Source organism: Ranitomeya imitator, chromosome 2 (genome assembly GCF_032444005.1).
Source record: "Ranitomeya imitator isolate aRanImi1 chromosome 2, aRanImi1.pri, whole genome shotgun sequence".
Taxonomy (NCBI): domain Eukaryota; kingdom Metazoa; phylum Chordata; class Amphibia; order Anura; family Dendrobatidae; genus Ranitomeya; species Ranitomeya imitator.
The window spans coordinates 240727617-240799705 of NC_091283.1; the positions used below are offsets into that span (position 1 = coordinate 240727617).

The 72089-nt window shown below is 45.0% G+C and overlaps 1 protein-coding gene across 1 annotated transcript; it reads right to left on the reverse strand.

Annotated features, from left to right (window-relative positions):
• Positions 1-21550: 21550 nt before the first annotated feature.
• LOC138662851 (gastrula zinc finger protein XlCGF57.1-like) lies at positions 21551-49421 on the reverse strand. The gene is made up of 6 exons (XM_069748830.1): positions 49252-49421; positions 48943-49122; positions 48745-48868; positions 48564-48661; positions 48275-48365; positions 21551-24669 (listed from the first exon to the last, which is right to left on the reverse strand). The coding sequence occupies exons 1-6, from the start codon at positions 49327-49329 to the stop codon at positions 23561-23563; spliced, it is 1680 nt and encodes a 559-aa protein (XP_069604931.1). The 5' UTR covers positions 49330-49421; the 3' UTR covers positions 21551-23560.
• Between the last annotated feature and the right edge of the window lie 22668 nt (positions 49422-72089).

Consider the following 72089-nt stretch of genomic DNA (forward strand, 5'->3'; position numbering starts at 1 on the left):
CGGGGCGGCCCGCCCCCCCCGCCCTACACCACTGGACAGAGACAACATTTTTCTAATTTTGGTTATAGACATTACCACAATGAATTTTAAACAAAACAATTCAGATGCAGTTGAAGTTCAGACTTTCAGCTTTCATTTGAGGGTATCCACATTAAAATTGGATGAAGGGTATAGGAGTTTCAGCTCCTTAACATGTGCCACCCTGTTTTTAAAGGGACCAAAAGTAATTGGACAGATTCAATGATTTTAAATAAAACGGTCATTTTTAGTACTTGGTTGTTAGGGACTGGCGGAACGCACCAAGAATCAGATGTTATGGTATTAGGTGCGTTCGCAGTCCGAGGTCCACCGTGCAGGTGAAAACCCTGCTGCTAGTAGAGACAGACGATATGGCGGTACAATAAGTATACACACATGGGTTAAATTCACCCTGTGTGAAGGAAGCGAACCCTGTTGCGTCACAGGGCCGCGGTACCGCACATAGAGCGCAAGCAAGAAGTCTCAGAACACAATCCCATGACACAGGATTTGGGTTCAAAGACCTCATGCACTCGACACCACAACTGGGGTGTCAGAGAGACAGAAACAATAATATAAAAAGGCACGAGTGTGCGTGCGGTGCCGCACAAACGGATGCCGCTAACCACCCAGGCTTGGGTAAGGAAAGTGCACGGCGCCGTACAGGCGGTCACAGCAACTAGACGCTGTTATGTGTGTTTTGTGCTGATGGCTAGTCGGGCGCTAGATAGCTACCATCATCCACAAACAGACAACAACACTAGGGAGGGATACTTAGGAGCTTTCATCCTTCGACATACATCCATCTACACACACACATATATTTTCAAGACAATACTAGCGCATGGCCGTGCGGTTATGCGCAGCTTATATAGTTGCAGCACAGGAAGCTGCTACCGCAGTTTTGCCCTTCCAGGACCTTCCTGGAGGACCAATGGGACATGCTGCAGTACCTGAGCATGTGACCCTCGATCTCCAACGGGAGATCTTGCCCTGGGCATGCTCAGTGTGTGCAAATAAGGACTTAGTCCCAGAGAAGCCCGCTCGCCGCAGATCAGTGCAGGGTACCACAGGAGAGCCAGAAAAGGCAGCAGTAACCCTTTGCACAGAATCAGTCCCAGCGAGACGCTGGGAGCGACGCCTCCGCTGAGCAGACACCACTGCGGCCGATGCCGAATGGGAGACCGCAGCAGACACGGATCGAGATTCCCCCTGTGCAGCAGAGGAAACTCGACTCCTAACATTACCCCCCCCCTCCTAGGGCCCCCCCTCCTTGGGCCTCGCTACGCTCGAAGGCAGCAATGAGCTGCGGAGCCCGAATGTGCTCAGCAGGCTCCCAGGGCCTGTCCTCAGGACCATAACCCTTCCAGTCCACCAAATAAAATTTTTTGCCACGTACCACCATGCACCCCAAAATAGCGTTCACCTCGAAATCGTCCGTAGACGAACCCCATGTCTCGGCAGATGACTCAGAAAACCGAGACATGTATACGGGCTTAAGGAGGGACACATGAAAGGTGTCGGTGATACCAAGGCGAGGAGGAAGGGCCAGACGGTAGACCACAGGATTAACCTGTTCGAGGACCTTGAAGGGACCCAAGTAGCGAGGTGCAAACTTAGTGGACTCTACACGCAGCCTGATGTTACGGGCGGAGAGCCACACTAAATCGCCAGGAGCAAAGGTCGGGGCAGGGCGCCGATGTGCATCGGCGGAGGACCTCATTCTCTCCTTCGAGGCCCGAATGGCATCTTGAGTGCGGTCCCAAATGTCCCGTGCCTCCACTGCCCAGTCTGCCACCCTGGAGTCAATTAAAAACACACTAGTGCACACAGGGTAAAAAATAAACCAAAATATATATATACTGTATATATATATATATATATATATATATCTTATATCAATATACCTTGATAGATAAATAAAACTACCCCAAGGACACCCAGTGTGTAAGTATCGTAGTGAGGCACTACATATAATGAAGGGGAAATTTCAAGCTCCACATAGAAAAAAATCCCATAAAAACAATCAAAGCAAGGATGTGGTCATAAAAGATGCTTTATTAGTTACATAAAACTCAGACTATACCATACAATAGAGCAAAAAAATGCATATATATAAAAAAAATATGTATAAAAATTATATATAAATATATGTATAAGTGTCTGTAGTTAACTGGTGTCCATATATGTAAATCCTGTGTCCGTTATGTCATGCCAATATGGCCCATAAAAATACAAAAAAATGGAATAAAAACCAACTATGAATAAAAAGTGTCAGATAAAAGCAGAAATCTGCAAGAGTGGGGGTGTAAACGTTACTCAATCTAATGTGCAAATAGTGCATACATGTGAAGCAACCAAACACCGCATTAGCGGCAACAAACAATAAAGTGCATGAGCCAATGGGCAATATAAGGGGACACTTACTATATATATATAACTCCGATTCCAGGGACCACCAGTCACTATCCAGGGCACCCCGACGTGCGTTTCGGACGCACGATCCTTCGTCAGGGGGTGTGTAATTCTAACTGCAAAAGGGGCTTTATATATGATACCATCTTAGTGGGTTACCGATGGCAGCTGCCATTACGGCATCTACGGCGCATGCGCCACCGGAATAACCCGGAAGCCAACGCCGGAGACGCCACGTGACCGGACGCACAGGGTCAATTCCCGGCGTTGCCAAGGCCATAGTGACGCTCCCGACGCGGCCGCCGGACTCCAGCCACGCATGCGCACCGCCGAGGATGCGCCATGGGATCCTAATCCTAATGTGACGTAAATAAAAACAAACGTGTGTTACACGCATGCGCACTCCAAAGATGCGCGCTGGGCTCCAGATGTAATATGCCTCCTAACAGTGTACTGTAACGTATAACATAATTATTTATATACTCAAAGAAGTGTATTAAGGGGGTGTAAAAATTAAATATATATAAAAAAAAAATAATAATAAAAATAAGTTATTCTAATAATAAGTGGGGGATAAAAAAATACTGTAGAAACATGTGTGATTATATATAATTCAATCCGAAGAATGAAATATGTGTGAATGAAAAAAGGAAAATTAAAAAACAAATATAACAATATATACCATAATCATAATTCTACTTATTATATTATAGACAAAGGTATTCCAGCGATGCTTGACATTCCCAACATATTCCGCATGAGTCCACATCCATATAAAAATCAGTCACCAGTATACATCGTGTAAAGAGCAAGTGCAACCAACGGACAAGATCCATCCGCAAGACATCCGGGGAAAAGGACCAAATCCGGGGAAAAGGACCAAATCACTCAAGAAGGTAAGTATCAAACAATATAACAGGAGCCTATAGTACAAAACATATGGAGTTAATATCAAGTAATATATACAAAAACCACTGAAGTGTTAAAATTATTAATAAAACATAATAAAAACGAATAAAAATAATAATATGTGTACATATGCATTATTAGCTCATAAGAGATAAAAGCAAGAATTAAAAACAACAAAAGAACACGAAGACAGCTCATGGATTATTCTAAAAATGGGGCGAAGCTCAAGTTCTCATTAAGGCCATTCGGGGCCACAGTATCTAACAACCATATCCATTTGGTTTCGAGTTTAGCCAGAGGTTTGCTAATTTTACCACCCCTTTCATTAACTATGATTTTATCGATACCAAATACCTGTAAGAGGGATGCATCACAATTATGGTGTACTTTAAAATGTTTGGGAATTGTTTTTAATGAATTGATATCTTCATTATCTTTAGCAGCCAGGATACCCAAAATATGCTCACGTGTACGAACTTTCAATTGACGTGTCGTCATCCTTATATATATAAGAGCACAGGGACATTGGGCAAAATAGATCACTGCTTTTGTTGTACACGTAATGGAGTGTTTTATTTTGTATGTGGCCGTGCCTTTAGCATTCATAAATGTTTGGGCCCTCTTAATGTTCGGGCAGGCCACACAATTCCCACAGGGTCTGCATCCCATTATTGGTTTGGTTTTATTTAAAAAGGATACCGATGGTTTAGGGTCTCCTACGTAGTGGCTCCTAACCAATGTGTCCCTCAAGTTGCGTGATCTTCTGAATGTTATATTGGGATGATCCCCAATATATTGTGCTAATATTGGGTCACTTTGGAGGATAGGCCAAGATTTTGTGAGAAGCTGATGCATTAATTCTGATTGGCCATGGAATTGAGTGATAAATCTAGTTGGTTGGATTGATGGCTTGGTTTTCATAGAGTACAATGTCTGATGTCGAGTCGTATATTTGGCTCTATTAAAGGCCTTTTTAATTGATCGGTGGCTATAACCCTGTTCTAAAAATCTGGCTTTCAAATCAGTTGATTGTTTCAAAAAATCATCTTCATTAGTGCATATTCTTCTAAGGCGTAGAAATTGTCCAATCGGTATGGATCTTATCATGGCTTTCGGGTGTGATGATGTGGCATGAAGGAATGAATTGACGGATGTAGGTTTCCGGTATAAATCAGTAACCAAAAAATTAACCAAAAAACTGGAGTCAGCAGAAGACACGGGCATAGGCACAGGAACCCGCGGATGCTGGCCGTAATTAAGGAGGAAAGGAGTCTGACCGGTGGAGTCGGCTACAGCGTTATTAAGGGCAAACTCTGCCCATGGTAATAAAGATGCCCAGTCATCCTGCCTGGCAGAAACAAAATGTTGTAGATATGTGACCAGAGTCTGATTGGCCCTCTCTACCAACCCATTCGTCTCGGGATGATATGCGGAAGAGAGATTTAACTCAATGCTGAGAAGACGACAAAGCTCTCTCCAGAACCGAGACGCAAACTGGGGACCCCGGTCACTGACAATTTTGTCTGGCATGCCGTGTAGGCGGAAGATGTGTCTTATGAACAACGCTGCCAAGGCCCGTGCAGAAGGTAACCGTGGGAGCGGCACCAAATGCACCATTTTCGAGAAATGATCGGTAATAACCCAAATGACGGTACAGCCGCGAGACTTGGGCAAACCCACTACAAAGTCCATCCCGACCATCTCCCAGGGCCTGTCTGCCACCGGCAAGGGATAGAGTAACCCAGACGGCCGTTGTCGAGGAGACTTATTTTTGGCGCATGAGACACACGCCAGAACGTAATCTCTGACATCTCGGAGCATATGCGGCCACCAGTACGTCCTCGCCAGCAGCTCAGATGTCCTTTTTGTCCCAAAGTGTCCACCCACCCTGGAGGAATGAGCCCAAGAGAGAACCTCCGGTCACAAATTTATGGGCACAAAAGTCTTGCCCGGAGGCACAGACTCAAGCGACACCGGAGCCACGGTTCTCAAGCTCTCAGAAGGAACAATAAGCCGAGGCTCTCGTTCCTCCTCCTCAGATGACACAACAGAGCGAGAAAGGGCATCAGCTCGAATATTATTCTCCCCAGCGAGATAATGGAGGGTGAAGTGGAATCGGGAGAAGAATAAGGACCATCTGGCCTGGCGAGAATTTAGCCGCTGGGCTGTTTGCAAATATAGCAAATTTTTGTGGTCTGTAAAAACTTGAAAGGGAAAACGGGCCCCCTCCAAGAGATGTCTCCACTCTGAGAAAGCCAATTTCATCGCTAGCAACTCCCTGTCCCCGATGGAATAATTCCTCTCCGCTGGTGTGAAGGTCTTGGAGAAGAAGCACGGATGCTTCCGACCTTGAGCATCCTTTTGGAAGAGGACTGCTCCAGCACCAACGGAAGAGGCATCCACCTCCATTATAAACGGCTTATCGACATCGGGACGATGTAGGATGGGAGCGCTAGCAAAATGAGACTTAGTAGAAGAAAAGGCCCTGGAGACCTCTTCAGACCACACTTTGGGATTTGCTCCCTTCTTGGTGAGGGCTACCAAGGGAGCTACCAAAGTTGAGAAATGGGGAATGAACTGGCGGTAATAATTAATGAACCCCATAAAGCGCTGCACCACTTTAAGTGAATGGGGTTCTTGCCAGTCCATCACAGCCTGTAGTTTGGCAGGATCCATAGCCAATCCCTGGGTAATGATGATAAAGCCCAGGAAAGGTAAAGACTTCTGCTCAAACACACACTTCTCCAACTTTGCGTAAAGAGAGTTTGCTCGTAAGAGGTCGAAGACTCTGCCAACATCTCTCCGGTGGGAGTCAATATCTGGAGAGAAGATGAGAATATCATCCAGATAGACTACGACCGAGGTAGAAAGCATATACCGGAAGATGTCGTTGACAAAGTCTTGGAAAACGGCTGGGGCATTACAGAGCCCGAAGGGCATCACCAGATACTCATAGTGCCCATCTCTGGTGTTAAACGCCGTCTTCCATTCGTCCCCCTCACGGATGCGAATCAGGTTATAAGCTCCCCGCAGGTCTAATTTGGTAAATACCTTAGCTCCCCGTAGCCTATCAAAAAGCTCAGAAATCAGGGGCAGCGGGTACTTATTCTTAACGGTGATGGCGTTAAGACCCCTGTAGTCTATGCAAGGACGCAATTCTCCATTCTTCTTCTGTACGAAGAAGAACCCTGCCCCTGCTGGTGACACTGACTTCCTAATAAACCCTCTTGCCAAATTCTCCTGGATGTAGCCTCCGTTTCCGGGAGAGAGAGGGGATAGACATGTCCTCGAGGAGGTTCTGCTCCAGGCAAGAGATCTATAGGACAGTCATAGGGACGGTGAGGCGGAAGGGTCTCCGCGGCCTTTTTGGAGAAGACGTCTGCATAAGACCAATAGTATTTGGGGAGAGTAGAGAGATCTGCGGGTATCTCAGTGGTGGAAACCTGAACGCACTCTTTCACACATCTGCCCTTACAGGATTCACTCCAACCCAATATCCTCCCAGAGGTCCACTCAATATGTGGGGAGTGGAAACGGAGCCAGGGCATTCCCAGCAGAATCTCATCCATTCCCTCGGGAAGGACAAGAAGGGAAATAATCTCCTGGTGGGATGGGGACATGGCTAACGTGAAAGTGACAGTCTGATGTGTGATCTGTAACGGAAGTGTAGACCCATTCACCACTCTAACGGTTACTGGTTTGGCAAGCATAACCAGAGGTACTGCGTGGAGCAGAGCAAAAGCAGAAGACATAAAATTTCCTTCTGCTCCTGAATCCACACAAAGCTCTACTGTAAGAGTGGATGTGCCTAACAGGATTGTCCCTTTAAAGGACAATTTGGAGGAAAATGCCGCTGTGTCCGGTGAACCTCCTCCAATGGTCACTAGACGCGATCGTTCTCCCGACCGCCGTGGACATTTATTAGCGTAATGTCCCGGTTGCTGGCAATTTTTACACACCACAGGTACTCGAGCGGTCTGAGACCTAGGTCCCGCTCGAGAAACCTCCATGGCCTCATGGGAGTCGGACGCCAAAACAGGAGATTCTAGAGGTTTGGCAAAGGTGGGAGCCAGCCGAAACCTCTGCCTACACTGGGTCCGCTCCAACCTCCGCTCGTTAAAACGGAGATCGATGCGGGTAGCTATAGTAATAAGCTCCTCCAGTGTGGCGGGAATCTCCCTGGTGGCCAAGGCGTCCTTTACATGATCTGCTAGTCCTTTCCAGAACATCGGAATAAGGACTTTATCCGGCCATTCCAGCTCAGAAGCTAGAGTCCGGAATAGGATGGCGAACTGGATGACCATGGATGAAGCCTGAGTAATTGCCAACAATTGGAGCGCGGTATCGTGGGTGACATGGGGTCCCAAAAAGACCTGCCTCAGAGCGTCCAGGAAGATAGGAGCACTCTGTACCACACGATCATCACGTTCCCAAAGCGGCGTTGCCCACTCCAACGCCCTGCCCGACAAAAGAGACAAAATGAATCCCACCCTCGCCCGTTCCGTAGGAAAACGTGCAGCCAGCAGCTCGAGATGTATGGAGCACTGGCTCACGAATCCCCGACATAGCTTACTGTCACCAGCAAACTTGTCTGGAAGCGGGAGACGGGATAAGGTCGGAGCAGGGGTGGCAGCGGACAAACTGGCTGCAACTGCGCTTGCAGCCTGAACAGCGACAGCAGTAACGTCCACAGCTGAGGTTGCACACTCTAGAGCCGCCAACCTACCCTCCAGCTGCTGGATGTACCGCTGTGAACGCTGATCGTCCGTCATTACTAGCCAGACCTTGGCGCTAGTATTCTGTTAGGGACTGGCGGAACGCACCAAGAATCAGATGTTATGGTATTAGGTGCGTTCGCAGTCCGAGGTCCACCGTGCAGGTGAAAACCCTGCTGCTAGTAGAGACAGACGATATGGCGGTACAATAAGTATACACACATGGGTTAACTTCACCCTGGGTGAAGGAAGCGAACCCTGTTGTGTCACAGGGCCGCGGTACCGCACATAGAGCGCAAGCAAGAAGTCTCAGAACACAATCCCAAGACACAGGATTTGGGTTCAAAGACCTCATGCACTCGACACCACAACTGGGGTGTCAGAGAGACAGAAACAATAATATAAAAAGGCACAAGTGTGCGTGCGGTGCCGCACAAACGGACGCCGCTAACCACCCAGGCTTGGGTAAGGAAAGTGCACGGTGCCGTACAGGTGGTCACAGCAACTAGACGCTGTTATGTGTGTTTTGTGCTGATGGTTAGTCGGGCGCTAGATAGCTACCATCATCCGCAAACAGACAACAACACTAGGGAGGAATACTTAGGAGCTTTCATCCTTCGACATACATCCATCTACACACACACATATATTTTCAAGACAATACTAGCGCATGGCCGTGCGGTCATGCGCAGCTTATATAGTTGCAGCACAGGAAGCTGCTACCGCAGTTTTGCCCTTTCAGGACCTTCCTGGAGGACCAATGGGACATGCTGCAGTACCTGAGCATGTGACCCTCGATCTCCAACGGGAGATCTTGCCCTGGGCATGCTCAGTGTGTGCAAATAAGGACTTAGTCCCAGAGAAGCCCGCTCGCCGCAGATCAGTGCAGGGTACAACAGGAGAGCCAGAAAAGGCAGCAGTAACCCTTTGCACAGAATCAGTCCCATCGAGACGCTGGGAGCGACGCCTCCGCTGAGCAGACCCCACTGCGGCCGATGCCGAATGGGAGACCGCAGCAGACACGGATCGAGATTCCCCCTGTGCAGCAGAGGAAACTCGACTCCTAACATTGGTTGAAAACCCTTTGTTGGCAATGACTGCCTGAAGTCTTGAACTCATGAACATCACCAGACGTGGTGTTTCCTCCTTTTTGATGCTTTGCCAGGCCTTCACTGCGGTGGTTTTCAGTTGCTGTTTGTTTGCGGACCTTTCTGTGTGAAGTTTAGTCTTTAACAAGTGAAATGCTGCTCAATTGGGTTGAGATCAGGTGACTGACTTGGCCATTCAAGAATACTCCACTTCTTTGCTTTAATAAACTCCTGGGTTGCTTTGGCTTTATGTTTTGGGTCATTGTCCATCTGTAGTATAAAACGACGACCAATCAGTTTGGCTGCATTTGGCAGGATCTGACAGTATGACGGCTCCGAATTCCTCAGAATTCATTTGGCTGCTTCTGTCCTGTATCACATCATCAATAAACACTAGTGACCCAGTGCCACTGGCAGCCATGAATGCCCAAGCCATCACACTGCCTCCGCTGGGTTTTACAGATGATGTGGTATGCTTTGGATCATGAGCTGTACCACGCCTTCGCCATACTTTTCTCTTTCCATCATTCTGGTAGAGGTTGATCTTGGTTTCATCTGTCCAAAGAATGTTCTTCCAGAACTGTGCTGGCTTTTTTAGATTTTTTTTAAGCAAAGTCCAGTGTAGCCTTTTTATTCTTGATGCTTATGAGTGGCTTGCACCTTGCAGTGAACCCTCTGTATTTACTGTCATGCAGTCTTCTCTTTATGGTAGATTTGGATATTGATACGCCAACCTCCTGGAGAGTGTTGGTCACTTGGTTGGCTGTTGTGAAGGGGTTTCTCTTCACCATGGAGATTATTCTGCGATCATCCACCACTGTTGTCTTCCGTGGGCGCCCAGGTCTTTTTGCATTGATGAGTTCACCAGTGCTTTCTTTCTTTCTTTCTCAGGATGAACCAAACTTTAGATTTTGCCACTCCTAATATTGTAGCAATTTCTCAGATGGGTTTTTTCTATTTTCGCAGCTTAAGGATGGCTTGTTTCACCTGCATGGAGAGCTCCTTTGACCGTATGTTTACTTCACAGCAAAATCTTCCAAATGAAAGCACCACACCTCAAATCAACTCCAGGCCTTTTATCTGCGTAATTGAGAATGACATAACGATGGGATTGCCCACACCTGTCCATGGAATAGCCTTGGAGTCAATTGTACAATTACATTACTTTTGGTCCCTTTAAAAACAGGGTGGCACATGTTAAGGAGCTGAAACTCCTAAACCCTTCATCCAATTTTAATGTAACATAGTAACATAGTAACATAGTTAGTAAGGCCGAAAAAAGACATTTGTCCATCCAGTTCAGCCTATATTCCATCATAATAAATACCCAGATCTACGTCCTTCCACAGAACCTAATAATTGTATGATACAATATTGTTCTGCTCCAGGAAGACATCCAGGCCTCTCTTGAACCCCTCGACTGAGTTCGCCATCACCACCTCCTCAGGCAAGCAATTCCAGATTCTCACTGCCCTAACAGTAAAGAATCCTCTTCTATGTTGGTGGAAAAACCTTCTCTCCTCCAGACGCAAAGAATGCCCCCTTGTGCCCGTCACCTTCCTTGGTATAAACAGATCCTCAGCGAGATATTTGTATTGTCCCCTTATATACTTATACATGGTTATTAGATCGCCCCTCAGTCGTCTTTTTTCTAGACTAAATAATCCTAATTTCGCTAATCTATCTGGGTATTGTAGTTCTCCCATCCCCTTTATTAATTTTGTTGCCCTCCTTTGTACTCTCTCTAGTTCCATTATATCCTTCCTGAGCACCGGTGCCCAAAACTGGACACAGTACTCCATGTGCGGTCTAACTAGGGATTTGTACAGAGGCAGTATAATGCTCTCATCATGTGTATCCAGACCTCTTTTAATGCACCCCATGATCCTGTTTGCCTTGGCAGCTGCTGCCTGGCACTGGCTGCTCCAGGTAAGTTTATCATTAACTAGGATCCCCAAGTCCTTCTCCCTGTCAGATTTACCCAGTGGTTTCCCGTTCAGTGTGTAATGGTGATATTGATTCCCTCTTCCCATGTGTATAACCTTACATTTATCATTGTTAAACCTCATCTGCCACCTTTCAGCCCAAGTTTCCAACTTATCCAGATCCATCTGTAGCAGAATACTATCTTCTCTTGTATTAACTGCTTTACATAGTTTTGTATCATCTGCAAATATCGATATTTTACTGTGTAAACCTTCTACCAGATCATTAATGAATATGTTGAAGAGAACAGGTCCCAATACTGACCCCTGCGGTACCCCACTGGTCACAGCAACCCAGTTAGAGACTATACCATTTATAACCACCCTCTGCTTTCTATCACTAAGCCAGTTACTAACCCATTTACACACATTTTCCCCCAGGCCAAGCATTCTCATTTTGTGTAATAACCTCTTGTGCGGCACGGTATCAAACGCTTTGGAAAAATCGAGATATACCACGTCCAATGACTCACCGTGGTCCAGCCTATAGCTTACCTCTTCATAAAAACTGATTAGATTGGTTTGACAGGAGCGATTTCTCATAAACCCATGCTGATATGGAGTTAAACAGTTATTCTCATTGAGATAATCCAGAATAACATCCCTCAGAAACCCTTCAAATATTTTACCAACAATAGAGGTTAGACTTACTGGCCTATAATTTCCAGGTTCACTTTTAGAGCCCTTTTTGAATATTGGCACCACATTTGCTATGCGCCAGTCCTGCGGAACAGACCCCGTCGCTATAGAGTCACTAAAAATAAGAAATAATGGTTTATCTATTACATTACTTAGTTCTCTTAGTACTCGTGGGTGTATGCCATCCGGACCCGGAGATTTATCTATTTTAATCTTATTTAGCCGGTTTCGCACCTCTTCTTGGGTTAGATTGGTGACCCTTAATATAGGGTTTTCATTGTTTCTTGGGATTTCACCTAGCATTTCATTTTCCACCGTGAATACCGTGGAGAAGAAGGTGTTTAATATGTTAGCTTTTTCCTCGTCATCTACAACCATTCTTTCCTCACTATTTTTTAAGGGGCCTACATTTTCAGTTTTTATTCTTTTACTATTGATATAGTTGAAGAACAGTTTGGGATTAGTTTTACTCTCCTTAGCAATGTGCTTCTCTGTTTCCTTTTTGGCAGCTTTAATTAGTTTTTTAGATAAAGTATTTTTCTCCCTATAGTTTTTTAGAGCTTCAATGGTGCCATCCTGCTTTAGTAGTACAAATGCTTTCTTTTTACTGTTAATTGCCTGTCTTACTTCTTTGTTTAGCCACATTGGGTTTTTCCTATTTCTAGTCCTTTTATTCCCACAAGGTATAAACCGCTTACACTGCCTATTTAGGATGTTCTTAAACATTTCCCATTTATTATCTGTATTCTTATTTCTGAGGATATTGTCCCAGTCTACCAGATTAAGGGCATCTCTAAGCTGTTCAAACTTTGCCTTCCTAAAGTTCAATGTTTTTGTGACTCCCTGACAAGTCCCCCTAGTGAAAGACAGGTGAAACTGCACAATATTGTGGTCGCTATTTCCTAAATGCCCAACCACCTGCAGATTTGTTATTCTGTCAGGTCTATTAGATAGTATTAGGTCTAAAAGTGCTGCCCCTCTGGTTGGATTCTGCACCAATTGTGAAAGATAATTTTTCTTGGTTATTAGCAGAAACCTGTTGCCTTTATGGGTTTCACAGGTTTCTGTTTCCCAGTTAATATCCGGGTAGTTAAAGTCCCCCATAACCAGGACCTCATTATGGGTTGCAGCTTCATCTATCTGCTTTAGAAGTAGACTTTCCATGCTTTCTGTTATATTTGGGGGTTTGTAACAGACCCCAATGAGAATTTTGTTACCATTTTTCCCTCCATGAATTTCAACCCATATGGACTCGACATCCTCATTCCCTTCGCTAATATCCTCCTTTAAAGTGGACTTTAGACAAGACTTTACATAGAGACAAACCCCTCCTCCTCTCCGATTTTTACGATCCTTTCTAAACAGACTGTAACCCTGTAAGTTAACTGCCCAGTCATAGCTTTCATCTAACCATGTCTCGGTTATTCCCACTATGTCAAAGTTACCTGTAGATATTTCTGCTTCTAGTTCTTCCATCTTGTTTGTCAGGCTTCTGGCGTTTGCGAGCATGCAGTTTAGAGGATTTTGTTTTGTTCCAATCTCCTCACTGTGGATTGTTTTAGAAATGTTCTTACCTCCCTTCTGAGTATGTTTTCCTGGGTCGTCTTTGTTCGAGTCTAATGTTTTTCTTCCCGTCCCCTCTTCTTCTAGTTTAACGCCCTCCTGATGAGTGTAGCGAGTCTTCTGGCTTCCCTCAAATGAAAGCTGAAAGTCTGAACTTCAACTGCATCTGAATTGTTTTGTTTAAAATTCATTGTGGTAATGTCTATAACCAAAATTAGAAAAATGTTGTCTGTCCAAATATATATGGACTGAACTGTAATTCTTTCATGTTTGAGGAGGCCGATTTATGTTCCTGTGACCAAGGGCCCTGCGCTATTTGATTTTCTAGGTGTGCACCCCACCCCCAAGGGCTTGCGTCCGTGGTTAGAGTTTTGGATGTTGGCCATACCCAGGGAACCCCCCTGGTTAAATTGACTGACTCCGCCCACCATGCCAGGGAGTGTACTGTTTTTGATGAGATGCTTAACCGCGCCTCTAAATTCCCATCTAGGGAAGCGCCTGCGTCTAATATTTCCCCATTGTAGATCCATAGTATGGCTTTGTGCCAACTGGACTGCCAAGATACAGGCTGTCATTGATCCCAGCAGGGACATTGCCTTTCTCAGGGTAGTGGCCGGGGAGTCTCTCATGCATGATATCATCTGTATCATATTTTGAATCTTCCCTGGTGGAAGATAACATTTTTGTTCGTTCGAGTCTAGGATTATCCCCAAGTTCTCCTGTACCCTACTTGGTATGATTCTGAACTTGGGTAAGTTCAGCATCCATCCCAGACTCGTTAGAGACCTCATGACTATGTCCAGCTGTTGTTTGCAGTGATGTGAGGAGACGCCTTTTACTAAGAGATCATCCAGATACGGGACTGTTAGCATGTTTCGTTCTCTTATGTGGGCCATGACTTTCGCCATTATTTTGGTAAATACTCTTGGAGCAATGGCCAGGCCAAAGGGGAGTGCTCTGAACTGGTAATGTTTTACCTCCCCCTGAAGGGAGTGCTCTGAACTGGTAATGTTTTACCTCCCCATGAATCGTTACTGCTACTCTGAGAAATTTTTTGGTGGTCCCTGTGAATGGGTACATGATAGTATGCATCTCTTAAGTCTAACTCATGAAGCACGATGGAAAAAGCATTTTTACACAGGATTTTATTTTTTCCATTTTCAAATGTTGGGTTTCTAGGAATTTGTTTAAGTTTTTTAAATTTATGATTGTCCTGTACGTCCCGTCTGGTTTCTTCCAGAGAAAAAGAGGGGAGTAGAAACCTTTGCCTCTTTCCTGGTAGGAGACTTCTTGTAACACTTCCTTTTCTATCAGATTCAAGATTTCTCCTTGAAGTGCTAACTGCTCTTCTGCTGCTTTTTGAGGGGTTATTATAAAGGAATTGGCTGGAAGGGCATGGAATTTCAATTTTAGGCCTTCTCTTATTATGTTCAGGATCCATGAACTTCCGGATCTTTTTTCCCAGGCCGGGAAAAAGTAGGTCAATCTTCCTCCTACCCGGGGAACACCTTCATTGTGGCTTTTCGTTATCAGGGGGTTTATTGGACATGAATCCTTTGCTTTTATTTCTTTTATCCTCCCCTTCATCCTTTTTTCCTTTTGGGGGCTTTCGCCGCATGAATCTTTTGCTCCGAAAAGGCCGTTTCTTGTCTCCTGCTTTGTCCAGGATGTCATCCAGAGTTGAACCAAACAGGAACTCGCCTTCGCACGGGATGGAGCATAATTTACACTTACTTTGCATTTCTCCAGGCCAGCATTTGAGCCTTAGGGCGCACCTTGCAGCATTTGGGAAGGAGGCCGACCTGGCTGCCAACCTGGCCGAGTCAACCGATGCGTCCGCTAAAAATGCTGCTGCTCCTTTCATTACAGAGACTGATTTTTGGATGGCTTGTCTGGGGCTTTCCCCTTCAATTGAGAATCTAAATGATCTAGCCATACCATTAAGGCTCGGGCAGTACACGTGGCTGCTATGGCTGGTTTCAATCCTCCCCCTGCCGCTTCCCAGGAACCCTTTAAAAAGTTTCTGCTTTTTTATCCATGGGGTCTTTTAGTGTCCCCATGTCTTTGAAGGGCAGGGCAAATTTTTCGGAGGCTTTTGCTATGTCTAGCTTTGGCACTTTCCCCCATAGGGAGAGCATGCTGGGTCATCAAAGGGCTACTTCCTTTTAGGGGTCAGGAGAACCTTTTTATCTTGTCTAATCCACTCTCTGTTGATTATGAAGTGGATTTTTTCATTTATTGGGAAAGCCCTCTGCTTTTTTTGCTCCAACCCACTAAACATCAGGTCTTGGGCCGTTTTATTAGGCCGTTCATCTACAAGCCTCATAGTTGTTTTTTACAGCTTTTACGAGGGCGTCAGTCTCTTCAATCGGGAAGCAGCTGCAACCCCCTTCTGAGGATGATGAAGAAGACTGGGAAGATGATGAATTACTTGAATCGGACAGTTCACTCTCTGATTCGTTAACACTAGATTCAGGAGATCTAGGTCTAGCCCTATGTTTTTACTTTGAGCTTTTAATGCCTTTTAACGCATATTCTACCTGACTTTTTATCAGTGTTTTAAGGTCTAATGCAAAATTCGGGGATTCCTCTTGGATTGTTTGCTCTATACATGCAGCGCAGAGCTTTTTCCCCCACGTAGTGGGCAGCTCTTCTGTGCATATAGCACACGAGAAAAACCCAATAACAATAGTACGGAATCTCAGAGACATATAACCACCAAAACAAGAAACAGAGATCCCTAAAAAATAACTTTTAATAATAGCATTAAAAAACTATATTTATCCAATATATTAAAACAGTATTAAATGTACCTAATGGACCCTAGAATGAACTACAATGAGTCCTACCTGGCAGTGGAGGTTGGCACCCTACATTTCTGCGGTTGGCGCCCCCACTCCTCGACGGCTAACCCTTTAAGGCCCTATTAAGGACCTATAATAGAAGAAAGGCTAAATACGCCCTACTCTCAACACCTATACTAATCACCTGCCTGCCAGTGGAGGTTGGCACCCTACTTTACTGCGGTAGGCGCCCCCACTCAACGGCGGCTAGCCCTAGGGTCCCTAATAATCCCTGAGGACCTAAGTGATCTTGATATCTTTATGGAGCTTAGTGAGGAAGGCAGCAGAGTCGCGGGTTAGGGCCCCTTCTCGGATCTCAAACCAACCAGCAGTAGAATGCCACCATCCTGTGATTTCGGTAGCATTGATGTGTTCCAAAAATTGGTAACGGATGAGATCAATAGTATCATTCCGAGCTTGGATCCAACTCATCCCAATTTGACCTCTTCAGAGAGGAGATCTCTGAATGACCTTAAGAACAATACATCTTTAGTCATTAAACCTTCCGACAAAGGTGGTAATACGGTCATTATGGATTACGAGAATTATACTAAAATGTGCATGTCTATTTTATCTGATGTATCATCTTATGAGATATTAAAGGGCGACCCGACGGCTGACTATACTGCCGAACTATCTAGGCTGCTGACACGGGCTTTTGAGTCTAAACTTATATCTAAAAGTGAATTCAGTTTTCTTTTACCTAAGTTCCCTATGGTATCAACCTTCTATGCTTTACCTAAAATCCATAAGGGGTACAATCCCCTGAAGGGCCGGCCTATAGTATCAGGGGTAGATGCTTTATCCCAAAACTCGAGCATCTACTTAGATAGACTTTTAAGACCTTTTGTCACGGCCCTGCCATCTTATATAAGGGACACGAGTGATTTACTAACTAAGTTGGAGGGGGTCATGGTTGAACCTGATACCATCATCGCCTCCATTGATGTGGAGGCATTGTACAGTAGTATCCGACACAAGGATGGTCTTGGGGCCATTGAACATTACATCAGTAGCAGGGGCGTTCATTGTGGACGTCATAACACATTTCTTTTGGAGCTTCTTGGTTTTGTGCTACAGCGGAACTACTTCCTGTTTGGCGGGAAGTACTACCACCAGCTCAGGGGCACAGCGATGGGGAGCCCCTGTGCTCCTACCTACGCTAATTTGCTCCTGGGCTGGTGGGAGGACACATTGATTTTTAAAGATGAGGATGAGATCTGGAGCCCCAGGATTATTTTCTGGGGCCGATTTATCGATGACATCCTGGTCCTCTGGAGGGGTGATGCTTGTTCCTTCTCCGACTTCGTGGCATATCTCAACACTACCATCGAAGGCTTATTTTTTACTTTTGAGATCGGGGGACAAAGCATAAACTTTCTTGATGTCAATATTTGTAGACAAGGAGATGGCTCTCTCAGCACAACTATTTTTCGTAAACCAACAGCTACAAATAGCTTGCTGAGATGGGAGAGCCACCACCCTTTTCCGCTAAAGAGGGGTATCCCTAAAGGACAGTTCCTGCGACTTCGTAGGAACTGTTCCTCCCTAAATCATTTTGAGAGGAAGTCGCTTGAACTCAGGGACCGTTTTAGGGTAAGGGGTTATCCACAAGATGTGGTTGACTCCGCTTACCATGCAGCTCTAAGATCTAATAGATCATCCTTGTTGGTACCAAAGACTGAAATTGAGGGTTCAACCATTACACGGTTAATTGGTACCTTTGATGACCAATCTAATAGGGTCTATGAAGTGTTTAAGCGACATTGGTGGATACTTAATTCTGACCCTGTTATTGGCAAGTTTGTTTCTTCCCATCCGTCAATTACCTATAGAAGGGGGAGATCTATCAAAGACAGTGTCGTGCATAGTCACTTTATCCCCCCTAAAAAACAGAGTACATGGCTTGCCAATAGATCCACAGGTACCTTCAAATGCGGGCATTGCTCTTTTTGTAAATACGTTGACGTGTCCAAAACCTTCAGCAGTTCGGCTACAGGCAGGATATTTTCTATCAGACAGTTTGCCAATTGTAGAACTGCTGGCTTGGTGTATCTCTGCACGTGTTCTTGTCCCAGGGACTATGTTGGTAAAACCAAACGTGAACTACGTATTCGCATGAGTGAACACCTTGGTGATATTAGACACAATAGAGATACACCATTAGCGAGACACGTCAACATTGAACATGGAGGTGACAGTAGGTGTCTTTCATTTAAGGTCATTGAAGTAATCACTCCTACGGTCAGACTCGGTGATTTTGATAGAAGGATACTACAACGTGAGGCCAGGTGGACATATTTACTTCAATCCGTGAGCCCTCTGGGCCTTAATGAGCAGTTGTCTTTTGCTAGTTTCATATAGCCATGTAGGGTGGGTCTTTGTATTTATTTATGGCCATGTATATTTATACTTTATGTATTGTTAGGGTCGCATTGATCGACTCTTATCTTATTATCTTCTGCTATTTTTACTTTATTTATTCGTTGTAGTTTTGTCCATATGGCCATTCACCATTTATTGGATGTACAGATCACGGCTGTGGTCTCATAATACATGTTTAACCCCCAGCTTTTGATATTACCTTGCATTTGCTGGGGTACTCTAGTACGCATGCGCTATTATTATGTAATCGCTTGCACTCTGTTTATACAGAGCGCCTCTTATGCGCATTCATATTTGAATTTGGCCATAATGTTGTGGCCGGTTCTATGGCCGCTCCTCCATTTCTAAGTGGCCGGGTTAGTATTTTGCGGAGCTGTGTAGCACAATACATCGGCCTCCAGTGGTGCACTGTTATTGCCCAGCATCTGCTGGGGTTTATTAGTGCGCCTGCGCTGCGGTCTTGATCATCTCTATGTAACCGTATGCGTGTGACTCTTTTGTAACAGAGCGCTGGTATGCGCATGCGCGGGTAGTGTCGGCCATTTTTCCTGTGGTCGTATTCTGGCCGCTCCTCCATGTTTGTGTGGCCAGGGCTCACATGATGCGACGCCTTGTATTCTGAGCATCCTGGCGGCGTCATTTCCGGCACAGTCCGGCCGACGCTTCCAAGGTGCGCCCTGTGTTTGTATAAAAAGGCGGTCTTGGTGAGTGGCGTCCGCCGTTACAGCACCTTCATCTTTTATGTGACTGCATGACCTCTGATGAACCCCCGCCATTCCCTATGGGGGGGAAACGCGTCGGGCATTGCTTGGGGACCATCTGACAGATGCTGGTTATGTCCATCTACATAGTACCGCTCTGGATTCTGTGGCAGCAGCCGGGTTCAAACCATGAGAATACAACAAATAGATGAGTATATTGGTGACATCTAAGCCTGATTGTCTATTTCTGCACCATTAGGACGATTGTGTCCTTAAATTCTCATGTGTTATATATTTTGATGAATTTTCGCCACTTTATTTTTTAGTGGTGATTGTGATCCCAGGTGCTGCCTTGTAGCTTGTCTTTTTGTCCACTCTGTGTCATGGTTATTGTGCCATATTTATGGACACATACTATTTGTTATTTTTACATCAAATACTGATATATAATGTCACGAGAGTGGTTCCTCAGTTGAGTGCTGGGTTTCTGTTTGTGGACATTAATATTGCTGCACCCAGCATACCCGTATTTGGGCAGTATCATATTACCTGGAGGCTAACATAGTGCTTCCACTATAACATTATTGGCTTACCCTCTGTGGTATAGCATTAGAGTACAGTGTTATTTCTTGTTATTTCCAAATTTATTATCTATCTATTTTTGGGATCTTATTTTCTCGTTTTGTGTTTTTTTTCTCTTCTACGGGTATCGCGGTGTTTGTGGGACAATATCTGTTTGTCTATCCTTAATCTTAGGGATTATTAGGGACCCTAGGGCTAGCCGCCGTTGAGTGGGGGCGCCTACCGCAGTAAAGTAGGGTGCCAACCTCCACTGGCAGGCAGGTGATTAGTATAGGTGTTGAGAGTAGGGCGTATTTAGCCTTTCTTCTATTATAGGTCCTTAATAGTGCCTTAAAGGGTTAGCCGTCGAGGAGTGGGGGCGCCAACCGCAGAAAAGTAGGGTGCCAACCTCCACTGCCAGGTAGGACTCATTGTAGTTCATTCTAGGGTCCATTAGGTACATTTAATACTGTTTTAATATCTTGGATAAATATAGTTTTTTAATGGTATTATTAAAAGTTATTTTTTAAGGATCTCTGTTTCTTGTTTTGGTGGTTACATATAGCACACGCTCTGTGTTTGGATTTGTCTACACATTTCTTCCCCTAGAAAAAAGATAACAACCCCTAATTAAAGAGTGGACTTTCACGAAGATCACTCACCCTCCTGTAGTAAGAGATACCGTCTCTGGCCTAGGGATTATGTCCACAACTGGATCCACTTCTGGCCGTGACGTTTTGCCGGAGCTTCTGCTGCGCTGAGACCCTGAATGACCGCTGCTGCTACGCTGCTGGGAAGTAGTATCTCCCTTGCGCTGCTGTCGCTGCGGGTGCTGGTGCCTCTGCTTTTGAATCTACTTGGGGACTGCACCTAGATGTCCTGCTCCTCCGGCTGCTCGTAGTCACTCATGGTGACTAGGCACTTTTCTACCCCCCTTCAGGGGTTTAAATATCTTTCCCCAGGCCCTCTTCCACCCTCAGGTAATGCAGCGCCGCGCAATCACTGATTTCCCAGTGATGCAGCAGGCCCCCGCCGAAAATGCCCCTCGTGCGGCGGGGAATCTTCCCCAAGTGACCGCCGTCACTCACCGCCATGGAGATTTTTTTCTTCTTTCTCTCAGGAAAGGCAGACTCAGTCCTTTCTTCACTGCCTCTCCCTGCTCACCCTCAAGGTTCTCCGACCCTGGCGGTGGCACTTCGGGGAAGAGGACACAACCGCTCCAGCCGAGGCAGGCAGCCCCGCTTTCTAAATTGCACTGGATAGGCCCCCGGCATACCACGATGATCTCAAGGTACGTGCTGTTGGTTCTCCATCAGGGATAGGAAACCAACTGATGTGGGAAAGAGGTACCGCCTTTTTCATCTGTAGGTTTCCTGTCCCCGAGGGCAGATCCCTCTCTCCATGGTGCAGTCATGGGGGAAATAGAAATTAAAAAAAAAAACCATGATGCTTACCTACCCGGCGCTCCCTTGCAGCATCCTGCTCCGATGCCAGCAGCTGCTTTATGCTTGTAAGCAGCACATGGCAGGGACGTCACAAGCAGAGCACAGCTGCCAGAGTACTCGCCGGGACTGTGCACAGAGAGAGGTATTTATTGCTCTTCAGTAGTGCGCAGTGTCAGCCACCGGCTTTCTGCTGCTGCCGGAGGTCACATGTGCCGCTGCTTGTTTTGTTAAGGTTGAAGGAATTGAGATGAATAAATAAATAATAAATGCTCACACGAAAATTGAACAAAAAAAATGAATTTACTTAATAAAAGATAATAACTATAAACAGTCACTCAAAATAGCACATAATCAATAAAATCATACATTACATTGGAATGGTAGGAGTCAATCAGCCTGGTGTCTCTCTCTGTCCCTTCTCTCTTCCAACCTCTCCCTCTCCTCATTTATATATTAAAAAAACTGTCTATTCAACGTTATCTGAAGGCTTTGATCTATACCATGGTATGTGTACTGAAGCCTCCAATTAGCATAAAGATCTCCTGTGAAGATCTTTTCACCTGGCTCTCATCTTTGAAGAGAAGTGTAAATTACCGGGTCATTTACATTCCTTTGTTTAGACTGACCTTCTGCCTGAAGGGTCGTTTAAGCCTAAATGACCTTCTGTGGACTCCATACAGTAAAGGTACCGTCACACTCAGCGACGCTGCAGCTATATAGACAACGAGCCGATAGCTGCAGCGTCGCTGTTTAGGTCGCTGTAAAGACGTCAAACACGGCAGCTCCAGAACGATGCAGGAGCGATCCAGTGACGTAACGGCCACTCACTTATCGTTCTCACAGGTCGTTAGCTCTATGTAAAACATTGGTGGCATCGTTGCTTTTGCTGTCAAACACGACGATACACACCGATCTGATGACCAAATAAAGTTCTGGACTTCTAGCTCCGACCAGCGATATCACAGCAGGATCCAGATCGCTGCTGTGTGTCAAACACAACGAGATCGCTATCCAGGACGCTGCAATGTCACGGATCGTTGTCGTTCCCATTGTAAAGTCGCTGAGTGCGAAGGTACCTTTAGGCTATACTGAATATTATGTAATGAAACCAATATCAATATCTCTATAGTTCATATTAGTTAATTGGAGTGTTGAAATCGTTTAAAAAAAAAATTATATATATCATACTACACACTACTTAAGATAAATGAATATTCATTGGATTCATTCATCAGGAGACTATTTAATATTGAACTATATTCAAGCGGGACTAGATGAAGAAAACCCTAAAATCATGTATCATGTTATCCGAAACAGTCAGAAAACTAGTCACATATTGGCAGATCACAGACCTCAAACTATACACTTCGTAAGTTTATACACCACTCCAGTGTCAGGAATAGACAGTATATGAAAATACAGTATATACCGCTCAGGGAACACTTAACTTTCAGAGATTAATCTCCATATTCATACTAAATAATAGCACAGATCTTCCAGACATTATGATTGCACACATCCCTAGCCTTTATAACGATATTGCACTCATTCCTAGACAGACCGCAGCATAGCCATTAGTTACAAGCTGCTATTGATCTTTGGAGCAGGTAAGTTTTCCCTGAGTGGTACATATTGGGCCGTGTGAAAACGGAGTTTAGTCTAGGACAATTTGTCTGCACTACTAATTAACAGCTGTTACAATACCAAACTAGGGCAGTCCCTATAGGAGAAAAACACAAGAATTATACTGTATTTTCACATACTATCTATTCCTGACACTGGAGTGGCTTATAAACTGATGCAGTACATAGTTTGAGGTCTGGGATCTGCCAATATGTGGCTGGTTTTCTGACTGTTTCGGATAACATGATACATGACTTTAGGTTTTTTTTGTCTAGACTCGCTTCAATATAGGTCAATATTAAATAGTCTCCTGATGAGTCGCCTTTGGTGAGGACGATGAAACCCATAGAAATGAGAGGCTTGGAGAGTGAGTGTGTATACATCACTTCACCCTATATACTGAACTGTGGGGTACACGTTTTTTCTATTAGTCACCTACTGACTAACCTCCAGGGGGTGATTTATCGGTATAGTTTTACATTTGGAATTAATAAAGTTTAGTTTTATCCTTTTGTCAGCAAACATGAGGAATGACAAGAGACAACCCATTTAAGAAGATTCAATTTTGGTTAAAACTATTCCAACATTATGAACATATAAAAGGCTTCTCCCCTATGTGACGTCTCTGATGTTTATTAACAGTTGATTTTCAAGTAAAATATTTCCCACATTAAGAAAATGAAAAAGGCTTCTCCCCTTTGTGACTGTGCTGATGTTTAACAAGAAGCACTTTCCATTTAAAACATTTCCCACATTCTGAACAAGAAAAAGGCTTCTCCCCTGTGTGAGTTCTATGGTGACTAACAACATGCCCTAACCGATTAAAACATTTCCCACATTCTGAACAGGAAAAAGGCTTCTCCCCTGTGTGAGTTCTATGGTGATTAGCTAAATTTGATTTACGGTGAAAACATTTCCCACATTCTGTACATGAAAAAGGCTTCTCCCCTGTGTGACGTCTCTGATGGCTAACAAGAAGCGCTTTCTGGTTAAAATATTTCCCACATTCTGAACAGGAAAAAGGCTTCTTCCCTGTGTGAGTTCTATGGTGTTTAACAAGATGCCCTTTCTGGTTAAAACATTTTCCACATTCTGAACAGGAAAAAGGCTTCTCCCCTGTGTGAGTTCTATGGTGTCTAGCAAGATGCCCTAACCAGTTAAAACATTTCCCACATTCTGAACAGGAAAAAGGCTTCTCTCCTGTGTGGATTCTTTGGTGTTCATCAAAACTCCCTTTGTAGGTAAAACGTTTCCCACATTCTGAACAGCAAAAAGGCTTCTCCCCTGTGTGAGTTCTATGGTGAGTAGCAAGCAGTGATTTACATGCAAAACATTTCCCACATTCTGAACAGGAAAAAGGCTTCTCCCCTGTGTGACTACTCTGATGGCTAACAAGATGCACTTTCTGGTTAAAACATTTTCCACATTCTGAACAGGAAAAAGGCTTCTCCCCTGTGTGGATTCTTAGGTGTCTAACAAAATATGATTTCTTGTTAAAACATTTCCCACATTCTGAACATGAAAATGACTTCTTTACTTTAGGAGCAGTTTGTTTTTTAATGCCTCTTTTGTGACTTTGATTTTCCTTAGTAGTCAGTAATGAATTAGAAGTTGGGACCTGATTCATGGGATCAGATGACAGATCTTTGCTGTGAATGGAAGATGATATATCTGGAGTAACAGCAATTACTTCAGTTGTATCTTGTAGCATCTCAAGATCATCAGATTTAAAAATTGAAGAGGTCAGCTGTCCCTCTGATCTCCTGGCACAGTCATCTTCTAAGATAAAAAAAATATATATTTTTTAATAAAATATCCGAGTTTTATATTTTTTAACATTTCTACTCAAACTGTCCATAAAAATGGCAAGCTATGTAAAAAAACTTTAATTATTCACCAAGACCTTGACAGTTCACAGTCTAACAGAAAACAGTGTTGGATGAACCAGTAATGCGTGGTGTTCAACTGTTTGTTCATTCTGCCTCCCAAATATCGAATAAAAAAAAAAACAATCAATGTTATGTAGGCGAAAATAATACCAATTCTCATCTCACAAAAACAAGTCCCCACTTAGGTCCATCATCTGTCAATGGAAAAACAGAGGTTCCAACACTATTAGTGGCTCAAAGGCTGTTGAAAAGCAACAGCATTTCAATACACCAATCCATAAAAATCCACTCTCACTTCTGTGTCTTGCACTGTGCTCAAACAACATTTATGACCCCTGTATTTAGCAATATTATAGTGAGAAGAATCCACTTAATTTGAGGTGTGCGTCTCCTGGAGCACAATCTGAGGACTATGGGCTGGGTAATAAAATGACAAATGTGTACTTTTCACTCTCCAATATCCACTTCGTGCTAATTTCCAGAAAGTGGCTGTGGAGTCAAAATATTCATTCCCCCTACACACATGGTCTATATTGTTGGCACCCCTCGTTTAATGACAGAAAAACCCACAATGGTCACAGAAATAACTTGAATCTGAAAAATAACAATAAATCAAAAATCTATGAAAATGAACAAATGAAAGTCAGACATTGCTTTTAAACCATGCTTTCACAGAATTTTTAAAAAACCTCATGAAATAGGCCTGGATAGAAATGATGGTACCCTTAACTCAAGCGCTTCGTGACCGCATCATCGAGACCTGATTGGTTCAGGTCCTGATGACGTCAGCCAATGAGACCAATCACTAGGGAAGTTGGTTGTAGCAACGAACTCTCTCGGGCGATCTGCCTCATAAAAACGCCGTTTCTCCTAAGATCTCCTGTCAGTGAGAGATTAGAGGAGAAACAGTGTTACAAATACTGCTGGCAACAGCTGTGAGTCAGCGATTTTGCTATACAGTAGAAAAAACAGATAAGGCAGGTTAGGGTTAGTGCTATAGTTAAGGTTAGTATTAGTCTAAAATTAGGGTTAATGTTAGGCTAAATTGTTGTGAATTCTGCTTTTGGCCTCCCTCCGGTGGTTGTAGGTGGTAATGCAGTTGTCTCTGGGCTGCAGTCCTGGACAGGTGTATCTGCTGATTGCAATTCTGACTGGGGTATTTAGGTTTGCAGGACTCATTAGTCCTTGCCAGTTGTCAATGTTTCTTGGGAAGTGTTGGATCTCTGTCTGGCTTTTCCTGCTTAGCTGCCAATTCAGCAAAGATAAGTGTCTGTTTCTTTTTCTATGGCACACAAGCTGTGTGCTTGTTTTTTGATTGTATTCACGCTCTGAGTGTAGGAGTCTCTGGAGTTGCAGATATACATTCCACGTCTTTAGTTAGATGGAGGAATTTTTTGTATAATCTGCTGTGGATATTTTTGGAAGGGTTTTAATACTGACCGCACAGTAACTCTGTCCTATCCTTTCCTATTTTAGCTAGAGTGACCTCTTGTGCTAAATCCTGTTTTCTGCCTGTGTTTGTCTCCTCTCCTACTCACAGCCAATATTTGTGGGGGGCTGCCTATCCTTTGGGGTTCTGCTCTGAGGCAAGGTAGTATTCCTATTTCTATCTATAGGGGTATCTAGTCCTCCGGCTGTGACGAGGTGTCTAGGGTTTGTTAGGTACACACCACGGCTACTTCTAGTTGCGGTGTTAAGATCAGGATTTGCGGTCAGTATAGTTACCACCTACTCCAGTGAAAGTTTTCATGCCGCTCCAAGGTCACCGGATCATAACAGTACAACTGGCCCATAATGAGTTAAATGCATCTCAGAAGAAGGGAAGAAAGGTGTTGAGCCATTTTTTTTTCTTCAGTCTGCTTTATCTTCTCTTCCCTCTTTATCTCTGGGTGGCTGAGGAGCCTAGTGCTAGCATGAATGTTCAGGAATTAGCTTCTCGTGTAGACCAGCTTGCTGCTAGGGTACAGGATATTTCTAATTATATTGTTCAGACTCCTGTTTTAGAACCGAAGATTCCTACTCCTGACTTGTTTTTTGGTGACAGGTCCAAATTTTTGAGTTTTAAAAACAACTGTAAACTGTTTTTTGCTTTGACACCTCGATCCTCTGGTGATTCCATTCAGCAGGTTAAAATCGTCATCTCCCTGCTGCGTGGCGACCCGCAGGATTGGGCGTTTTCCCTGGAATCTGGGAATCCGGCTTTGCTTAATGTAGACTCCTTTTTTCAGGCTTTAGGATTATTATATGATGAACCTAATTCTGTGGATCAAGCTGAGAAGACCCTGTTGGCCCTGTCTCAGGGTCAAGAGGCAGCAGAATTGTATTGTCAGAAATTCAGAAAATGGTCTGTGTTGAGTAAATGGAATAATGATGCTTTGGCGGCAATTTTCAGAAAGGGTCTTTCTGAATCCGTTAAAGATGTTATGGTGGGGTTTCCCACGCCTTCCGGTCTGAGTGATTCTATGTCTCTGGCCATTCAGATTGACCGGCGCTTGCGGGAGCGCAGAACTGTGCGCGCTGTGGCATTGTCCTCAGAGCAGATTCCTGAGCCAATGCAGTGTGATAGGATTCTGTCTAGAACGGAACGACAAGGATTCAGACGTCAGAAAAGGTTGTGTTATTATTGTGGTGACGCTTCTCATGTCATTTCAGTCTGCCCTAAGCGGACAAAGAGGATCGCTAGTTCATTTACCATCAGTACTGTACAACCTAAATATCTGTTATCTTGATCTGCTCATTGTCATCATTTTCTGTCATGGCGTTTGTGGATTCAGGCGCCGCCTTGAACTTAATGGACTTTGGGTTTGCCAGGCGTTGTGGTTTTCCCTTGCAGCCTTTGCAGAACCCTATTCCTTTAAGGGGCATTGATGCTACACCCTTGGCTAAAAACAAGCCCCAGTTTTGGACACAGGTGACCATGCGCATGGCGCCAGCCCATCAGGAAGATTGTCGATTTCTGGTGTTGCATAATTTGCATGATGCTATCGTGCTGGGTTTTCCGTGGTTGCAGGTACATAATCCTGTGTTGGATTGGAAGTCCATGTCTGTGACTAGTTGGGGTTGTCAGGGGGTTCATAATGATGTTCCTTTGATGTCAATCTCCTCTTCTTCCTCTTCTGAAATTCCAGAGTTTTTGTCTGATTTTCAGGATGTATTTGATGAGCCCAAGTCCAGTTTCCTTCCACCGCACAGGGACTGCGATTGTGCTATTGACTTGATTCCAGGCTGTAAGTTTCCTAATGGTCGACTTTTCAACCTATCTGTGCCTGAACATACCGCCATGCGGAGCTATATTAAGGAGTCTTTGGAGAAAGGGCATATTCGGCCATCTTCTTCACCGTTGGGAGTGGGGTTCTTTTTTGTTGCTAAAAAAAGATGGTTCCTTGAGACCCTGTATTGATAATCGCCTCTTGTATAAAATCACGGTCAAGTTTCTATACCCTAGTATATATACTAGCGGCGCTAATGAGATGGATAATGGTAGCTGCGGGTGATGAAGGAAACCGAAGCTTTTCCGAAAAGCATTGGTTTTTGGCTCCCACAGCGCACCGTAGCATCATCCAGGGCACCACGTGACTCATGAGCACGTGACACGAACGTCACCGCAGGTCCTGCACAGCATCGTACAGGACTCTACACAGGCCGCACGAGCGCTCGTCACCGGCCGGGACGGCACCTGCATGTGCCGCCTGAGGACTGCTCAAGACTACGCTTAACTAAGCTAAGTAAAACGCTTCTACTCTGCTACCATACTAACAAGTTACGGACATCTTTAGTGCAACTCCTATCTGATTCCTCCTTGTGGTAACTCACATGACAGGTACTGAATTTCCACTTGCTATATACCTGCAGCACTCATTGGAGTTACGTATGTACACATACTATTTATGTCAGGTTGTGCACTGCCCAGGGTGTTAGTTCACTAGCCCCCCATCCTTAATGTTTTATAACTCTACATGAGAGTCTTGCTATATAGGTACCTAACAGTACTGCAGAGTCCAGATTTTTTCGTTTGTGCTTCTAATATTTTTATTATTTTATTCTTAGTGGCCCACTATTTGCGATTTTATCTTTATACTTTGACATTATTATCATTTTTGTATCATTTCCCACTCTAGTCCCTGCATACGAGTAATCCCAGCGGTGTCATACACGCCCTAGACGGACTCTCTATTATTCTCTCCACACACCAGGTAATCACCCATCGTGTATGTTTACTATAGTACCCTGTTAGGCTAAGCGCAGGTACATATGCTGTTACATAGATTTGTCTCGAATGCGCACGCGCTGGTTGTTTTCCTGCCTGGGGAATCCCCTGTCCCCGGACCTGCTACATAATGCGCTCTGTGGTTCGATTGCGCAGGCGTAGTATTAGAAGTTCTCCTTCCACCCTCGTGACCGGATATTACGTTACGATTACCTCACTGACTTACGGCTTTTAAACCTGCTTGGAGGTTCATTCCTCACACCGCCCTCCTGATTACCGGACGCACGCCGATTTCACCGCTATCAGAGGTAATATACACACTCGGTCGGACTATTGGTTTCTCTATTTGGTGCACCCTCCCATACTCGATTTATTTCTCTTTTATGCATAGCTTAAGCTGCCGCCTCCTTGCATAGCAGATTCTGCTTATGGTTTCAATAGGCAGTGATTACTCCCTACAGGTACAGAGAGTCTTTTTCTTTTGTTGGAGTTCTTTTTTTTTTTCTGTTTCTTTTCTTGGCGGGGTGCTACACTTCTTGGATCGCAACATGTTCTTTGCATGCAGCTATATCCTTTAGATGGGTCACCAGTGTTATATGATATATGTTTTCTATAAATAAGATATATTACTCTGGGGCTGGATTCTATGTTTCACTACATGTCTATTATCTGTGTTTTTTTTCTTCCTGTTCCTCCTCACTTACCTATGGATTTCGGTTGGATCTTATATTATCTACATATTCTATATGAACAGTGTTCAGATTTTTTCCTTTTTCTAATATATATACATATGGTGATATGTTTCCTTAGTTGTTATATTTGTCTCTTCCCCGTTTTTTATTTTGAGTTCTTTTCTGTTTTAGGATTTATTTAGCCAGATAATGTATTTTATTTTATCTTAATTTTTGATGGAATATTCATGTTTTTTCTGTATATAGACTTCCTTGAAAAAGACATAAGTTGTCGAAACGTTGGAAATTGATGTCTGTTATTGATCGGCTGTTCCATAATAAATCTATCTTGTTGAAAGTTGGAAAAATTGAAGCTATTGTGGATTTTATTGAGTGCCGAAGGTTATTTTCTTCTTTGATTCATTTTTTCCTTCTGAGCACCTTCTTATAGTATTGAGTGCGCCATTTCTGACCCTAATATTATAACATATGCTGTAATATACAGTCCTTCTGTTTGTAAGTTTCAATACCCTTTACGTTTGCTTACCGATTTGTTTGCTAGGATTAAGGGAGCTAGTTGGTTTACGAAGATTGACCTTCGGGGGGCATATAATCTTGTTTGTATTAAGCAGGGTGATGAATGGAAAACTGTTATGATCAGGTGACCTTGGAGCAGCATGAAAACTTACACTGGAGTAGGTGGTAACTATACTGACCGCAAACCCTGATCTTATCACCGCAACTGGAAGTAGCCGTGGGGTGTGCCTGACAAAACCTAGACACCTCGACACAGCCGGAGAACTAAATATCCCTAAAGATGGAAATAGGAATACTATCTTGCCTCAGAGCAGAACCCCAAAGGATAGGCAGCCCCCCACAAATAATGACTGTGAGTAGTAGAGGAAAAGACAAACTCAGGCAGAAAACAGGATCTAGCAAAAGAGGCCACTTCTAGATAAATAGGATAGGACAGGACATTAAACGGTCAGCAATAAAATCCTTCCAAAACATCCACAGCAGAAAATACAAAAATTAACTCCACCACCTAACTAAAGGTGTGGAGCGTATATCTGCAACTCTAGAGAATCCAACCAGACTGAGAAAACACTGACACAGTCTAAACTGGACAATAGAAAAACAAACGAACAGCACTGAAAATAAGCACACTGCATATGTGCCACAGGAAAAGAAACAGACACTTATCTTTGCTGAAATAGCAGCTAAGCAGGAGAGACCAGGAGAGATCCAACACTTCCCAAGAAACATTGACAACTGGCCAGGAGTAATGAGTCCAGAAAACCTAAATACCCCAGTCAGAATTGTAATCAGTAGATACACCTGTGCAAGACTGCAGCCCAGGGACAACTGCATTACCATTTACAACCACCGGAGGGAGCCCAAAAGCAGAATTCACAACAGAAAACTGCGTTTAACACGCCCGAAGGCCATTTTGAATACCTTGTGATGCCATTCGGGCTCACTAATGCTCCATCTGTTTTTCAGTCCTTCATGCATGATATTTTCCGGACTTATATTGATAAGTTCTTGATTGTATATTTGAACGATATTTTGATTTTTTCCGATGATTGGGAGTCTCATGTGGAACAGGTCAGGATTAGGGTTGAGCGAAACAGGTCGGACAGATTAAGAAGTCGCCGACTTTTGGCAAAGTCGGGTTGCATGAAACCCGACCCCTGTGTGGGGTCGGCCAAGAGGTCGGCGATCTTCTGATCTGGAATCGGAATTCCGATACAGAGTTCCGATATGTTTAAGATATCGGGAATCGGTATCGGAATTCATATTTAAGTGGAAAATAAAGAATAAAAAAAAAAACATATTGATATACTCACCCTCGGACGCGCCCTGGTTCTTACCGGCAGCCTTCCTTCCTAAGATTGAGCGCCTGAAGGGCCTTCGAGGACGTCGCGGCTTGTGATTGGTCACGTGAGCGGTCACATGGGCGGTCACGCGACCAATCACAAGCCGCGACGTCATCTAAGGTCCTTCAGGCGCTAATTCTTAGGAAGGAAGCATCCGAGGGCGTGTCCGAGGGTGAGTATATTCCTAATAGGTATATACTCACCCTCGGACGCGCCCTGGTTCTAACCCGCAGCCTTCCTTCCTAAGAATCAGCGCCTGAAGGACCTTAGATGACGTCGCGGCTTGTGATTGGTCGCATGACGCCCATGTGACCGCTCACGCGACCAATCACAAGCCGCGACGTCATCGAAGGTCCTTCAGGCGCTCATTCTTAGGAAGGAAGACTGCCGGTTAGAACCAGGGCGCGTCCGAGGGTAAGTATATCAATATTTTTTATTTTGATTCTTAATTTTACACTTAAATATGGATCCCAGGGCCTGAAGGAGAGTTTCCTCTCCTTCAGACCCTGGGAACCATTAGAAACCCAATGCACTGCATTGGGTTTTGTGTTTCGGCCGACCCTGACCCCGACTTTTCTATAGGATCGGCCGATTTCACTCGACACGACTTTTGAAAAAGTCAGGTTTCGTGAAACCCGACCCGATCCTATAAAAAGAAAAGTCGCTCAACCCTAGTCAGGATGGTATTTCAGATCCTTCGTGACAATGCCCTGTTTGTGAAAGGGTCTAAGTGTCTCTTTGGGGTGCAGAAGGTTTCTTTTTTGGGCTTTATTTTTTCTCCCTCGTCTATAGAGATGGATCCGGTTAAGGTTCAGGCCATTCATGATTGGATTCAGCCCACATCCGTGAAGAGCCTTCAGAAATTTTGGGGTTTTGCAAATTTTTATCGCCGTTTCATTGCTAATTTTTCCAGCGTGGTTAAACCCTTGACCGATTTGACGAAGAAAGGCGCTGATGTGGCAAATTGGTCCTCTGCGGCTGCCTCTGCCTTTCAGGAGCTTAAACGTCGATTTACTTCTGCTCTGGTGTTGCACCAACCGGATGTTTCTCTTCCGTTTCAGGTTGAGGTTGATGCTTCTGAGATTGGGGCAGGGGCCGTTTTATCTCAGAGGGATCCTGTTGGTTCCTTAATGAAACCGTGTGCCTTCTTTTCCGGTAAGTTTTCGCCTGCTGAACGCAATTATGATGTCGGCAATTGGGAGTTGTTGGCTATGAAGTGGGCGTTTGAGGAGTGGCGACATTGGCTTGAGGGAGCTAAGCACCGTATTGTGGTCTTGACCGATCATAAGAATTTGATTTACCTCGAGTCTGCCAAACGGTGGAATCCTAGACAGGCTCGATGGTCCTTGTTTTTTTCCTGTTTTGATTTCGTGGTCTCGTACCTTCTGGGTTCTAAGAACATTAAGGCTGATGCCCTCTCTAGGAGTTTTTTTGCCTGATTCTCCTGAGGTCTTAGAACCGGTCAGTATTCTGAAATAGGGTTGAGCGAAACGGGTCGGCCATTTTCAGAAGTCGCCGACTTTTGGCAAAGTCGGGTTTCATGAAACCCGACCCGACCCCTGTGTGGGGTCGGCCATGAAGTCGGCGATCTTCTGAATCTGGAATCGGAATTCCGATACCGATTCCCGATATGTTTAAGATATCGGGAATTGGTATCGGAATTCAGATTTAAGTGTAAAATAAAGAATAAAAATAAAAAATATTGCTATACTCACCCTCGGACGCGCCCTGGTTGTAACCGGGAGCCTTCCTTCCTAAGAATCAGCGCTTGAAGGACCTTTCGATGACGTCACGGCTTCTGATTGGTCGCGTGACGCCCATGTGACCGCTCACGCGACCAATCAGAAGCCGTGACGTCATCGAAAGGTCCTTCAAGCGCTGATTCTTAGGAAGGAAGGCTGCGGGTTACAACCAGGGCGCGTCCGAGGGTGAGTATAGCAATATTTTTTATTTTTATTCTTTATTTTACACATTAATATCAGACCCTGGGAACCATTAGAAACCCAATACACTGCATTGGGTTTCGTGTTTCGGCCGACCCCGACCCCGACTTTTCTATAGGATCGGACGATTTCACTCGACCCGACTTTTGAAAAAGTCGGGTTTCGTGAAATCCGACCCGATCCTATAAAAGTAAAAGTCGCTCAACCCTATTCTGAAAGAAGGGGTGGTCCTTTCTGCCATTTCCCCTGATTTACGACACGTTCTTCAGGAATTTCAGGCTGACAAACCTGACCGCTGTCCTGTGGGGAAACTGTTTGTTCCTGACAGATGGACAAGTAGAGTGATTTCTGAGGTTCACTGTTCCGTGTTAGCTGGTCATACTGGCATTTTTGGTACCAGAGACTTGGTTGGTAGGTCCTTTTGGTGGCCTTCTTTGTCGCGTGATGTGCGTTCTTTTGTGCAGTCCTGCGGGACTTGTGCGTGGGCCAAGCCTTGTTGTTCCCGTGCTAGTGGGTTGCTTTTGCCATTGCCGGTCCCTGAGAGGCCCTGGACACATATTTCTATGGATTTTATTTCCGATCTTCCTGTTTCCCAGAGGATGTCGGTTACCTGGGTTGTTTGTGACCGGTTCTCTAAGATGGTTCATTTGGTGCCTTTGCCTAAATTGCCTTCCTCTTCGGATTTGGTTTTTATTTGTTTTTTTCAGCATGTGGTCCGTTTGCATGGTATTCCGGAGAATATTGTGTCCAACAGAGGTTCCCAGTTTGTTTCTAGGTTTTGGCGGGCCTTTTGTGCTAGGCTGGGCATTGATTTGTCTTTTTCTTCTGCGTTTCATCCTCAGACAAATGGTCAGACCAAGCGAACTAATCAGACTTTGGAGACTTATTTGAGATGCTTTGTGTCTGCTGATCAGGATGATTGGGTGGCTTTCTTGCTATTGGCCGAGTTTGCCCTTAATAATCGGGCTAGTTCGGCTACTTTGGTTTCGCCTTTCTTTTGTAATTTTGGTTTTCATCCTCGTTTTTCTTCTAGGCAGGTTGAGCCTTCTAACTGTCCTGGTGTGGATTCTGTGGTTGACAGGTTGCAGCAGATTTGGGCTCATGTGGTGGACAATTTGGTGTTGTCTCAGGAGGAGGCTCAACGTTTTGCTAACCGTCGTCGGTGTGTTGGTTCCCGGCTTCGGGTTGGGGATCTGGTCTGGTTGTTTTCCCGTCATGTTCCTATGAAGGTTTCTTCTCCTAAGTTTAAGCCTCGGTTTATTGGTCCTTATAGGATTTCTGAGATTATTAATCCGGTGTCTTTTCGACTGGCGCTTCCGGCCTCTTTTGCGATCTATAATGTCTTCCATAGATCTTTATTGCGGAAATATGTGGAGCCCGTTGTTCCCTCTGTTGATCCTCCGGCCCCTGTGTTGGTTGATGGGGAGTTGGAATATGTTGTTGAGAAGATTTTGGATTCCTGTTTTTCGAGGCGGAAGCTTCAGTACCTTGTCAAATGGAAGGGTTATGGCCAGGAGGATAATTCTTGGGTTTTTGCCTCTGATGTCCATGCCGCTGATTTGGTTCGTGCCTTTCATCTGGCTCATCTTGATCGGCCTGGAGGCTCTGGTGAGGGTTCGGTGACTCCTCCTCAAGGGGGGGGGGAATACTGTTGTGAATTCTGCTTTTGGGCTCCCTCCGGTGGTTGCAGGTGGTAATGCAGTTGTCTCTGGGCTGCAGTCCTGGACAGGTGTATCTGCTGATTGCAATTCTGACAGGGGTATTTAGGTTTGCAGGATTCATTAGTCCTTGCCAGTTGTCAATGTTTCTTGGGAAGTGTTGGATCTCTGTCTGGCTTCTCCTGCTTAGCTGCCAATTCAGCAAAGATAAGTGTCTGTTTCTTTTTCTATGGCACACAAGCTGTGTGCTTGTTTTTTTATTGTATTCCTACTCTGAGTGTAGGAGTCTCTGGAGTTGCAGATATACGTTCACGTCTTTAGTTAGATGGAGGAATTTTTTGTATATTCTGCTGTGGATATTTTTGGAAGGGTTTTAATACTGACCGCACAGTAACTCTGTCCTATCCTTTCCTATTTTAGCTAGAGTTGCCTCTTGTGCTAAATCCTATTTTCTGCCTGTGTTGGTCTTCTCTCCTACTCACAGCCAATATTTGTGGGGGGCAGCCTATCCTTTGGGGTTCTGCTCTGAGGCAAGGTAGTATTCCTATTTCTATCTATAGGGGTATCTAGTCCTCCAGCTGTGACGAGGTGTCTAGGGTTTGTTAGGCACACCCCACGGCTACTTCTAGTTGCGGTGTTAAGATCAGGATTTGCGGTCAGTATAGTTACCACCTACTCCAGTGAAAGTTTTCATGCTGCTCCAAGGTCACCGGATCATAACACTAAATTTAGGGTTTATTCTAAAGTTAGGGTTATTGTGAGGGTTACTGTTAGGCTAAAGTTAGGGTTAGAGTTTATTCTAAAGTTAGGGTTAGGCTAAAGAATTAGGCTTTTCTCAATTGTCTCCCCAATAATTTGGTCACATCACATCAGAGTTTTCTATTTCTGGAAATAATAAAAAACGAATAAAAGGGCAGAGGAGGCTTTTGCACTTTTATGTTCTGACAGTGAAGAAAGTGCAGTGTCAGGAGGCGATGTGGATTTTGAGGGCTTTAGTAGCAGTGACAGTGATAGCTCAGAAATGAGCAGTGATACTGGTCCATCCTCACACACAAGGACCAGTACAACAGGAAGGACAAATAGCGCTTCTGGAGAAATGTCTCCAACTCAGGGAACAATGCCCAGTACTAGCGCTGTCCCTAATGCTCGTGAATTGGCGCACACCAATGTCCAAGGGGCTTTGCCTCTTGATGTAGCATTTCCCAGATGGGAGGCTTCGGATTCGGCTACTCCATTCATCCCTAATTTTAATGCCATTCCTGATATAAATGTGGAGGTGGAAAATTTTGGACCAATTAATTTTTCGGTACTCCGGGCCTGTGTGCGCCACCTCCTCTTCCTGCATTATCATCCCCGGTGCCTGCGCTGTAAGTACGAAGGGCAGCGCAACTGCGCATGCCCGGAAAAAAAAACAACTTACAGCGCAGGCGCTGGGAACGAAAATGCAGCAAGAGGAGGCAGCGCACACAGGCCCAGAGCGACGGCTGTGCTGTGTCTCATTAGGAAGGAAAGTCCCGCCCCCAGGACGGATTCAGGGTATGTGGGGGCACATTTTATAAGTGTTCATTTCAGCATGTACAAGCGTTTGTAACTAAAAAGCCACCTTGTCAGAATGCAGCATTAGTGCTGCACAAGGTGGCTCTTTTAGTTACAAGTGCCTGAGGGGGGTGACAGGTTCCCTTTAAACCAACAATATGCTGCTGTCATTATACAGTCAATTCTATCTGTGCTTATCTACACTGGTGGGACAGGTGGTCTCCTTCATCGGGATCCAATGGGTTTCTCGGCCAAGAGGTTTTTGTCGCCATCTCTGCCCCTTCTGGGCTCGCTGACCCTTTCCATTCCGAAAAACTGGAAACCACTCAGATCACCGCCGTGCACTTGATAAAATGTTTGGATACATTAAAGGGATTAGGTCTCTGGATCACTGAGGGGCTCACTGAGGATGCCGGAGGTCTCGTGTTGTGTAGCCGATATAGGAGAGGTCACAGATACTGCAGGTAGCCATGTAGAATACTGGAGAGTATTCTTCAGGAGGGGGTTTATTCTCCACAAGGAGAGCTCCCACCCTTCCTAGTCTGGTAATGGATGGTCCTGTAAGAACGTGTTGGTTGTCTACTAAAGTTTTCTTTAGCTGCAGCAGTATATGTCATATACATGGGTACCTGCAGTATCTGTGATCTCTCCTACATCGGCTGCACAACACGAGACCTCCGGCAGCCTCAGTGAGCCCCTCAGGGATCAGTGATCAGAGACCTAATCCCTCCAACGTATAGACATTTTTTTCAAGTACACGGCGGTGATCTGAGCGGTTTCCAGTTTTTCGGAATAGAAAGGGTCAGTAAGCCCAGAAGGGGCGGAGCTTGGTGACACAAACTCCTTAGCCGAGAAACCCATTGGATCCCGATGATGGAGACCACCTGTCCCACCGGTGTAAATAAGCGCAGATAGAATATTGTGTTATTAATATTGTTCAATGACCTCTTGACTGTGTATAATGACAGCAGCATATTGTTGGGTTTAAGTTTGTATTTTTGTACTAGTAAAAGAGTTTTAATGTTGTGGGTGTGAAATTACTGAACCATGTGATGGGGCGTTTTATATAAACTCTGACTCACTGGTATAACACTAGGTTATGACTAAGGGGCAAAAAACGGTGTCTGGGACCCCTGCTATTTATGCCATTTTTCTATTCTCGGTTCTCCATGCTTTTAATGAAGATTTTGCAATAAAGCTTATTGGACTGCAACCTCTTGGTACCTCATTGAAATTCTTGTTTTTGAAAATTTTGTCCCGACCAATCCTTTAGAATCTGAAGATGTCAGAACTCACTGAGCGACATTTTATTGCACTCACTCCAGCAACTGAAACAAGAAAGAACCCCCAGAGAAGATGTCGTGTATGTTCCAAGAGAGGAATGAGGCATGATACCCGCTATTATTGCCCACAATGCCCATCAATGCCAGCCTTATGCCTCCATGACTGATTTACAATCTTCCACACAGAATCACGTTATTAAGGCTGGGTTCACACTGCATCTGTGGCATCCGTTAGACAGACTACGTTACACCGCGGCATAACGTAGCCTGTTAACGCCGCCATTAAGTTCTATGTCGGACGCATCACTAGCGCCCGCCCACAATGGGTGTGCACTAGCCATGTGCCGTCATTGAGTGACAGACCCTGGGACGCGGGCTGCAGTGTTTCCGGGTCACTGCTAGCACAGATAGAGCTAGCAGATGCTCTATCTGCGCTAGCGATGTGACAAGTCGGCACTTGCGTTAACAGCAGCCCGTTAACGTATGTGTTGAACAGGCTGCTGTTAACTCAGTGTGAACCCAGCTTAAACTGTTTTGACAGTCAAGCATTTGGTTTATTTACTGACAGACACATCTGAGTAGAGCTGACCTAACAATTTCCGGGGGCCGGTGGGGGGATGTCTCCAGAGATACAAGCTGGGCACAATACAGGTCCTTCTCAAAAAATTAGCATATAGTGTTAAATTTCATTATTTACCATAATGTAATGATTACAATTAAACTTTCATATATTATAGATTCATTATCCACCAACTGAAATTTGTCACGTCTTTTATTGTTTTAATACTGATGATTTTGGCATACAACTCCTGATAACCCAAAAAACCTGTCTCAATAAATTAGCATATCAAGAAAAGATTCTCTAAACGACCTATTACCCTAATCTTCTGAATCAACTAATTAACTCTAAACACATGCAAAAGATACCTGAGGCTTTTATAAACTCCCTGCCTGGTTCATTACTCAAAACCCCCATCATGGGTAAGACTAGCGACCTGACAGATGTCAAGAAGGCCATCATTGACACCCTCAAGCAAGAGGGTAAGACCCAGAAAGAAATTTCTCAACAAATAGGCTGTTCCCAGAGTGCTGTATCAAGGCACCTCAATGGTAAGTCTGTTGGAAGGAAACAATGTGGCAGAAAACGCTGTACAACGAGAAGAGGAGACCGGACCCTGAGGAAGATTGTGGAGAAGGACCGATTCCAGACCTTGGGGAACCTGAGGAAGCAGTGGACTGAGTCTGGTGTGGAAACATCCAGAGCCACCGTGCACAGGTGTGTGCAGGAAATGGGCTACAGGTGCCGAAATGGGCTACAGAGAAGCAGCACTGGACTGTTGCTAAGTGGTCCCAAGTCCTTTTTTCTGATGAAAGCAAATTTTGCATGTCATTCGGAAATCAAGGTGCCAGAGTCTGGAGGAAGACTGGGGAGAAGGAAATGCCAAAATGCCTGAAGTCCAGTGTCAAGTACCCACAGTCAGTGATGGTGTGGGGTGCCATGTCAGCTGCTGGTGTTGGTCCACTGTGTTTCATCAAGGGTAGGGTCAATGCAGCTAGCTATCAGGAGATTTTGGAGCACTTCATGCTTCCATCGGCTGAAATGCTTTATGGAGATGAAGATTTCATTTTTCAGCACGACCTGGCACCTGCTCACAGTGCCAAAACCACTGGTAAATGGTTTACTGACCATGGTATTACTGTGCTCAATTGGCCTGCCAACTCTCCTGACCTGAACCCCATAGAGAATCTGTGGGATATTGTGAAGAGAAAGTTGAGAGACGCAAGACCCAACACTCTGGATGAGCTTAAGGCCGCTATTGAAGCATCCTGGGCCTCCATAACATCTCAGCAGTGTCACAGGCTGATTGCCTCCATGCCACGCCGCATTGAAGCAGTCATTTCTGCCAAAGGATTCCCGACCAAGTATTGAGTGCATAACTGAACATTATTATTTGATGGTTTTTTTGTTTGTTATTAAAAAACACTTTTATTTGATTGGATGGGTGAAATATGCTAATTTATTGAGACAGGTTTTTTGGGTTATCAGGAGTTGTATGCCAAAATCATCAGTATTAAAACAATAAAAGACGTGACAAATTTCAGTTGGTGGATAATGAATCTATAATATATGAAAGTTTAATTGTAATCATTACATTATGGTAAATAATGAAATTTAACACTATATGCAAATTTTTTGAGAAGGACCTGTATATTGGGCACTACAATGATATGTTTGCAATTTTTGCTCTAAAACTTCCACTACGTGTTTTTGGAAATCATCCATGTAGTGAAAATGGTCACTATATCCATAGATGAATAACCAGAGGGGTGTCATTTCCAAAATGGGGTCACTTCAGGGGGGATTCTGTTGTTCTGGCACTAAGCGGCATTTAGCGACTCTCCAAAGCGCCATAACAGCAGAATGCCCCCTGAAGTGACCCCATTTTGGAAATGACATCCCTCTGGGAATTCATCTATGGGTATAGTGACCATTCACCTATCTACCTATTTTCCAATGTAAAATCTGGGGTTAAAACAACATTTTAATGGTAAAAATGTTATTAATTTTCTATGGAACAGCTGTGGTGTCAGTATGCTCACTGCACCACTAGAAGAATTCATTCAGGGAAGTATTTTGTAAAATGCAGTCACTTTTTGGGGCTTGTGCTGTTCTGGCACCTCAGGGGCTCTGACAATGTGACATGTCACCACAAACAATTCCAGCAAAATCTGCTCCCCAATATGGTGCTCCTTCCCTTCTGAGCTCTGCTATGCACCCAAACAGTGGTTTACCCTCACGTATGGGATGTCAGCATACTCAGAACAAATTGCACAACAACTTTTGACGTCCAATTTCTCTTGTTATCCTTTGGAAAAAAATTAAGGGCAAAAAGATAATTGTTTGTGAAAAAATATGATTTTTTTATTTTCACAGCTCTACGTAATTAACTTCTGTGAAAGATTTGGGGATTCAAAGTGCCCACCACACATCTAGATCCATGAGGGTCTAGTTTCCAAAATGGGGTCACTTGTTGGGGGTTTTCACTGTTTAAACACGTCAGGGGCTCTTACAATGTGACATGTCACCCACAAACAATTCGAGCAAAATTTGCTCTCCAATATGGCGCTCCTTCCTTTCCAAGCTCTGCCGTGCACCCAAACAGTAGTATTTCCCTACATATGAGGTATCAGCGTGCTCAGGAGAAATTGCATAACAAATTGTATGGAGCAATTTCTCCTGTTACCATTATGAAAATGCAAAATATGGACATAAAAAGATTTGTGAAAAAAATTTTATTTTTATTTCCACGGCTCTACACTATAAACTTCTGTGAAGCACCTGTGGGTTCAAGGTGCTCAATACACATCCAGATAAGTTCCCTAAGGGGTACAGTTTCCAAAAAGGTGTCACTTGTGGGGGGTTTCCACTGTTTAGGCACATCAGGGGCTCTCCAAACGCGACATGGCAAACGCTAATTATTCCAACATATTTTATATTCAAAAGTCAAATGCCGCTCCTTCCCTTCTGATCCCTGCCATGCGCCCAAACAGTAGATTTCCCCCACATATGGGGTATCAGCATGCTCAGGAGAAATAGCAAAACAAAATGTATAGTCCATTTTCTCCTGTTACCCTTACAAAAGTAAAAAAAATTAAGTCTAAAATAAAATTTGTAAAAGAAAAGTAAATGTTCATTTTTTCCTTCCACATTCCATTCATTCCTGTGAAGCACCTGAAGGGTTAATAAACTTCTCAAGGTGCTCAGAACCACATTCAAGAGGTGCAGATTTTAGAATGGTGTCACTTTTGGGTGTTTTCTGTCATATCGACCCCCCCAAATTCACCTCAAATGTGATGAGGTGGTCCCTAAAAAATGGTTTTGCAAATTTTGTTGTAAAAATGAGAAATTGCTGGTCAAATTTTAACCCTTATAGCTTCCTAACAAAAAAAATGTGCTTCCAATATTGTGCTGATGTAAAGTAGACATGTGGGAAATGTTATTTATTAACTATTTTGTATGATATGACTGATTTAAAAGCATAAAAATTAAAATTTTGAAAATTGCAAAAATTTTCGCCAAATTTCCATTTTTTTAACAAATAAACGCAAGTTATATCAAAGAAATTTTACCACTATCATAATGTACAATGTGTCACAAGAAAATAATCTCAGAATCACAAGGATTCATTGAAGCGTTTTAGAGCTATGACCTCATAAATAAACACTGGTCAGAATTGAAAAAATTGGCCCAGTCACAAAGGCAAAAACAGGACTCTGGTGCCAAAAGGGTTAATATTTTGCTGCACAACCTTTTGAGGCAATAACTGCAATCAAATGATTCCTGTAACTGTCAATGAGACTTCTGCACCTCTCAACAGGTATTTTGGCCGCTCCTCAAAAGCAAACTGCTCCAGTTCTCGTGTTTGAAGGTTGCCTTTTCCAGACGGCATGTTTCAGCTCTTTCCAAAGATGCTCAATAGGATTTAGGTCTGGGCTCATAGAAGGCCACTTCAGAATAGACCAATGTTTCTTTCTTAGCCATTCTTGGGTGTCTTTAGTCATTATCCTGTTGCAAGATCCATGACCTGCGACTGAGACCAAGCATTCTGACACTGAGCAGCACATTTCTCTCTGGAATCCCTTGATAGTCTTGAGATTTCATTGTACCCTGCACAGATTCTAGACACCCTGTGCCAGATGCAGCAAAGCAGCCACAGAACATAACAGAGCCTCCTCCATGTTTCACAGTAGGGACAGTGTTCTTTTCTTGCTTCATTTTCCCTCTGTGAACATAGAGCTCATGTGCCTTGCCAAAAAGTTTAATTTTTGTCCCATCTGTCCATAGGACAGTCTCCCAGAAGCTTTGTGGCTTGTCAACATATAGTTTGGCAAATTCCAGTCTGGCTTTTTTTATGATTTTTTTTCAACAATGGTGTCCTCCTTGGTCATCTCCCATGAAGTCCACTTTGGCTCATAAAATGACGGATGGTACGATCTGACACTGATGTTCCTTGAGCTTGAAGCTCACATTAAATCTATTTAGAAGTTTTTCTGGGCTCCTCTGTTACCATTCGTATTATTTGTCATCAACTTTCCTCTTGTGGCCACGTCCAGGGAGGTTGGCTACAGTCCTATGGATCTTACATTTCTGAATAATATGTGCAACTGTAGTCACAGGAACATCAAGCTGCTTGGAGATGGTCTTATAACTTTTACCTTTAACATATTTGTCTATAACTTTCTTTCTAATCTCCTGAGACAACTCTTTCCTTCGCTTCCCCTGATCCATGTTGGGTATGATACACACCATGTCACCAAACAGCAGAGTGAGTATCTGTAGCCCTATATACAGGCCACTCACTAATTTCAAGAGTGTAGACACCTGTGATGCTAGTTAATGGACACACCGCGATTTAACATGTCTCTTTGTCACATTATTTTCAGGGGTACCATCATTTCTGTCCAGGCCTATAACATGCAAATTGCCTCTTCTGAGAAAAAGAGGACTTAAACTCTATAGCGCCACCTGTTGGAAGTAGCGATCCTACAAGTCACAATCAACCCTTTAATGAGTCGTGCAATATGACTTAGGATAAAAGCCAAATAAGTATCTCAATTCGCAGACACGGTGTTTCGGGCTGTTGGCCCTCGTCAGTGCGAAGCATGAGAACTAATTTGGCTAGGTGAGAGGCTCTGGACTGGGGTCTAAAGGGTATCATTTCTCCTTATGGAGAGTGACATACCATCTCTGGCTTGTCAAGGTAAGGAGGCTTATTCGCCGTGCAATGCTCCTCTGGGAAATATAATATGCAAATTGCCTCTTCTGAGGAAAAAAAGAGGGCTTAAACTCTATAGCGCCACCTGTTGGAAGTAGCGATCCTACAAGTCACAATCAACCCATGGCGCTATAGAGTTTAAGTCCTCTTTTTTCTCAGAAGAGGCAATTTGCATATTATATTTCCCAGAGAAGCATTGCACGGCGAATAAGCCTCCTTACCTTGACAAGCCAGAGATGGTATGTCACTCTCCATAAGGAGAAACGATACCCCTTAGACCCCAGGCTTATTACATGAGTTTTATTTTTTTTTTAAATTCTGTGGAAGCATGGCTGAAAAGCAATACCTGAATTTCAATTGTTCATTTTCATAGATCTTTTATTTCTTAATACTTTTGTCAGATTCAAATTATTTCTGTCACCATTGTGGGTTTTTCTGTCATTTTGACCACATATGTATAGATTATAACCCTCAGTGAATTAATTTATAAAATAGAATCACTTTCTGGGGATTTCGACTATTCTGGCTTTCTATCATTTAGTCATATTAGGGCTTCTGCATATGGTGTGTCCAATCTCATCTGGGATCTGTTCCTGCTGTCCAGCTGCAGTAATCTGCTCCCTACTTCAGCCAATTGGAAAGTACCACACCCTACTAAAGCTCAAAGCACATGGGCGGAATCTGCCAGAAACAGCGCTGTTCTTCTCTGGTTCAGTCCTCTGTGCTCAGCTTGTGGCTTGTGTAGTTGTTTCCTGTTGTGACCGTGGCCCGTTTACTGACTACTCTTGTGTCTTCTGATTCTGTATTCTGTCCTTCTGGTTCTGACCCTTCTACCTGACTATTCTTCTTGCCATCTAATACCACAGAATAGCAGGTAACACCATGGTCCAAACCTAGGGGTCCCAGTGTAAGTCCAGATCCATGTAATGGTGTTAAAGGGCGATGAGCAAGGCAATCCTTGGGATATGGAAAGCAGAGAAGATAGTGCCAAGCATGTTCACGGTGGAGATCTTTTGAGCTGCCAGTTGACCACGAACAGTGCTCCCAATACATTGTGTCTGCAAACTATTCCAGCTAGATCTGCATTCAAACAGCTAAATGGCGCTCCTTCCCTTCTGAACACGGCCATGTGCCCAGAGAGTAGTGTACAATCGTATGTAGGGTATTGTGAGAAGTTGGAAAATAATTTGTAAGATCCATTTGTTTTCTATTATCCTTTGTGAATAATTCCAAAGTTATCACCACATAAAGTGACCACGTCAGATTGTAAAAATGGGGCCGGATTAAGAACACAAAACTGGCTGCGGGAAGAGGATAAATCAGAGGATTCTGGACACTACTGTAATCAAAAACTGACTATAGACAATAACATCTACTGAAATGCTCAAACTGAACAGTCTCCATCAGTAATAAATGAGCAGCTAGTGGTGAAACCTCTCTGGGGGAATTAGAGCACGGGGCTCGGTGGCTTCACAATCTAAACTATCGGAAGCTCCAATATTTTCTGTCAGATGAGTTTCAAGAAGAAATATTACACATTTAAAGAGAACTGTGTAGAATAGTGCAGAGCGGAGATGTCTTAAAGGGAACCTGTCAGCAGGACTGTGCAGTTAATGAGATTCGCAAACTCTAGGGTGGGGCTTTATGGTGCTCTGGGGCGGGGCTGTGTGCGGGGCTTTGTGGTGCTCTGATTACATATTCATCTGTATTGGCTTATAACTCATTTTGCTGGAAGTAATTTTTTTTCTAAGCCTCTCAATAGCCACAATATTATAGACATTATCAACAATAATATCAACACTATTATATGCATTATGTAAAAATGGGGGGCAGGTCAGTGAAGGATCAGCGACCTGTCATAAGCCAATACAGATGAATATGTAATCAGAACACCACATAAAGCCCCACTAACAGCCCCGCCCCAGAGCACCACATAAAGCCCCACCCACAACCCCGCCCCAGAGCACCACATAAAGCCCCGCCCACAGCCCCACCCCAGAGCACAAGAATCTCATTAACTGAAAACTACAAATACAGATTACACAGCAGTAAACCAGAGTTGCATTCATTTATGGTGGACCATGGAGCTACTGTGAATCCTGACCAGAAGATTAGAGAAAATAATATCGCTCCCCATTTCAGGAGAGATTGTGCAGTAATCTGAATTTCTTAGGATCAGAAACAATGTAATTTATGAGGTGGAGTGAATCCATGAAACCAGGGCTGGAGCCAACACATCTCCTGCAGGCGGGAATAAATGTATATTACAGCCATCAGCCACGTACAGCTCAGAGATATATCATGGCACTGGTGTGATGGGTTTATGTAGATCATCACAATCCTCCTTAAAGTTATTCGGTTTTAATACAAATTGAAAAGTCCGGATAAAAGGAAACTCTGTTATTGTCCAGAAATTCACACTTGGCCTCACTGCACATTTAATGTTGTCGATCATAAAAGTCAAGTTTGGCCAGAAAGACTGGACCTGGTCTTGTAGGGACCATATGATCACATTCAGCAGCACAGAAGGGAGAGAAGGGAGATTCCTCCGATAAGATCTCAGGGTTCTAGGAAGCCAACAGCATCATTACCCTCCGCTTTATCTCACAGGACCATCATAATATTTTTCTTCAGGTGATTTTCTACCTTGTCAGCACATTCTACGTATGCTGTCATTTGGCTTTATAGTTTACAGATCTGGGCAGGTAATGATCAGCATCTTATAATATGAAGGAGAGAATGGCTAATGAAATCAATTATTAAACCTTATATAAGTCAGTTCAGATATGGTGTACCAAGATGGCGACTGTCTTCAGGCAACACCCTGGAAGGAATTCTTGGAATGCAGAAGCTAAGATACTGGATACCATATATGGAAGTGAAGTTGAAATGGACCTATGATAGACTGACACTGGCTACTCAGAAGATTGTGTGACACCCATTTCCTGTCTCTTTGTCTAGAGCAGGGGTCCCCAACTCCAGTCCTCAAGGCCCACCAACATGTCATGTTTTCAGGATTTCCTTAGTCTTGCCCAGGTAATAATTTCATCACTTGTGCAATGCAAAGGAAATCCTGAAAACATGACCTGTTGGTGGGCCTTGAGGACTGGAGTTGGGGACCCCTGGTCTAGAGAATAAACTTCAGTTGTGTGCAATCCTTTGCTGAGAAAGGAGTATACATCTAACTCTGTGCTCGGTGTGACTCTTTAAGGCTACTTTCACACTTACGTTTTTTTTCAATCCGTCGCAATCCGTCGTTTTGGGCAAAAAAAGGATCCTGCAAATGTGCCTGCAGGATGCGTTTTTTGCCCATAGACTTGCATTAGCGACGGATGGCCACACATCACATCCGTCATTCAACGGATCCGTCATGTTTTGGCGGACCATCGGCACGAAAAAACGTTCAAGTGAACGTTATTTTGACCGTCGCGTCCGCCATTTTTTACCGCGCATGTGCAGCCAAAACTCCGCCCCCACCTCCCCGGACTTCAGAATGGGCAGCGGATGCGTTGAAAAACTGCATCCGCTGCCCATGTCGTGCACAAATTTCACAACGTGCGTCGGTACATCGGCCCAACGCATAGCGACGGACCCGTACTGACGCAAGTGTGAAAGTAGCCTTAGCGTGCACTCGGCCTATATTGGGTCAGTGTCATGGTCTGCTGAGTTTCTGGGATTAGGTGGTTTTAGGGTTAACTTGGATGGCCTCACTCTGGGATTTTGGGAGGCTTTTTATAGCCTCATTGTGGAGCCATCCTCTGTCGCTTATACTCTGACTCTTGGCCGAGTGTGTGTGACCCTGTTGTGCCTGTATTTTGTGCCTGTGCTTGGTGCCTGTGCTAATTTATGCTTGTCTGGTTCTGATCTGGTTCTGTCCCCGTTTAGAGTTCTGTCTGTCCCTTTTGTACTGCGCTGCCATCTCTGTGTATGACTATTTGCTTACGTTCTGACTATTCTCTGCTCGTCCCTTCTGTACCGCGCCGCCCTCTCTGTGTCTGACCCCCGTTTGTACGACTTGAGTTTTCTTTTCCTCTATTTCAGGGTGCCTGTAGAATGCTGCACTTATCTACAGTAGCAGGATGCTAAGCCCCGCCCCCTTGTGGTCACATGATCGTAGGTCCTTCTGTTTTCTTCTACCTTTAGCTCTCTGCGCAGGTCCTATCTGCCTGAGCTTTCCATGTGCCATCTGACCCCGGGATCTCCCACAGTGTGGGTGAGTCACCCTGCTCAGCCGTGGCAGCACGTCGGTGCTGACAGGGTTCTGATAGTCAGGTACAAGCAATCATATAGATCTCGCTTTAAGGGATCACCCCTCACAGTAATACCAGGGGGTAGGTGGATCCTCCAGGTTGTAAGTTCTATAGAAAAAGGATTTCAATGCCCAAAGTCATTTGAACAGTTTTGGGTGGAGGAGAATGTTGTGGTCTAGAGGCAAAATGGTGATCATGGTAATACGGCCGGACTACATCACCGATAAAGCAGCCACAGCCGGTGATGAGAAGAATCTGTGACCTCTCTGCATTTAGTGGTCACTACTCACCTGGGTAGCCATATGTAGGAATCTCCTCTTTACACCACTCATCCCCCCTCACATATGTCTCTGTAGTGTTAATATGGGTCAGATCTTCACCCTGAAACAAATATTGTAAAAGTCACCGACAGATGGAGAAGTCACATCTATGACCAGCTCTAATCCTGCCATCTCCACCGTTCTCATTACACAAGTATAAAACATATAATACTGGTGGATAAAACAAGACTGAGCACAAGACCTTCACCGACGTCTACACATCATAGGGGAGATCTCCTGACACCTTTTCTCCATCTACCTGATGATCCTGAGGAGAATTGGGATCTTCTTGCTTGCAGTCTTTTGGAAAAAGAGGACGGGAACATCTCTCTGGTGTTGTCATCTTACTGGATAGATCTGGAGGAAACACATACAGGGAGTGAATTCATTCTTTACATACAGATGATTATAGGCCGTGTGTATTTAGTCCTGTCTATTACCTGGAGATGTGAGGGACTGGGGAACCTCCATTATGACGTTCTTGTACAGATCTCTGTGTCCTTCTAAATACTCCCACTCCTCCATGGAGAAATAGACAGCGACATCCTGACACCTTATAGGAACCTGACACATACAATGATACCGTCATCCCCCCGATCCCTTCATAGCATTACTGTATAATGTCCCAGCAGTGTCACCTCTCCAGTCAGCAGCTCAATCATCTTGTAGATGAGTTCTAGGATCTTCTGGTCATTGATGTCCTCATGGATCAGGGGGTGAGGTGGAGGCCCCGTGATTGGGCTCAGGGGTCTTCCCCATCCCTCGGACACAGGATCCTGACAGCGATCACTAGAGGTCTTCTTCACCACTGTGTAATCCTGGTAATGGAGAGACACATTAACAAATCTCACTACAGACATTTCCAGAGTCCTCACCTCTCCAGTTCTGTCCATCTGTTATTCCCATAGATAAGAATGATGTAATGTGACGTCATCAGAATCTCTCACCTCTCCAGTAAGCCGGAAGAGGATCTCTAGGGTGAGGTGTAATATCCTCTCCGCCATCTTGTCTCTGTCCATATCCATCTTTGATGGGTAAATCAGGAAAATTTTCTTTTGTAGAAGATCTTCACTGAGAGGATCCGATATTGTAGAGACCTGAATGAGAAGATGAGCCGATGTAACATCATAAGAATCCTGTGTAGGGTTGAGCGAAACGGGTCGGCCACTTTCAGAAGTCGCCGACTTTTGGCAAAGTCGGGTTTCATGAAACCCGACCCGACCCCTGTGTGGGGTCGGCCATGAGGTCGGCGATCTTCTGAATCTGGAATCGGAATTCCGATACCGATTCCCGATATGTTTAAAATATCGGGAATCGGTATCGGAATTCAGATTTAAGTCTAAATTAAAGAATAAAAATAAAAAATATCGCTATACTCACCCTCTGACGCGCCCTGGTACTAACCGGGAACCTTTCTTCCTTCGAATCAGTGCTTGCAGGACCTTGCGGTGACGTCGCGGTGACGTCGCGGCTTGTGATTGGTCGCGCGGCCGCCCATGTGACCGCTCGCGCGACCAATCACAAGCCGCGACGTCACGCAAGGTCCTGCAAGCGCTGATTCTTAGGAAGGAAGGCTGCCGGAAAGAAGCAGGGCGCGTCCGAGGGTGAGTATATACCTAATAGGAATATAGTCACCCTCGGACGCGCCCTGCTTCTTTCCGGCTTGTGATTGTGATTGACGTCACCGCAAGGTCCTGCAAGCGCTGATTCGAAGGAAGGAAGGTTCCCGGTTAGTACCAGGGCGTGTCAGAGGGTGAGTATAGTGATATTTTTTATTTTAATTCTTTATTTTACACTTAAATATGGATCGCAGGGCCTGAAGGAGAGCTTCCTCTCCTTCAGACCCTGGGAACCATTGGAAACCCAATGCACTGCATTGGGTTTCGAGTTTCGGCCGACCCCGACCCCGACTTTTTTATAGGATCGGCCGATTTCACTCGACCCGACTTTTGAAAAAGTCGGGTTTCGTGAAACCCGACCCGATCCTATAAAAGTACAAGTCGCTCAACCCTAATCCTGAGTAATAATACAATTACTGGAGATAATAAGGGAAACATATGAGGAGATTTATTATTTTACAGTATTTAGTTTCCTTCTTTACATCTACTAATAAATCCTATATATTTACGCCACAGACAACAAGCAGTTTCCTCCTCGGAGTCGGCAGCTGAATACGTTTCTCATAGACTCATCTTCCATAACGCTAATTCTCGTCTCATTTACCGACCCTGGAATCGGCATTAGCAATACTGCAGGAGATATTCATTACACGCGACATGAGAAATAACTACTTCATGATGAGGACGACATCTTCATCTTCTACTACGGCTCTAGAGACATATTTGTCCAGAGTCGGTCACTGACTCCATCACCACCGGCCGTCTATATGAAGGTTCCCATCTTCCCCGCACTGTAATCTTCTATCACGTTAGATCCTTGTGTTAGCCAAGAAGGGTCGTGACCTGGTTCTAGCAGTTGGTTCATCTGCTTTGCCATGCGTTCATGTACCGCTGTGAATTTCTTTGGCCAGTAGGTGAGGATCATGTCTGAGCCAGGTGCTGTCCAGCTCTTCATGTTCTTGACCCGCTGTTGGATGTCTGTAATGGTGACAGGTTCTTGGTCTAAGTGGTTGCTGCGCTTCATTCTCAGATATTGCAGCCATATTGCACTGGTGTTGGTTTTTTTACACTGGATGGTTCTTTGGAGAACAGGGCATTTATATTCTTGGCCTCAGCTTCTCTAATGTATCTCCCTAGTCTTGCAGCATGTGCTGTGAGCCTTTGTTTTGCAGTCTCTTCAGTTGGGGTCATGCCTTTGTACTTGTCCAGCTTGGTATTAAGGTACCGTTACACTAAACGACTTACCAACAATCACGACCAGCGATACGACCTGGCTGTGATCGTTGGTAAGTCGTTGTGTGGTCGCTGGGGAGCTGTCACACAGACAGCTCTCTCCAGCGACCAATGATCAGGGGAACGACTTCGACATCGTTGAAACTGTCTTCAACGATGCCGAAGTCCCCGGGTAACCAGGGTAAACATCGGGTTACTAAGTGCAGGGCCACGCTTAGTAACCCGATATTTACCCTGGTTACCATTGTAAAAGTTAAAAAAAAAAAAAAAAAAAAACACTACATACTCACATTCCGATGTCTGTCACGTCCCCCGCCGTCAGCTTCCTGCACTGACTGTGTCAGCGCCGGCTGTAAAGCAGAGCACAGCGGTGACGTCACCGCTGTGCTCTGCTTTACGGCCGGCGCTGACAGTCAGTGCAGGGAAGCTGACGGCGGGGGACGTGACAGACATCGGAATGTGACTATATGTATTGTTTTTTTTTTTTAATTTTTACAATGGTAACCAGGGTAAATATCGGGTTACTAAGCGCGGCCCTGCGCTTAGTAACCTGATATTTACCCTGGTTACAAGTGAACACATCGCTGGATCGGCGTCACACACGCCGATCCAGCGATGACAGCGGGTGATCAGCGACTAAAAAAAGGTCCTGATCATTCCCTACGACCAACGATCTCCCAGCAGGGGCCTGATCGTTGGTCGCTGTCACACTTAACGAGATCGTTAGCGGGATCGTTGCTACGTCACCAAAAAGCGTGACATTGCAGCGATATCGTTAACGAAATCGTTATGTGATAAGATACCTTTATTCTTGATCTTTACACACCTGTATTTCTGATAGTTGTCTGACCCCTTCGTGGCACCTTGATCTTTGTCTACAATCTTCTTTTCCAAGGGAAGCACGTACTTCTGCTGTTCTTGCTGGTTATATAACCAAGCATTTCAATGATACAGCATAGATCAGTTTATTAGTTTGAGTTATGGTGGTGGTAGGTATTGATGCAAGAGCTGCTCTATTGACATCCTCTAGCATACTGTATGGTGGTGTTTCTTTGCTAAGCCTTGGCTGTCGATGTCTGGTATTGATGGTATTTAGTTTATCTAAGATATTCTGTTTCAGACCAGCTGCAGTGCTCTCTAGTTGCAGGCTTGGATCAAGATCTTCAGGGGGTTGCACGTCTTGTTCTTCGAGGTGTTCATGTGGGGTGGATCTGCAGTGCAGTTGATCCATCTCAAGTTGTGATAATAGCTTTCTCTTTATGATATTGAAATGTTGGGTGAATAGTTTCTCAGTTAGTGGACTTGCAGTTCTTGTATCCATCCAGAGTTTCCTCATAAGCTTCATATATCCTGTCCCATTTGGTCTGCTGTTATAGTAGCATTTCATCAGATCCAGGTTCTCCTGCCTTGTCCAAGTGTGGTTTGGTCCAGTAGCCCATTTATCATCAGATTGTCCTGGTTCCTCGACATCTGACGCAGACCTTGTTAATCCAGGTGATGTCCGAGCCGGCATGACTCTCTTTGCTCGTGACACTCATGTTTATTGAGGTAGGCACCATAGTGTTATGGACCACTACTGGTATATTAGGTCCAACAGGGCAGAGCCAGGATTTGAACCCCAGTCTCCCACATTGGTGGCTGTGATTTTACTAAACACGGCACATGTATTGCCTGCTTCTATTATATCTTTTACCGAATGTTACTGACTTTTTCCGATGTTAAGAAAAAATGCTCGTGTTACCGATCATGAATCCAAATGTACTATATTCGTGCCGAATTTATGTTTGGCGCTCATTTTCAGAACATATTCGCTCATCTCTAATTATGACCACCACAACCTGCTACACAAAATAAAAAAAACACTCAGTATGGAGGCATTTACAATCCACCAAAACCCCAGTATAATGACCCCTAACAGCCACACATTTAGTATTAGAGTCCCAACAGCTCTTCTCTTAATATGATGCCCCCACAATTCCTGATATTTGAAAAAAAAAATACACACACTACTCAGCCAACCCAGTTCCTGAGGAGCGCTGCTCTGGTCTGTGCGGTGTGAGTACTGAGGCTCCGTACTACAGGTGTGATGTAGTGACGTCATTGTGCCTGCAGTGCACGGAGTCTCAGACTCAGAAGTGAAGGCTGAATGGTGGATCAGGAGCTTTCCACTCCCTGATTCACTAATCTATTCAGCGGTATCATCGTCATGGGAATGTGGATATCGCCGAAATTGTCATGATGGGAAGGAGAGGGTGACCAATACTGCACCCCACCGAGCCCTGTCAATTCATAGGCATCATAGGAACTGAGTGGGCTACCTTTATGGATGATACACTCCTGCCTATCCAACTATCGTATGGTAAATATCTCATAGATCCTGGGTTCATCAGTATTCGCCCCAAGAATGAGGCTGGGTATTTATTTATTAACTGTTTGTGGATGGAGGTAGTCAGTGAGGTGGTTGGTACCATATTGTGCATGTAGGGGGCAGTACTGTGAGAACATTAGAAAGTGGGGGGATGCCAGTCCTGTGGAAACATTGTCCCGTGTCTGTGGGAAGCCACTATTGTGGGAACAAAATACTGTGTGTGGTGGGATGGAGGTACTGTAGGAACATTATACTGTATGTGGGGGTATGGCGGTACTGTGAGAACATTATACTGTGTGTGTGGTGGGATGGAGGTACTGTGGGAATCATATACTGTGTGTGGGTGTATGGCGGTCCTATGAGAAGATTATACCGTGTGTTGGTGTACGCGTGTCCTATGTGAACATTATACTGTGTGTGGGGGTATGGCGGTACTGTGAGAAGATAATACTGTGTGTGGGGGTATGGCGGTACTGTAGGAACATTATACTGTGTGTGGGGGTATGGCGGTACTGTGAGAACATTATACTGTGTGGGGGGGGTATGGCGGTACTGTAGGAACATTATACTGTGTGGGGGTATGGAGGTACTGTGAGAAAATTATACTGTGTGTGGGGGTATGGCGGTAGTATGAGAAGATTATACTGTGTGGGGTATGGCGGTACTATTAGAACATTATACTGTGTGTGGGGGTATGGCGGTAGTATGAGAAGATTATACTGTGTGGGGGTATGGCGGTACTATGAGAAGATTATACTGTGTGTGGGGGTATGGCGGTACTATGAGAAGATTATACTGTGTGGGGGGTATGGCGGTACTATGAGAACATTATGCTGTGTGTGGGGGTATGGCGGTACTGTAGGAACATTATACTGTGTGGGGGAGGGTATCGCGGTAGTGTGAAAATACCTTTTTTACGAGAGATGCCAGTACTGTGGAAACATTATACTGTGTGAGCGGCATCATATATATTACATAAAGGGTGTAACAAGGAAAGTCATAAAAAAGACTTCTCGGGGCTGTGCTGCATTTGTACAAAAAGACTGCTATCTGCTGTCCAGACGGGACCATGTGACATCAATGGGAAGAGGGAGGGTTTCCGGAGGGAAGAGTCTAGAGGGTGCACCTGGTCAGGAGACCTTGATGACGCAGTTACTGATATTATAAAGGCCGGAGCCCCAAAGGCAGAACAGATTTGGCGCCAAGCAAAGGAAAGGGGTGCGGGGAAGAATCTGAGGTACCAGCTCATGGTAAAGTGCCCGAGGCTTACAGGGCATAATGGGGGCATTACACTGTGTGGGGCCAAGAAAGGGGACCTGTACTAGGAGAACAAGCCGCTCCCTCACTTCCTGTCCTCCATAGTTGGCTCGTATGTATCTATTACAGGAAACAGAACAACAACGTTATGGGTCTTATAAAGTGGCCACAACAACCCCAAAAGAGTCTTAGTGCAGAAGGGGTTAATGTCCCCGACGCTCAGTAATAGGGAATCTCCACATACCTCCACCTGCAGAGCCGCACTCCACATATATGGCTGCTCTGTGCGCACAGGACCTGTGATGAGGTCACAGGGGGAGGAGTCAGGGGTCACGTGATCCGCAGTGAAGAGGCTACATGGAGACTTCTCCTCAGTCAGTGACATTTCCGCCATTATTCGCCCTCACTACTGGCACAATTACCTCGCGCCGCCTTTTCTACACAATGTTATGTGTGGAATGTAACGTGTGATTTCTCTGGAGACAAATAGACCCCACACATGAGGGAATTATTACCGGTTACCGGACGTCTAGTATATGGCGGCATATGATTGTGCTATCACCTCCACACCCAGGAGCTAAAATGCCGAAATCTCGCTTATTTACCCCCTTCCAGTGTCCGGCTAAGGGTCATATACGGCCATGCCCCTCTCCAGTTGTTGTGGGGTTTTGTTAATAGGATGGAGGGCGGCGTCCATGCTTGGACTTCAGAGAGAGTAATAAAATCACAGCTCACCTTCCCTATCCTTTACCCCTTACACCTGACCTGTTTAGCCAATTACCTGGAGATAAATGGTTTTACAGACTTAATGTGAGAGGGGCATATAACCTTATATGTATCGCCAAGGTGATGGATGGAAGACCGCACACAATACACCTGAGGGGCAGATTGAACATCTGCTTTAATATTGACTTTTTTTGGCTCACTGCACCGTACGTATGTCATTTAACACTTTATCTTATGGCCCAGCAGAGGCAGAAGAAATTATTTCTCGGGTTACTATTCCAGGGGAGTTTCTCCATACCCCTTCAGAAGAGATCAGATCTCGTGATCTAGAAAGAGAGCTGAGAAGGAAAACAGCTCTTGAATTACACTATGTGACATTAGCTGAATATCATAAGGTCAAGAGGATACCAGGAGGACTGTTGTGAATTCTGTGGCTGAGTTCACTTCTGTGGTCACAAGTGGTATTGCAGTCTCTGGGCTTCCTCCCTCAGGTGTTTTGGTGAGCTCGTTGGCTGCCTTGCTATTTAGCTCCACCTGAGTCTGTCTTCCTTGCTCCTTGTCAATGTTCCAGTGTTGGATCTGAGCTACTGCATCTTTCCTTGGGCCTGCTGCTCTGCTAGTTAAGTGCTTCTAGTTTGTTTTCTGTTTTTTCTGTCCAGCTTGCTATTATCTTTTGCTGGAAGCTCTGAGAAGCAAAGGGGTGCACCGCCGTGCTGTTAGTTCGGCACGGTGGGTCTTTTTGCCCCTTTGCGTGGTTTTCGTTTTAGGGTTTTTTGTAGACTGCATAGTTCTCTTTGCTATCCTCGCTCTGTCTAGAATATCGGGCCTCACTTTGCTGAATCTATTTCATTCCTACGTTTGTCTTTTCATCTTGCTAACAGTCATTATATGTGGGGGGCTGCCTATTCCTTTGGGGTATTTCTCTGAGGTAAGTCAGGCTTGTATTTCTATCTTCAGGCTAGTCAGCTCCTCAGGCAGTGCCGAGTTGCATAGGTAGTGATAGGCGCAATCCACTGCTGCTTATAGTTGTGTGAGGATAGATCAGGTACTGCAGTCTACAGAGATTCCACGTCTCAGAGCTCGTCCTATTGTTTTTGGTTATTGCCAGATCTCTGTATGTGCGCTGATTACTGCACGCTGTGTTGCCTGATTGCCAGCCATAACAGTACAAGGAGCCAACCAATGATTCCCAATAGAGGGAAAAAAGAAATCCTGACATCATTTTTTTTTCTTAGCTCTGTCTTCAGTCTTTTTTTTCCCCTAGACATTAGAGTGCTTCAGGACACAGCTGTGGACATGGATATTCAGGCTCTGTGCTCCTCAATGGATAATCTCGTTGTAAATGTACAAAAGATTCAAGATACTATTGATCAGAAATCGATGCTAGAACCAAGAATTCCGATTCCTGATTTGTTTTTTGGTGACAGAACTAAGTTCCTGAGCTTCAGAAATAATTGTAAGCTATTTTTGGCCTTGAAACCTCATTCTTCTGGTAATCCTATTCAACAGGTTTTGATTATTATTTCTTTTTTGCGCGGCGACCCACAGGACTGGGCGTTTTCTCTTGCACCAGGAGATTCTGCATTGAGTAATGTTGATGCATTTTTCCAGGCGCTGGGATTGCTTTACGATGAGCCTAATTCAGTGGATCAGGCTGAGAAAAATCTGCTGGCTTTATGCCAGGGTCAGGATGATGTAGAAGTATATTGTCAGAAATTTAGGAAGTGGTCAGTACTCACTCTGTGGAATGAATCTGCACTAGCGGCTTTGTTCAGAAAGGGTCTCTCTGAAGCTCTTAAGGATGTAATGGTGGGATTTCCTATGCCTGCTGGTTTGAATGAGTCTATGTCCTTGGCCATTCAGATCGGTCGTCGCTTGCGCGAGCGTAAATCTGTGCACCATCTGGCGGTATTGTCTGAGAGTAAACCTGAGCCTATGCAGTGCGACAGGACTATGACTAAAGTAGAACGGCAAGAACACAGACGTCTGAACAGACTGTGTTTCTATTGTGGTGATTCTACTCATGCTATTTCTAATTGTCCTAAACGCACTAGGCGGTTCGATAGCTCTGCCGTTATTGGTACTGTACAGTCCAAATTCCTTTTGTCCATTACCTTAATGTGCTCTTTGTCATCGTATTCTGTCATGGCGTTTGTGGATTCAGGCGCTGCCCTGAATCTGATGGATTTGGATTATGCTAAACGTTGTGGATTTTTCTTGGAGCCTTTGCGGTGTCCTATTCCGTTGAGAGGAATTGATGCTACACCTTTGGCCAAGAATAAGCCTCAGTACTGGGCCCAGCTGACCATGTGCATGGCTCCTGCACATCAGGAAGTTATTCGCTTTCTGGTACTGCATAATTTGCATGATGTGGTCGTGTTGGGGTTGCCATGGCTACAAACCCATAATCCAGTATTGGATTGGAACTCTATGTCGGTAACCAGCTGGGGTTGTCAGGGAGTACATGGTGATGTTCCATTTTTGTCTATTTCGTCATCCATTCCTTCTGACATCCCAGAGTTCTTGTCGGACTTTCAGGATGTATTTGAAGAGTCCAAGTCTGATGCCCTACCTCCGCATAGGAATTGTGATTGTGCTATCGATTTGATTCCTGGTAGTAAATTCCCTAAGGGTTGTTTATTTAATTTGTCCATACCTGAACACACCGCTATGCGCAGTTATGTGAAGGAGTCCCTGGAGAAGGGACATATTCGCCCATCGTCGTCACCTTTGGGAGCAGGGTTCTTTTTTGTAGCCAAGAAGGATGGTTCGCTAAGACCGTGTATTGATTACCGCCTTCTTAATAAGATCACTGTTAAGTTTCAGTATCCCTTGCCATTGATTTCTGACTTGTTTGCTCGGATTAAGGGGGCTAGTTGGTTTACTAAGATTGATCTTCGTGGTGCGTATAATCTGGTGAGAATCAGGCAGGGAGATGAATGGAAAACGGCATTTAATACGCCCGAGGGTCATTTTGAGTATCTGGTGATGCCGTTCGGACTTGCCAATGCTCCATCTGTTTTTCAGTCTTTTATGCATGACATTTTCCGTGAGTATCTGGATAAATTCTTGATTGTTTACTTGGATGACATTTTGATCTTCTCAGATGATTGGGAGTCTCATGTGAAGCAAGTCAGAATGGTTTTCCAGGTACTGCGTGCTAATTCCTTGTTCGTGAAGGGATCAAAGTGTCTCTTCGGTGTGCAGAAAGTTTCATTTTTGGGGTTCATCTTTTCCCCTTCTACTATCGAGATGGATCCGGTTAAGGTTCAGGCCATCCAGGATTGGACTCAGCCGACATCTCTAAAAAGTCTGCAGAAATTCCTGGGCTTTGCTAATTTTTATCGTCGCTTCATCTGTAATTTTTCTAGCATTGCCAGACCATTGACCGATTTGACCAAGAAGGGTGCTGATTTGGTTAATTGGTCTTCTGCTGCCGTGGAAGCTTTTCAGGAGTTGAAGCGTCGTTTTTGCTGTGCCCCTGTGTTGTGTCAACCTGATGTTTCTCTTCCGTTCCAGGTCGAGGTTGATGCTTCTGAGATTGGTGCAGGGGCGGTTTTGTCACAGAGAGGTTCTGGTTGCTCAGTGTTCAAACCATGTGCTTTCTTTTCCAGGAAATTTTCTGCTGCTGAGCGTAATTATGATGTGGGCAACCGAGAGTTGCTGGCCATGAAGTGGGCATTCGAGGAGTGGCGTCATTGGCTTGAGGGTGCTAAGCATCGCGTGGTGGTTTTGACTGATCATAAGAACCTTACTTATCTTGAGTCTGCCAAGCGCTTGAATCCTAGACAGGCCCGTTGGTCGTTATTTTTTGCTCGTTTTGATTTTGTGATTTCATACCTTCCGGGCTCTAAAAATGTGAAGGCGGATGCTCTGTCTAGGAGTTTTGTGCCCGACTCTCCGGGGTTATCTGAGCCGGCGAGTATCCTCAAGGAAGGAGTCATTGTGTCTGCCATCTCCCCTGATTTGCGGAGAGTGTTGCAGAAATTTCAGGCTAATAAACCTGATCGTTGTCCGGCCGAGAAACTGTTCGTCCCTGATAGGTGGACTAGTAAAGTTATCTCTGAACTTCATTGTTCGGTGCTGGCCGGTCATCCAGGAATCTTTGGTACCAGGGAGTTGGTTGCTAGATCCTTCTGGTGGCCATCTCTGTCACGGGATGTGCGTGCTTTTGTGCAGTCCTGTGGAATTTGTGCTAGGGCTAAGCCCTGCTGTTCACGTGCCAGTGGGTTGCTTTTGCCCTTGCCGGTCCCGAAGAGGCCTTGGACACATATTTCGATGGATTTCATTTCTGACCTTCCCGTTTCTCAAAAAATGTCGGTCATTTGGGTGGTCTGTGATCGCTTTTCTAAAATGGTCCATCTGGTGCCCTTGGTTAAATTGCCTTCCTCCTCTGATTTGGTGCCTTTGTTCTTCCAGCATGTGGTTCGTTTGCATGGCATTCCTGAGAATATTGTTTCTGACAGAGGTTCCCAGTTTGTCTCGAGGTTCTGGCGAGCCTTTTGTGGTAGGATGGGCATTGACCTATCTTTCTCCTCGGCCTTCCATCCTCAGACTAATGGCCAGACCGAACGAACCAATCAGACCTTGGAAACATATCTGAGATGTTTTGTTTCCGCTGACCAGGATGATTGGGTGTCATTTTTGCCGTTGGCTGAGTTCGCCCTTAATAATCGGGCCAGCTCGGCTACCTTGGTCTCTCCATTTTTCTGTAATTCTGGGTTCCATCCTCGTTTCTCTTCAGGACAGGTTGAGTCTTCGGACTGTCCTGGTGTGGATTCTGTGGTGGACAGGTTGCAGCAGATCTGGACTCAGGTAGTGGACAATTTGACATTGTCCCAGGAGAAGGCTCAGCTTTTCGCTAATCGCAGACGCCGTGTGGGACCCCGACTTCGTGTTGGGGATCTGGTTTGGTTATCTTCTCGTCATATTCCTATGAAGGTTTCCTCTCCTAAATTTAAACCTCGTTTTATTGGTCCGTATAGGATTTCTGAGATTCTCAATCCGGTGTCTTTTCGTATGACCCTCCCAGACTCCTTTTCCATACATAATGTATTCCATAGGTCGTTGTTGAGGAGATACGTGGCACCTATGGTTCCATCTGTGGAGCCTCCTGCCCCTGTTTTGGTGGAGGGGGAATTGGAGTATATTGTGGAGAAGATTTTGGATTCTCGTGTCTCTAGACGGAAACTCCAGTATCTGGTCAAATGGAAGGGTTATGCTCAGGAAGATAATTCCTGGGTTTTTGCCTCTGATGTCCATGCCCCAGATCTTGTTCGTGCCTTTCATGTGGCTCATCCTGGTCGGCCTGGGGGTTCTGGTGAGGGTTCGGTGACCCCTCCTCAAGGGGGGGGTACTGTTGTGAATTCTGTGGCTGAGTTCACTTCTGTGGTCACAAGTGGTATTGCAGTCTCTGGGCTTCCTCCCTCAGGTGTTTTGGTGAGCTCGTTGGCTGCCTTGCTATTTAGCTCCACCTGAGTCTGTCTTCCTTGCTCCTTGTCAATGTTCCAGTGTTGGATCTGAGCTACTGCATCTTTCCTTGGGCCTGCTGCTCTGCTAGATAAGTGCTTCTAGTTTGTTTTCTGTTTTTTCTGTCCAGCTTGCTATTATCTTTTGCTGGAAGCTCTGAGAAGCAAAGGGGTGCACCGCCGTGCTGTTAGTTCGGCACGGTGGGTCTTTTTGCCCCTTTGCGTGGTTTTCGTTTTAGGGTTTTTTGTAGACTGCATAGTTCTCTTTGCTATCCTCGCTCTGTCTAGAATATCGGGCCTCACTTTGCTGAATCTATTTCATTCCTACGTTTGTCTTTTCATCTTGCTAACAGTCATTATATGTGGGGGGCTGCCTATTCCTTTGGGGTATTTCTCTGAGGTAAGTCAGGCTTGTATTTCTATCTTCAGGCTAGTCAGCTCCTCAGGCAGTGCCGAGTTGCATAGGTAGTGATAGGCGCAATCCACTGCTGCTTATAGTTGTGTGAGGATAGATCAGGTACTGCAGTCTACAGAGATTCCACGTCTCAGAGCTCGTCCTATTGTTTTTGGTTATTGCCAGATCTCTGTATGTGCGCTGATTACTGCACGCTGTGTTGCCTGATTGCCAGCCATAACAGAGGACTTCGAGTCTCCCTTAGACCCACCCTCTTCCAGGACAAACCGGATTTTTGTCAGAAGTTTGAAAGTATTTTGAATAAATGTTCAATGGACATAATTATTTTCACTATTGAATATCTTCACAAAGAGCTTTCAACGGTCGAAGAACAGATTACTTTCATTCAACAACAATTAAGTAGCACATTAACCACTGATAAATTTGATCCCATTTTACAGAAGACTAATAAGACAATTGAAGATTTCAGATCTCAACTGCAAGAGAAGAAAAGGTCCAAATTTTTACGTGACGCTGAGGACTATCACCAGGAGCAGGTTTACAAATGGCGGGATACAAATTACTACAGGGAAAGAAGAAATTATCGCCGTGGCAATTCTTCGACATCATATCAGAGAGCGACTTCATGTCCCGTACTCCCCTTCCTTTTTTAGAACAGAGGCGGGGGAAAAATACAAGAGGCCGACGAGGAGGGGTCGTAGACAGTACTGTACTCGAGGGCACACGGATACGTACACGCTCACAGGTAGGGACAACCAGCTTGTCTACAACATATCATCCTACAACCTCTCACCCACTGAATACAATGTCCTACAAAAGGGACTATCGTTTTGTCCAACACCCGCCTTCAACGGGTTCACATTAGATCAAGAACTACATCGCTTTTTTAGGTCTCTAAGACTAAAAGCGCATTTCAGCGGCAATCCTATTCAGGACCAGGTCACCGGTACAGTTAGCTCTAACCAATCTGAAATACCATTTAAACTTAAACAATTAGGCCTTCGGATCCCGAGTAATTTCAATCCACCACGCACTTACCATCCTATTGAAACGTACATTTTATTGGTAAGGAGGGATGCTGATCTAAATCTGAAATCTATTCACAAAGGATCAATACATATTCATAGAAATTTTTCTATTATAGAAAAAGACGCGTTGAGATCTTTAAAAGAAAATAAGCGGATTGTGATCAAACCCGCCGATAAGGGGGGATCCATAGTTATCATGGATAAGTCACATTATGTATCAATTATCCAGTCACAATTGAATGATACGACTACATATCAGCCAATTGATCGGGACCCTACTTTTGATGTAGCAAAGGAGATACACCAGATTCTTAAGACATATAAGGAAAGGGGCACGATTGATGTGAAATTAAGTGAATATCTCATTAATACCCAACCGATGACACCCGTATTTTACATACTCCCTAAAGTGCATAAGGATTTAATGAACCCACCAGGGCGGCCCATTGTGGCGTCAACAAATTCCATCTTGTCACCTCTCGCCATTACTTTGGATCATATTCTCACTCCTTTGCTACACAACATTTCTTCATATCTTAAAGATACAACAGATTTTTTATCTAAATTACGTGTCATCACTCCCGTCATCCCTGGGTGCACACTCGTCACTTGAGATGTAAACAGCCTATACACGTGCATTGACCACCAGAGAGGGATTAAAGCAGTCCAATGGTTCTTGACAGAGTATACTGTTTTTTCCTCAGATCAGCTCCAATTTTGCTTAGATTTACTATCTTTTATTTTACCTAAAAAAATTTTTATTGTTTGGGGATCAGTATTACACACAAAAAACCGGGACAGCTATGGGCTCAAACATGGCACCACCATACGCGAATATTTTCATGGCGGCATTTGAGGAAACTTATGTCTATACACATCCATTATTTCAAACACACTCTGTATACTGGAAACGGTATATAGATGATGTTTTTATGATTTGGAGGGGTGAAGAGGAACTTCTTCAGTTTGTAGAAGATATGAACACCTGTATCCCTAATCTATCATTTTCTATGCACATGAGTACAACGTCTATTAATTTCTTAGACACATTGGTAACATTAAAAGCAGATGGAAATTTTGATGTGGATCTTTATTGCAAACCAACAGACAAAAATAGCTTCTTACAGTATACCAGTTGTCATCCTAGACATGTTAAGCAGTCTTTACCAACATCCCAATTCCATCGTGTATCCCGTATTGTATCAAATGAGGAGAAAAAAACAGCACGACAACAGGAAATGTCAGATAGGTTCCTACAACATGGATACCCTATAAAAACACTTCAAAGGGCAAAGACCAACATTAGGAATGGAAGGAATAGTACAGGTAGACAAAGAATACCCTTTGTTAGCACATATCATCCATATCTGTATATGATAAAAAGTTGCATTTTACGTCATTGGAATTTACTGGGTAAGGCCTATCCTGACATACCTGAATTTAATGACATCCCAATTATGTGTTACAGGAAACCCCCAAACCTTAGAAATCTCCTAGTTAGGGCTGACATTGGATCGAACAAACCCCAGTGCATACAAAGAACACTTCTTACACAAAAGCGGGGCACGTTCCCTTGTCTACATTGCTTACAATGTTCCAACATTACGAGGGGAGAAACTTTCTCACACCCCAGATCCGGGAAAATATTCAAAATAGACAGTTTTTTACATGCGATTCGTCCTATGTAGTATATCTGATCAAGTGCCCCTGCGGTCTCGGATATGTTGGAGAAACTACCCAGCATATCCGAGACAGCATATCCCAACATAAATCTACAATCAGATGTAAAAAACTCATGTTACCCATTCCAGCACACTTCGCTGCTGCGGGACACAATGTGTCCCAATTAAAGTACCAAATTATAGAGAGTGTAGCATTACCCAGAAGGGATGGTGACAGGATCAAGAGGCTAAAATCAAGAGAATCCTATTGGAATTTCACATTACAGACGCTGGAACCGTGGGGTCTTAATAGGGAGTACGAGATTACCTATTGATCATATAATTACATGGTTTAAAATGGATATAAAATATATGTAACAATTATTCTAATAACTCCTTTTTCTTTATTCTTACAGGTTACTTAATGAACTTGGTAATATATCCCCCTTTTTGAGCTCCGGTTTTTCCTTTTCTTTTCTGCCAATATTTCTGTTAGTATGTCTTTTCCTCAGCTACTACTATATCTCTGGCATTTCACAGCACATGCGCTCTGCAATTCTTTTTCTCTTGGCTCCTCTGAGCTTCAGCACGGCATTCAGCATAACAGCGCATGCGTTGTGCATCGTTTTCCCTGCATGCCTCCTTCCCTTCTCTCTTTCTCAACATCGGCTCCTTTCGGCTATGTTCGGTTTAGCGCAGGCGCACCTCTGACTTGTCTTTTCGGCTTTTTCCGGGATCACTCGGCTTCACTACACACGTGATCTGCAGGATGTGACATCACCACCCTATAAAAGGTCCTTCTACACCGGGATATACTATCTTTCTGGGACTTGCCGTTCAAGATGCTGTTCACGGTTACAGGTAACCTTAATCTCTACACTACACGTGGGTGTATTGCCTTGCGGTTTATCAACTTTTACCTCTCCGTTTTCTGTGGAGCTCTGCTCATTATAGGGGTATATTTCTGAGATGGTATATATATTTAGCTGTCTTATATATTTTTTGCTGTTTTATTTCAAGTGCCACACAAGATATGGCAGGCACCACTTGATTTTGCATGCTATATAATAAGATGGTAGCTTTATTTAATCCATATAATCATTATGCTCTATTTTTCACGATACTGATCTCCTATGGGGAGGGTATATACTTACCATGTGAGTTATATTCAATTCTTGTTCTGTTTATTACTCAATAGAGGCCAATGGTACACAAGAGACTACCCAGGATATAACCGGCATGAGAATTAAATGGAATGTAATTTTCTTTTCTTTTTTTTTTACCCTTTTTTATGTATGAATTCACAATACATGCAGATTGTATTTATTTTTGCATGTATAACACAAAGGAGTATTTACCAATTTTTGGTATTAACTTGTTACTTTATGTATGTATGTATGTATATGTACTTATATTATGTATTTACACTATATTATATTTTGTTTACATAGAATGAACCCTTGAAAAAGACCATTTGTGGTCGAAACGTTGGGGACAAATTTATTCTGTTACGTTTCTTTTCATGGCTGTGAATTCCCAGAATAAAATTTAATCATTGATTTAAGATATAAACTCTTTCTTTTTTGGTGTGCTTGAGGTTGCTCTACTATATTGACTTGTTTTTCCTCTGAAAACACCAATTTATATAGTGTGCAGGTGACCCTGATCTTTAATAGAGAACCAGCTGAAGTTACAGGAACCCGGATGGGTAGACGAAGGTACAAGAGCCAATGGAACTACCGAGGACCAGCTGACGGTACTGGAACCCGGTTACTAAGCAGGAGGTACCCATGCCAGAAACCACTACCAAGGAACACCAGATGTTGGTGGAACTCGGATACCCAGAAGGAGGCACCCAGGCCAAAGGCTCTGCCCGGAACCAGCTGACTCTACTGGAACCAGGGGGACCTATTCAAGATTGTCTTCCAAAGAACCAGCTAATGGTGCTGGAACTCAGATAGGCAGCAGAAGGTTCACATGAAAAAAAAATTGCTAGGCCCCGAGCCGGCCGTAGTTACCGAAAACCCACAGTCCTACAGGGGGAGCTTGTCCTATTGGCACTACGGAACCAGCCTTGATTGCCAGTTCCCGCAGCCCACATAGGAAGCACCTAAACTGCAGGCACCATAGAGTTGGTTAACCCGACCGCAACCCGACAGGACAACGTATTGGAGGCAAAGTGACCTTGACACTACCCGGAAACAGCTGGCATGCTGGAACCAGGCTGGGTAGAAGGGAGTACCCATGCCAAAGACACTGCCGGAAAACAGCTGGCGGTGCTGGAACCTGGATGGGTAGCCGAAGGTACAAGAGCCGATGGAACTACCGAGGACCAGCTGACGGTACTGGAACCCGGTTACTAAGCAGGAGGTACCCGTGCCAGAAAGCACTACCAAGAACCACCAGACGTTGGTGGAACTCGGATACCCAGAAGGAGGCACCTAAGCCAAAGGCTCTGCCCGGAACCAGCTGACGGTACTGGAACCAGGGGGACCTATTCAAGATTGTCTTCCAAAGAACCAGCTAATGGTGCTGGAACTCAGATAGGCAGCAGAAGGTCCACAGGAAAAAAAAAATTGCTAGGCCGCGAGCCGGCCGTAGTTACCGAAAACCCACAGTCCTACAGGGGGAGCTTGTCCTATTGGCACTACGGAACCAGCCTTGATTGCCAGTTCCCGCAGCCCACATAGGAAGCACCTAAACTGCAGGCACCATAGAGTTGGCTAACCTGACCGCAACCCGACAAGACAACGTATTGGAGGCAAAGTGACCTTGACACTACCCGGAAACAGCTGGGGTGCTGGAACCAGGCTGGGAAGGAGGGAGTAGCCGTGCCAAAGACACTTCTGAGCAGCAACTGGTGGTGTTGGAGCCCAGGGATTACAGGAGAATAAGTGTAGGCTGAGGCCTAATTGGAGCAAGTTGAAAGGGAACCTGTAATCCCCCCAGGCATTTGTAACTAAAAGAGCCACCTTGTGCAGCACTAATGCTGCACAAGGAAAAGGTGGCTCTTTTACTTATGCTCCTTGCACACGCTGAAGTTAACAATTATAAAATGTGCCCCCTCATACCGTGAAACCGTCCCAGAGGCAGGACTTTCCTTCTTAATGAGACGCAGCACATCTATCATTCATACCCCCTTGGCGCCAGGCGCCGCCTCCTCAGCGTTGTTTGAATCAGTCCCGGAGCCTGCGCTGTTATTTTATCCCTTGGGCATGCGCAGTTAGCGCTGCCCGTCTTCTGACATCATTTGTTGTCAGGCTGACTGCGCCTGTGCGGCCGCACTGCCCGAGATCCCGCCCCGCTCAGGAGGTGGCACACGGTGCCAAGGGGGTATGAATGACAGCTGTGCGCCGTCTGATTAGGAAGGAAAGTCCCACCTCCGGGACTTTCACGGTATGAGGGGACACATTTTATGAGAGTTTAGTTCAGTGTGTGCAAGGAGTGTAACTAAAAAAGGCACCTTTTCCTTGTGCAGCATTAGTGTTGCACAAGGTGGCTCTTTTAGTTACAAACGCCTGGGGGGGACAGGTTCCATTTAATTTCTGTAGTAGTTTGAGTGTGGAGGAAGCAGGAGAAATTGCCGGATACACAACAGGGGATCAGCTGACATTACTGAACCCCAATAACACGGCAGCAAGTGTTGACTGTGCAGATAGCACTTCCGAGCAGCAACTGGCGGTGTTGGAGCCCAGGGATTACAGGAGAAACAGAGTGTAGGCTGAGGCCTAATTGGAGCAAGTTTCTAATCTGGAGTTGTGTGAGTGTGGAGGGAGCAGGAGCAATTGCCGGATACACAGCTGGGGATCAGCTGACGTTACTGAATCCCAGTAACACTGGAGCAGGTGTTGACTGTGCAGACAGCACATTTGGGCAGCAACTGGCGGTGTTGGAGCCCAGGGTCAATGCTAGAAACTGAGCGAAGTACTTGCCGCACACACAGCAGGGGATCAGCTGGCATTATTGAACCCCAATACCAGAGGAGCAACTGTTGACTGTGCAGACAGCACTTCTGGGCAGCAACTGGCAGTGTTGGAGCCCAGGGTTAATGCTAGAAACTGAGGGGAGAACTTGCCGCACACACAGCAGGGGAGCAGCCGGCGTTACGGAACCCCCAAAACAGAGGAGTAACTGTTGACTGTGCAGACAGCACTTCCGTGCAGCAACTGGCGGTGTTGGAGCCCAGGGTCAATGCTAGAAACTGAGGGGAGAACATGCCGCACACACAGCAGGGGAGCAGCTGGTATTACTGAATCCCAATAACAGAGGAGCAACTGTTGACTGTGCAGACAGCACTTCCGTGCAGCAACTAGCGGTGTTGGAGCCCAGGGTCAATGCTAGAAACTGAGGGGAGAACATGCCGCACACACAGCAGGGGAGCAGCTGGTATTACTGAATCCCAATAACAGAGGAGCAACTGTTGACTGTGCAGACAGCACTTCCGGGCAGCAACTGGCGGTGTTGGAGCCCAGGGTCAATGCTAGAAACTGAGGGGGGAACTTGCTGCACATATAGCAGGGGAGCAGCTGGCGTTACTGAACCCGAATAACAGAGGAGCAACTGTTGACTGTGCAGACAGCACATCCGAGCAGCAACTGGTGGTGTTGGAGCCCAGGGTCAATGCAAACTGAGGGGAGAACTTGCCGCACACACAGCAGGGGAGCAGCTGGCGTTACTGAACCCCAATAACAGAGGAGCAACTGTTGACTGTGCAGACAGCACATCCGAGCAGCAACTGGTGGTGTTGGAGCCCAGGGTCAATGCAAACTGAGGGGAGAACTTGCCGCACACACAGCAGGGGAGCAGCTGGCGTTACTGAACCCCAATAACAGAGGAGCAACTTTTGACTATGCAGACAGCACTTCTGGGCAGCAACTGGCAGTGTTGGAGCCCAGGGTTAATGCTAGAAACTGAGGGGAGAACTTGCCGCACACACAGCAGGGGAGCAGCCAGCGTTATGGAACCTGTTATGGACCTGGTGGTTAGGAGCACCCGGAAAGACCTGATGGGTAAAGTAACACAGGACAAGCTCTGGGATGTGGGAACTCTGCTGACCGCAATCCCTAATCCTATCACACACACTAGAAATAGCCGTGGAGCATACCTAACAAGCCTAGACGCCTCGTCACAGCCTAAGGGCTAGCTACCCCTAGAGATAGAAAGTAAAGCCTACCTTGCCTCAGAGAAATTCCCCAAAGGAAAAGGCAGCCCCCCACAAATATTGACTGTGAGTTAAGATGAAATACACAAACACAGGAATGAAAGAGGTTTCAGCAAAGGGAGGCCAGACTACCTAAACAGACAGAGGATAGAAAAGGTAACTTTGCAGTCAGCACAAAAAACTACAAAAGACCACGCAGAGTGTGCAAAAAGACCCCCGCACCGACTCACGGTGCAGAGGTGCCACTCTGCATCCCAGAGCTTCCAGCTAGCCAGACAGAATCATATTAGCAAGCTGGACAAGAACAACAAAATAAACTAGCAGGGACTTAGCTTCTGCTGGAGTAGACAGGTCACCGGAAAGATCCAAGAGCGAACTGAACCAGTACTGGAACATTGACAGGTGGCATGGAGTAACGATCTGGGTGGAGTTAAATAGAGCAGCCAGCCAAAGACTAAACCAGGTCACCTGTGGAAGGAACCTCAGAACCAGCAGCTCCACTCACAGCCACCAGAGGGAGTCCATGGACAGAACTCGCCGAAGTACCATTCATGACCACAGGAGGGAGTTCCAAAACAGAATTCACAACAGTACCCCCCCCCCTTGAGGAGGGGTCACCGAACCCTCACCAGAACCCCTAGGCCGATCAGGACGAGCCAAATGAAAGGCACGAACCAGATCAGCAGCATAAACATCAGAGGCAACAACCCAGGAATTATCTTCCTGACCATAACCCTTCCACTTGACCAGGTACTGGAGTTTCCGTCTCGAAATACGAGAATCTAAAATCTTCTCCACCACATACTCCAACTCCCCCTCGACCAACACCGGGGCAGGAGGGTCAACAGAGGGAAACATAGGCGCCACGTATCTCCGCAACAACGACCTATGGAACACATTATGGATGGCAAAAGAAGCTGGAAGGGCCAAACGAAATGACACAGGATTAAGAACTTCAGAAATCTTATAAGGACCAATGAAACGAGGCTTAAACTTAGGAGAGGAAACCTTCATAGGAACATAACGAGACGACAACCAAACCAAATCCCCAACACAAAGTCGGGGACCAACACAGCGACGGCGGTTAGCGAAACGTTATAGTGCAGCCTGCTGCACATTTTTTCTAAAATTTCCTATTAGTGTCTTTCCACCCGTCTCGAGCCAAAAAGTGGAAAAACACTAGATAGGATAACCAAGAGGGGGGTTTTTGGGCCTTGCAGCGCCGTTTACGGCTGTCTGCACGGTCTCCGTGTGAGCGCAACTCGCCCTGTAGTCTGTGTGCTGCCACAGCCGGTTGTATTCAGCTCAGGGTTTGTCACTGCCTCATACTGTAAAATAACTTGTCCTTTTTTCAAATAGTGCAGCCTGTTGAAAATTTTTTTTTAAATTTCCTATTAGTGTCTTTCCACCCGTCTCCAGCAAAATAGTGGAAAAACACTAGATAGGATAACCTAGAGGAGGGTTTTTGGGCCTTGCAGCGCCGTTTACGGCTGTCTGCACGGTCTCCGTGTGAGCGCAGCTCGCCCTGTAGTCTGTGTGCAGCCACAGCCCGTTGTATTCAGCTCAGGGTTTGTCACTGCCTCATACCGTTAAAAAACCTTTCCTTTTTTTCAACTAGTGCAGCCTGTTTAAAAATTATTTAAAAAATTCCTATTAGTGTCTTTCCACCCGTCTCCAGCTAAATAGTGGAAAAACACTAGATAGGATAACCTAGAGGAGGGTTTTTGGGCCTTGCAGCGCTGTTTACGGCTGTCTGCACGGTCTCCGTGTGAGCGCAGCTCGCCCTGTAGTCTGTGTGCAGCCACAGCCCATTGTATTCAGCTCAGGGTTTGTCACTGCCTCATACCGTTAAAAAACTTTTCCTTTTTTTCAACTAGTGCAGCCTGTTTAAAAATTATTTAAAAAATTCCTATTAGTGTCTTTCCACCCGTCTCCAGCTGAATAGTGGAAAAACACTAGATAGGATAACCTAGAGGAGGGTTTTTGGGCCTTGCAGCGCCGTTTACGGCTGTCTGCACGGTCTCCGTGTGAGCGCAGCTCGCCCTGTAGTCTGTGTGCAGCGACAGCCCGTTGTATTCAGCTCAGGGTTTGTCACTGCCTCATACCGTTAAATAACTTTTCTTTTTTTTTCAACTAGTGCAGCCTGTTGAAAATTTTGTAAACAATTTCCTATTAGTGTCTTTCCACCCGTCTCCAGCAAAATAGTGGAAAAACACTAGATAGGATAACCTAGAGGAGGGTTTTTGGGCCTTGCAGCGCCGTTTACGGCTGTCTGCACGGTCTCCGTGTGAGTTAAACTCGCTCTGTAGCCCGATCTGCCCCCCCCCCAAAAAGTAAAGTTAACCAAACACCACTTAACACTTGTGTAGGCCACATTTTATCAATAACAAAGTCTAGTCCACACTTTACAACATTAGTGTTTCTTACACCTGTTAGGAGGAGCATTTCAGGAATAAGCACACTAAGGCCTTAGTACTTTTCTGCTTATCTTTATCTGTCAACCAAGATGAAGAGGGTAGGGAGTAAGGGTCGTGGGCGTGGGCGTGGAGCAGGGAGAGGACGTGGTGATTCTGTTCCTGCTGCGGGCACCGGTGACTCACCATCACCCAGTTTCAGCAGGGAACAGTCCTTCATGTGCAGCTTTGTCGGAGAGCGCCGTGCACCGCTGCTGCGTGAAGATCAAATTGAAGCCGTTGTCGGATGGATGGCAGCTAACGCATTCACTTCAATTAGTGCCATATCCTCAGGCACAGACCACTGGAGAGCAGCCATCTGTCTCTTCACCACCTGCCAAATTGGCCAGGCAGTCAGAGAGCCCAGGACAGGAGCCGTCTCTACTTCTGTTCTCT

Excerpts from the sequence above, each read along its gene's own strand:
- LOC138662851 (XM_069748830.1), bottom strand. The coding sequence starts at position 49,329 with ATGGATATGGACAGAGACAAGATGGCGGAGAGGATATTACACCTCACC. Across the intron at positions 48,662-48,744 it reads CCAGTCCCTCACATCTCCAG|ATCTATCCAGTAAGATGACA; the intron begins GTAATAGACAGG and ends TGTTTCCTCCAG. Across the intron at positions 24,670-48,274 it reads TCCTACATATGGCTACCCAG|AAGATGACTGTGCCAGGAGA; the intron begins GTGAGTAGTGAC and ends TTTTTATCTTAG.